The sequence below is a fragment of the Cyrtonyx montezumae genome, unplaced genomic scaffold (assembly GCF_038088225.1).
Source record: "Cyrtonyx montezumae isolate F1298 unplaced genomic scaffold, pur_monq_1.0 scaffold_10, whole genome shotgun sequence".
Taxonomy (NCBI): Eukaryota; Metazoa; Chordata; class Aves; order Galliformes; family Odontophoridae; genus Cyrtonyx; species Cyrtonyx montezumae.
In genome coordinates this window covers 16,286,014-16,358,102 of record NW_027071826.1, presented here as the reverse complement: position 1 = coordinate 16,358,102, position 72,089 = coordinate 16,286,014, and the positions used below count along the sequence as shown (strand labels likewise).

Below are 72,089 nucleotides of genomic sequence, written 5' to 3'. Positions count from 1 at the left end.
AACAAAATTGCAGTGCTTTTTAATTGCAAGGTCAGAAATGAAGTTCTGGGTGAAGAGAGAGGAGCATAAACTATGTAATTCCTTAAACTGATCTTCATGGTTTATAATGTAGATGCTGACATTGTCTTTCCAAAAATATGAAACCAAATGACTTCCTGAATACTTCAACTGGGAAGCTGCCCTTTATTTTAATCAAGCTTTTGATTAACTAGCAAACACGGTTGGTCTGTGGAGCTTCGTGCATTCTATTAATACTGTACTAGCAACTGCATATGAAATTTTAGATACCCATAAGGATTTAAATGGAACTGCATGTAGACAGCACTTTCTGAGACATCCCTGGTCTTATGTGTGCATGTTCCATTTTTCTTGCCTATCCCAAAAGAAAGCAGCAGTCTATGCAGTATAGCTAGGGCACAGAAAGGCTGGATATTTAAAACACTTTGCTGAAAGTTCACTTTCATTCAAGGGAAATACTTGCAATGCACTGCTGTTTTTAAAGTGAGAGCACAGCAGTTTGTGTAAACTGGCTATGCTGCATTTCCTTCTTGCAGATGGATTGCTGTCTTCAGACACTAATGTTCTTGCTGTCCTTGATCTGGCATGCAGAGGCAGCTTTTTTCCTGAAGTTCTTGAAACTTGGATGCATGAGCTTCAGTACAATTGTAGATTTGGCATACAAAAGGGTGGTGCTGTACTATCTAACATTTTTGTTACCTAATCCTAAAACTACCTTCTGTAGTAGAATGAAGAATTATTCCTGAAGCATTTCTCTCAGAATTTCATGAGAACACTCATGCCTTCACAGGATGCAAAATATAAACTATTCTCCTTCCTTTTAGATGAAAGATGCCCGGATTTTCAAGAAAAAGAAGAAAACTTACTATTAGAAGCTAGAAAAGATTATAATGAAAATACTTTTCTTCACTGTTAAGGAGGAGAGACACTCACACTAAGGATGTAAGTCTCAACCTAATAGAATGGAATAGGCTTTCCAAGTGATTAAGGAGAAAGAGTACCTCACAGATTCTGCTTCGTACAGCCTTCGTACTTTGGACATAAAACTACTAGAGAGCATCCAAGGGAGGGTTACAAAGATGTATGAGGAGGCTGAGGTGAGGCCTTCATGTGGCCTACAGCTCCTTATAGGACAGAGGGGCAGCGCTGATCTCAGCTCTCTGGAGACAGTGACAGTCCTGGAGGGAACAGCATGGAGCTGCATCAGGGGACAGTGAGGCTGGAGATGAAGGTTCTTCACTAAAACATTCAGGCACTGGAACAGGCTCCCCAGGGCAGTGGTTAAAGAGTCAAGACAGCTGGAGTTCGAGAAGCATTTGGACAATGCTCTCAGACACAGGGATTGAATTTTGAATAATTCTGTGGAATCAGGTGTTGAACTCAATGATATTTGTGGGTCCCTTCTAACTCTGGATATTCTGTGATTTTCAGAGGTAAAGGACTTCACGTGAATGCCCTCTTCTTACCGTGAAGGGAAGCAGTCATCAGTTTAACAGTATAAACAGTTCCAGTAACAGTGAGAACGTGCTTCCCCATGTGCCCTTTTCAAACTCAAGCACACTTTGAGCTATTTCTGTATAGGGAAGTACCGTTTCTATGAAATGAGAGTATGAGCCCCTCAACTGACAAACCATTGGGAAGTCTGCTTACCCAGTCACTCTCCTGAGATGTGTAAGATAACTACCCACAAGCAGAACGTCTGAACCTGGATCCAGAAGGAATCTTGTTATGCAACTAAATGAAAAATATAGGAAGTAAATGAAAAAGAAAGGAACAAAGCACAAACTTTTTAAAACAAATTTTAAAGAGAATCTGTTGCACCCTGATTTTTGAGAAGTTATCACTGTAGCCAGATCCTTATGATTAATATAAGCTATAACCTCAAGTCTGAAATGCAGCTAGAGTAACCCATAGCATTAATGGACATACACTGCCCCTCTGCTAGAGTGGATGAATCCCATTGTATTACCTCTTTGTAGCACTACAATTGAGCAGTTTATACTTGTAAGTCATCCCGAATACATTTGTGATTAAAGCTAATGAGAAAATACCAATCTACAAAGCATGGCTGGTACAATTTGTAGTAAACAGGGCCAAGGTTTATACAGTATACAAGAAGGAAAAGGTACTCAGAGCCTTTTTACTTCTGTTTTTAATAGTCAGCTCAATTACCCTCAGTCTACTCAGCCCCCTGAGATGGAAGACAGGGACGAGGTGCTGGTACGTGCCCACAGAAAGGCATAGAAGCTGGTGAAAGATCTGGAAATAAGTCTTATGAGAAATGGCTGAGGGAACTAGGATTGTTTCATCTGGAGAAGAGGATGCTCAGGGAAGACCTTATATCTCTCTGCAACTCCCTGTAAGGAAATTGTGGTAAGGTGGGCATCAGCCTCTTCTCCTAGGTAGCAAGGATAGGATGAGAGGTAGTAGCTTCAAGTTGCACCAGGGGAGGTTCAGGTTGGATGTCTGCAAACATTTCTTCTCAGAAAGAGTGGTAAGGCATTGGAACAAGCTATCCAAGGAAGTGGTGGAGTTACCATCCCTGGAGAAATGTGAGAAATGTGTAGATGTGACAGTGAGGGGCATGATTTTGTGGGCATGGTGGTGATGGGTTGATGACATGATGTTCTTATGTGTCCTTTCCAACCTTTACAGTTCTATGAAATATTCAACAACTGAGCTCAGTGCACAACATGAAATAAGACAGAAATCCCATGACAAATAAGTGATTACATAATCAAAATTGTCTCATAAAGCAGACATAAAAACAGTAAAGTTGTATAGACCTTAATCTTAATTCTGGCATTACCTTGTTTTGTGAGTGCCTGAATGCAAATTTAACAACAAACTAAAAAAAAAAAAAAAAGCCGCCACCAAGAGTAGCGCAGGGTTTGATATCTAAATTTAATCTAGCAGACTATTATACAGACTGTTGTGTCAGTGAGAAAGTCGTGGATTAATCAAGACTGGTGAGCTATTAGAGCATGTAGTAAGGAGTCAGAATTGAAACCCTGACTGACACAGATTTCTGTGTAACTTCAGATTGTTCATTTCCCACAGTACAAACTATGAGTAACACTATTTCCTAGCTATCTGTGACAAAGATTTCATTTTTACTTCTTGGCACGTGAGAGCTAGCAATGAAGTTCTTGTGTAGGGAAATGGCAAAGTCTCCCAAACATTAGCTTGCCCTTTCTTGTGGTATTGTTAAGTGTATACTGATGAGAGCAGGCTTCAGTACTGCTGAGAAACTGGGTGTACAAGAGGAATGAAACATCTGTCTCCTTGAACCATACATGCCTCCTGCTGGCTAAATGTAGACTCTCATTTCTCATTTGGTTGACAAACCAGATTCAGTTGAATAATATATTTATGTTGTTTTACTTGAAATAGAAAATAATAATTAAAAAATGAAAAGTGCTTTTTTCACTTTGTAAGACAAGATCTTTCATTAGAAGTAAGAAATTATTCCTCTACCTTGCAGGAAAAAGTTCGTTCTAAACAGAAAAGCGACATTTTTCTCTATGTTGAAAAAATATTTCATACAAATTGAGTTCTGTAAGCAGCTTTTTGCCTCTTTTATTTCATGAAGAAAAGAAAAATTCATTTTGGTTTGACCACCAAATGACTTCTTTCAGTTCAAAGGTAACCTCCAGAGGTCAAAGATCAATAAATCTGAGCTCTAGTTTTACCAAAAGCTAATCTCTTTTCCAGCCTGCTCTTAGCCAAGCAACTGAGGCTTTCCACAGTATTTTCCCAGCCTTTCACAATTTCATAACTAGTGCTTCATCTAAAGCAATATTTAACATGGTCCACCTTAATCTCATCTATTCCCATCACCCTTTCCTAAATAGCATGACAATTAAGAAACAAGTGTATCTTGTTATTTAGCAAAGTTTGGCTCTGTAAATTTATTCCTAGCAACTGTCAGGTTATAATGAAGTCATGGTTGGAATAGATATGAACTGGTAGGACTCAGAAACAAAGTGCATATGCATGGCCTCTAAAAGAAACAATGATATCAAAGAAGAAAACTTCTTAACACAGAAGAAACTCCAAGAATCCCTCCATTGCAGTGTTTCCTCATTTAATGATTAGCTTTGCCATGTTCTATCATTCACCTATTTCAGTGCCAATAAAATGTTCAAATCTCTGCCTAGCCCAAGGACACTGACATATCTGAGTTTACTACTTAAGAGACTGACATTTTAACAGATGTTTTCTGACCTTCTGCATTCTGGATACATATTGATTGTGACACAAGTTATTGGATAATGGATGTGAAATTCTCCAAAGAGCCTGAAGGTTCTCTCTACAAGCTATTCTATTTTCCAAAGCTTTCAGGGCTACCAAAGCTCCTTTTCTGTTTCCATAAGCACCTTCAGAGCTTCTACTTCTTAGTACAAACTGACCAGTAGAGTGCTGAGGTAACTAAGACATACCAGCACACATATCCTTCTTACCAAGAGACAGCTTTGCTCATTCAGTATGTCTTTAAATCTTCTTTCAGAGCCTTAAGGAAATCTCAACACACTTACTTTTCCATAACCAGGATGCTTGTTGGGAATTTACAATACACTTCCATAACAAGTAAACCCAGGTAGATCCATGCAGTGTTTGAGAGAGTCACTGCTTAAAAAACAAAGCTTCAGCAACACAAATACAATGGTCATCATCACATTTATAGAAAATACCTCAATTCTCTTGGCCTTAATAATCACCCTTCACACAAACACCAAAACCTTACCTCAGCCACTACTAAGGAACTGATGTTAAGTTTACTGCAGGTGGGCCCCTTGATTGGAGTGGTAAGGAGAAGCAGATGAGCAGGAATAGGAAACCGGTGACAAGAGAAATTGCCAAGTGAAGTCTGAACCTATTTTACTGTTGAAGTAAATTGGCTTGTTTGGGAATTGCCAAATAAGAGCTAATGAGGTCAGATTGCTTCATACACTACTTGCTGTTGGGAATGGCTTATTTATTAGTGCTTAGCCTGAGTAAACCTTTTATATCTCTCATTAAGGTGTGAAAGATAAAACCTTCTGTCTAAATGGGAATTTGTATTCATATGGCTAGAGAATAAAAGGTTTATTTTCCAGTTTCTTTTGGGACAAGTCTGGGCTTCAGGGAGTCCTTCCTTTTTGTCTTCAATTGAAAAATCCAGTTGTGTCCTTTCCCTTAAACAGCAGGACTGTGCTGCTTGGTGTACACCATTCTCAGCAGGGAGCTTTGCAGGACAGAACTGAGGGCAAAGGGTGACAATTGCAGCCAACAGGTTTTTTGTTGCTGCTGCTATTTATTTTTTCACCTGACAAGCTATGTTTCTATAATCAAAGTTAGATACATCAGAATGAGAAGTGGAAATAAGGTAATGGCTTCCCAGCACAGCACACATCTTCCTCAGGATGGGACTGCTCTAGGAGTAAGTCTAGGCCACAGAGCTGAGTGGGCTGGTGTCTTTAGGGCCCCTGCAGATGTAATATTAAACACTTCAGTGTAAATGTGACAGTACAACAAATGTGCATCTTTCTGTAGCTGCTACTCACTGTAAAGCTCAGTGTTACTCAGAGTGTTTATTTCACTTGTAAGAAAACACAGACTCATTCTTTGTGCTTAATCCCTCAGAATGTATGAATTGATACAAGAGATTAATAGCAGCTGGCTTTCTCCTTTCTGGATTAGCTCTGAAGTTTAACAAAAAAATAAATGCAGTGTGTATGCCTTTATTTTCATTGGTATCATCTGTAACAGCATGAAATGCCCAGAAGTCCCAATGTATTCATGGAGATAGTGGCTTAAGGAAAGGGATTTGGTCTGGCTGGTTATTTTGTTGTCTTTTCTTCTGGTTTTGGTTGAACATGAAAGTCAATGGACTGCATCAAGAGACACTCGGATTTCTGCTTTAAAGTCGGACTGCATTTGTCATTTTACACTTTTGTTGGTTTTTTTCAATGCTGACTCCTGTGATACCTTCAAGGGAGCATCATCAAGAAAAACACCAGCACCTTGTGCCAGAAGGAGAGAAAGGAACAACTTCAGAGACAGTCCTATGTGGGATACATCTCTGTGGAAATGATCTAAAACTGCTGGAAAGCATCTCGATGCCTGCCAGCCTGAGCAATGTGCTGTGCAATCTGTGTGGGATCCTGCTTTGCACACTCTTCAGTTTAGTATGTAAGTCCTAAATTAATAAATTCTTAATATAACTTTAATCTTTTTGCCACAAGGTAACAATTCATTATAAAAATAGCTGATGTCACGCAAAAGATGTCCCCACGTGTGTAGAGATACAGCTGGCACTTTGTGTCTCTTTTTTAAGACAGCAGCCCAACACTTTCTAAAATAGAGACCCAGAAAACACAACAATCTGGTCTGTCAGGCAAAGATAAAAGATAAAGGAGGTAAACACAAATGCAGAGATCAAGCAACAGTGTGGCTACCTGCAATTCTGTTTTCCAGTGTATTTCACAAAAGTCAGGATTAATTACAGCTCCTCTGCTTTTGCTGCATGATAGGAAAAAAGAGAAGGAGAAAAAAAAACAGCAACAGGAAAAGTTTTTTCATCATCCAGAAGGTCTTTGTTGCATTTTTTTTCAGTCTTTGTAAAACATTACATCATAGAATAAAGACAATAGCAGCAAAATTTATCAAGATGGTACAAGCACATTCTGCTTTGTACCCTGGTAATGACATTTATGAAATTGTCCCTTTTCTGAAAATGCCTTCCTAAAGCACCATAAAATCTTACAGAGACAAAAAAGTAGATAGAACATCATAGCAAGAACACTAACCAATTGCTTGTACTACAATTTGAAATTGATCAGGAAAAAAATAAATCAGCATCCCACCAAAATATGTCCCCAAATTTTAGGAAAGGCGTGGGTTCTTTTTCTTTTTTCTTTTTCTTTTTTTTCAAATGTAGGGCTGAAAATGACTAATCATGGTTTCTCAGACATGTCTACAAATCCAGATCAAATTCTATTAGAATGTAGTCTAAAACTACATTGGCCTGAACAAATTCAAATTTCTGCGAAGCAGTGATCCAGACACAAATCCTTCTTTTTTTGAATAATTGTTACTACTTGACTCCAGGACCTGGGAAACTGTTTAATGGTAGGAAGAGGCTGGTATGTTTGGTTTACATCTCATCTATGTTTGGTTTACATCTCTCACTGTTAAGATTTTCTTTTTAAGCATCCAGATCTCACCAGGGGAAAGAGTGTGTGGGTGGAATATGTTTGAGAGACTAAAATATTCTCTTACATGCTACGTATTTCTTGCCTGTAATTTGCTCTCAGGGAGTTTGGCCAAAAAAACAAATCCTACTTGCCTCAAAGGGGCACCTGGTAGAGAAATGTCTCTTTTCCCCAAAAGCAGCACTGCTATTTCCTAGTGGTGAGACTAGGTCTGAGATGTAATTGTATGCAGAAGTAAGGGAGCATAAAGAGACACATCTACCTGTATGAAATGGGAGACATCAGCACTAAATGTGTGTGCAAGATCAGATCACATGTGCCATGTGAAGGGCAGGCATGTGCACATGTTTGGATGGGGGCTTTTTTCAGTCAGTTCCTTAGTACTCACCAACATTGAGGACAGGACCTGCCTTAAGTCTGACCTCAACCCAGCGTGATCCAGCACCCACAGTACGTGCTGGCTTCAATCTCAGATTACCTTTTGCAAATACTTTCTCTTAGTGTTTGATTTCAGCAGCATGAGTCAACATGACCTAGCATCATTATATACTTCGGTTGATTCTGATCCAGATCAGCAATGTTATTAAAGAGACTAACTGCTACTAGTAGGAAAGGAGATGGAGACCTTGGGAGGAATTAGGCTACCTAAAGGAACTTCCAAATCCGCATTTTTGTGGTGATATATCTCAGGAAATTGTTTGCATACATTAACCTACAAGCCTCTATTTGAGTTCCACAGATTTGTGTTGATTTGCATTTGTGTATTCATCAATATTTTATTGCCTAGGGAAGCATCTCTGAAGCTGCGCTTATTTGTATTTAGTACTGATATAATGCCATCTCAGTAAGTTTGAATGGCACTTTAGAGTTAAAATAGCAGATCTTCTCACTAAAAAAGCTTAAAAATAATACACCAGATCTGCTTTACTTCACTGACTTTGATGGGAGCAGATTTTGGCCTTGGATCAGCAAAGTGTAGTTTAGAACATACAGACTTATAGAAAGGACTGAAGCACTTCCCAGTCACCCTTTTAAATGACATCTGTTTAGTAGAAGACTCCTTGTTCTAGTTTAGTATGCAGCATAAAATAAAGCTCAGTCTTTGCCTCTTATTTATTTTTACTGGATGATGGGAAAAGTGAGACTAGCAGACATCATGCTACCTGACAACACAAGTAAGCCCCTGAGAAACCAAAGCTGGCAAACAAACAAACAGCCCATGTACAGCATAAACACAAATTCTTCAGGAAAACAGAGGTTTGTTAAAGACAGGAATTTTAACATCCTATACTCACAGACATATTTTTGTTTATTGTGGATTGTGAAGAATTGTGCAGAAAGACTCTGGCATAGTCCATTATTGGCTTTGGACGAAGCAGACTTCTACTAAAAACATCATAAAACCAGACAGCAAAAGCTCAGATGGTTTATAATTTCACAGCAACAACCAAAATCAGATTTCATTAAAATAAATTGCTGCTTTTTAATTTACTATTATTTCTAATAACTTTTATTAGAAATAATGTTCCTTGTAAAAGGATGATGAAATCCACAGACTGCCACATGGATGAAGTTATAAACCTTTCCATAACTACTCATACAAAATCTGCATAAGTTCAGTGATGTTTAATGGTTCAAGAGGATCCCCAAAGGAGCATGCCAGAATTCTCTTACTCAAGATATAAGAGAATGGGATTGCAGAGCTGAAACCTGTAGGAAAACAGACAGGTGAGTCTTCCTCTGTGTGTGAGGGCTACAGATACAGAAAATCCATGTTTCCTTTGTTCTTTCAGGTCCCAGTTCCCACGTCAAGTCATGTTGTGCTCAGTGCAGGATCTGAGAGTTTAAGTCAATACATCGCCCTTTTGCTTCATTTTATTTTTAGGCTGCTGTGAAAGGTTGTAGTTAAGAGCAAAAAGATTTGGATATGGTTCAGATTCTTTTGCTAAACTTGCAATAATGGTAGAACAGCCTCACTAGAAATAATATTAAATGTTTTCTTCTAAGCATTTTTAAATGCCAAAGGATGAGAATTTTAACAACAGAAAACATTTGATGCTTGAAATGAAACTTTCTCCCAAGCTGCTATATACAATTAAAACCAAGGGATGGCCTTTGCAAGGGGAGATGCAGTTTAGGACATTAAAATATCATTTTCATTTTCAGAAATTTCTGTCTGCCCCCCTGTACAATACACTTTTTGTACTTCTAACATTGTTATGATAATGGATGTATACTGATATATCTAACAAGCAATCATATGGGAGAAAATATTTACTCCAACTGCAGGTGGGAACCTTTCTCAGCAAGTTTTACAGACACAGAAATAGGGATGTGAGTATTTTGCTTTCGTGTAAAAGGTCGTCCACTGCTCTGTTTCATATCTCACTAGGAGTTTATTTAGCATCACCTTTTGTCCCTGAAACAATCCTATCTCAAACTGGAAGTTGCTGGAGACACAGTCTGATAATATGTCAGCTGGAGACTCCTGCATATCATAACCAGGCAGAAACTCAAGTGAGCCACAAACACCATCAGCTAGAATCTGGACCGGACAGAAAAAGAACTCAGAAAATATAGAGATGAAAAATATGCACATCTGTCTCATCTGAGCAGTTACTTCTGAATTTGGACACTGAACACTACTTCCTCAGCCTCCTTGTCAATGCTGGTATGTTTTCCACGATTTGCCCACTAACTCCCTGCTCACACAAACAAGTCCTACCAGATGACAACTCTTGCAGTACTTGCAGAAATGCACTGGCTATGACTAAGCTTTATTTTTCACATAGAGGAAATGCGACTCATATATCCTTATATATCCTTACCTATCCTTAGCTGTTTGTGCATCTGTGCAGGACTTTTCCATTAAAGGAAAGCATTTCTTATGAGCATAGCTCAGTTGAGGAACACAGAAAACCGCATGCATGATGTTGTTTTAGGCATCTAATAGCCAAGGAGAATTGTTAGCACAATCTGCATGTACTGTAGGTTTTCTAGTTCAGATGAGTTGCTCTTTTGTGCCTGATCCTCCATACCAATGAAGAGCAGTACAGTGAAACCAGGCAAAACAGGACCTACAGGTAATGGTCAGTAGTTGGCTCAGTGTGATCCAGAAGCACACTCAGGTGGCCAAGAAAGCCAGTGGCATCCTGGCTCTTATCAGAAAAAGTGTTGCCAGCAGGAACAGTAAAGTGATGGTCTCCATGTACTTGGCACTGGTGAGGGTGCACCTCAAATTCTACTTTCAGCTTTGGTCCCCTCACTACAAGAAAGACATCGAGGCCCTGGAGTGTGTCTAAAGAAGGGCAAGGAAGTGGCGAGGGGTCTGGAGCATGAGTCTTATGAGTCCTGCCTCTAGCAAGGTGAAGCCAGAACACAGCTCTACACCCTGAGATTAATCAGTGACCTAAGCAGAATGCATTTTCTGTTGAATCTTATTAAGTTAAAGCAATTCCAAATGAACTGAAAATTTCCAAACATTGTTTTTTTAACCTTAATTTTCAGACAGATAATGGAATTACAAAGATGATATTTCAAGTGAAGTAAATCAGCAGACAGAACATAGAACGTCTTTCCTCCCCTGCACTTGTGATACTTGGCTCACTCCTGCAAATGATGCAGAGCCAATCATATACAAATATGCATACTCAGAATTTGCATTTACATTGCCATGCTTCTATTCACAGCCATGGCGAACATATGCAGGTGGCCAGTTGGTTTTTGAGGTGATTCATTAAGCACAGAATCCCAGGAACTACCACAGAAAATGGAGCATGCATTTTGTGTATTCAGATCTGGGCATGCAATTCCAAAAGTCTGTGTCTGTATGACCTGCCAGTGTCTGTAGGTGTGACTAATAATGCTTACTCTTATATACCCTTATACGTATAAGCCTACAGCTTGAATTGCAGGTTAGGACTTTGAGAAGGCTCAGGGGAAGCATTGCTGGTGGAGTCATGTATTTCTTTTTCAGCATGCAAAGTCTTCTGTCTGCAATGGCAAACACAGTAGCCCACAGGCTGAGACTACCAGAATGTAGTGGGTTGTTTTTTGGTAATTCCTATTAGTTATTTTGCAGCCTTTTCCATGAATATTTACTACGAAGTCTAGGGATATTTGTGTTTCTTATATATGTCCAGACACCGCAATTGATTTTTTTTAAATGCCCACAGTTTGGTTATATTTCACTTCTGTTTAGGAATGCAGAGTGCTCGTGTTTAGATTTATCGAGAAAAGAGATAGCAAATGTCAAACAAAAATAATACCTGAAAGGAAATAAAACAAGTAATTCAAAATGCTTGTTTAAAAAGTTACAAAATATGACAGCATTAATGGCACTTAAAGCTCTAAGCACTTAAAAGATTACCACCATATTTTACTCAACTTCTTCTCCTAAATTTCTATTTTTTTTCCTTTTTTTTTTTGAGATTATGCCTGCAGCTCATGTCTAAACTCAAACCCTGCAAAGGGGGCATGCAGCCCTGAGATTCTATGGTTGCCCTGGCCCACATTTGAATAATGTATACGCTTTTATGTCTATTTTTAAAAATTCAGATTCAGCTACAGAGAACAGCAGTGTGCCGACATGCAAAAGCTATAGCTTCCCTTCTGTCTTTGTAGTCTTACAGCAATAAAATTGTAAGCTTATTTCAGTGGTAGAAAGTGTGAAAGAGAAATTCCTATTTTAAAAAAGCAGATGGCCCACTGTTTTATACAGCTAGCCAAATATCGTTACATTAATATTTCTCTTCTTTTGAACAACATAGCTCTAGATGTTGCATTTTCTTCATATGCACCTTCTTGCTGTGAGTTTACATTGAATATTTCCTATAGGAGAGAAAGATTCATTTGTTTCTTTCCTTTTCTTTTTTCCTTTTTTTTTTGTTGTTTTTTTTTTATTATTTTTTTGTTTTCCATCACTGCATCACTGGTTAAGATAAATACCTACAGAGTTGTTTGGGTGTGGTTTTTTTTGTTTGTTTGTTTTTGTTTTTCCTTTTTTAATGAAAAAAGCAATCTGACCCTTAAATATGTCTGTGTTGATTTTTCAACCCAGCAACCAGCTGGTGGTTGCGTCCATTGACATTCTTTTGGAGTTTAGAAAGATAATGCATCTGGTTCAAAAATGGAAAAAAAAAATCTAGCTTGGATCACGTGCCAAAACGTAAACTAAGCCTTACTGAAAGTTTCCAGTTTGCTCCAGTCATTTCTCCTCTTTCTAATCACCAGGGAAAGGCTTAATGAATTCATACACCATTAGAAAGATATGCTCCTTTTCATCCCTCTCAAAGGCTCTTCTTACATAGCTACCCTTTATCTAATGTTATGCCATAGTCATAGCACTCTGGTGGCGTTGCCATTGTTCGGACTCTTCCATTGTGTCTTGCCCTGGTAATCTGATACAGGCTGAAATTTCCATGTGCGTAGCTTTCTGTTGCCATTCTTCAGTGCTGTGTTCCTGATTTGTTTTGGCAGAGCAAGCTTGAGTCTTTATGGCACAGTGAAATATTCTTCGATGCTATATAATTCAGACTGAATAAGGAGTCTGTATAAGGCACGTGTCTCAATATATATATGTATATAAAAACACTAACATTGTTAATTCAAGTCAAGCATATTTTACATTTAATTTCTGTCTTCAAGTAACGCTTTGTTTTCATGTTCCCTTTCTTTGGTTTCAGTGGGGATCACTCCATTCTCCAGGTCTGAGTGCTGCTGGATGCAATTGGTCAGCACTGTAGTGCTAGAAGAGTTCTCAGAATTACACATCTTCTCTGTCTCCTCTTCCTTTTTTTCTTCATCCAAGGAGTAGTTTCGGAAGGTCTCGTAAATTTTACGCACATCCTCAGGGATGGTCTTCTTGAGGTCTTTGTTTTTCCTTTTGGTCATCTTAGCGGATGATCCAAATTTGTTAATGATGTTGTCCTCAGATGCCCCTTGCCCATGCTTGTGGAGTTGATCAGACCCTTTAAGGCGTAGGTTGTTAGGCCTGTTGTTGATGCTTTCCTGAGATGAGGCCTTGAAGCGTCCTGTTTCCAAGGCAGTAAAGACTGAGCGCTTCTCTGGAGACAGCATGTCCAAGGAGTGAGCTCGTTGGTCCAGGCCCAGGCGTCGGCGCTCCATGCTCCGGATGGTGGCTGCCCTCTGGAGTTTGTCATGGATCTCCACACTGAGCCGCCGCCGTGTCTCCCTGAATTCAGCTGTCACGTTTGCTTTCCACTCAGCTGCATGGGCTTTTATTTCTCCAACCTTCACAACAAGAAAAGGAAAGAAAAAAAAGAAAACCACAAAAATGTAATGAAGTTACATTCACTTCTGTCGAACAGTAGCACAAACGCTTTTTTTCTTTTTGTGTCTGGCATATAATGAGACCTGTCTCAACTTCGAAGCATACATCTGGGCCCAATTTTCATCAGCACGGTGATTATACTCAGACAGGCTCTAAAGATACCAACCAGTGACTAGTAAATGGCATATGCATCATATCACTGGGCTGCCTGTTCCACATTTTGCCGTCCTACACACTTTATAGCTGTGTTACTTGGGGAGAGCTCTTCATGCAAATCTCTCCCTGGTTAAGAACAAAATTTCTGACTTATAATGTCAACAGTAGACGGTCAGGAGGAGACTGAATTATTCACATGTGGTTACACTAATATGCCTTAGAACATTACGGCACCCAGTATAGCAATACAGTAATGTGTTTTCCCATATTGCTCATGGCCCAGTCCCATTGAACACTCTGTTCAGTGCCACAGAGCAAATCATACTGGGAGAATCTATTGGATAACTTCAAACATTCCAAAAGCCTGCTGATACATACAGTCTAGGGTAATTTATATTGAATAAATCTAGCTGTCTCTAATGGAGGCGTACATTGTATTACTGTTCAAATACTACCACCCCTAAGCCATCAATAAGTATGCTGATTCACGATGAAGCTTTCAAAACACATCAGTGTTCTGTGTGGGAACCATCAGCATATCCTTAAATATCTCATTGCTCTGTTCTGTTTCACTGCTTTGCACCTGGGAGCACAATAATGACTAAGAATAAAGCACTGACATAGCTCCTGTATTAAACAAGTACTTTTTCTGTAAAGAGGGAAAAAAAAGATAAATGATCAAGAAATATCTTTTTTGACACAGGCCTTTTTTAAAGTTTAGCTGAAGAAGAACAATTTCAGGAGTACGATGTCTGCAGCTGCCAAGGTAAGGGATGCTGTGGTCTGAACTCAGTTTCTCCATTCAGTAGTCCACAGAATATTGTCTTTGGCTCCCCAAGCCAGATGAAATGGTCTCTACTTAGAACTGAATTACCTGTGGAAGCAGGTATCTCACATCCACCCTAAGAGCTTACACACTCATCTGTAGCTCTCTTACTGCTCTTCAGCCTGACAGCTGATGCTCTTTGTGAATCCTTTTTTATTCATGAGGATACAGAGTCTCAGGTGGCACAACTGCCTTCATAAATGATAAATAACACTACCTCTGCCAAATTTTGGTTATTCTTGCTCTTTGGCTAACTGTCAGGTTAGCTTTGCTATGAATACAGGAAGAGATTGCATTAAAAACTGAAATTATATTAACCCTCTGTCAAAAGGCTTCAACTTCGGAGGTACGATAATAATCTTCTACTCTTACTCTGAGCATTAGTGATATAGTCTTTGTATCATGGAGGACATGATCAGAGTGAAATTACCCATGTTTTCCCTGATGTTGAGTACTCAATGTCTTAATTTTTAATAATGCAGTACTCAGTAAGGAACCTATATCTAAACCTTTATTCAGAACCATATTTTCTGACATAGGGATGGGTGGGAAAAATAAGTATAGAGCCTGAATTAAATGCAAATTATTGTTTAATAATGAACAGAGACAACTAATGTCTTAAAAATCCGTGCACCTCTAATTTTAGGGAGAGAAATCCTGAAATTTTTAACACAGTTTTGTAACTAGCTTCAGAATGGTTTCTTTTTCTTCTAATAAATGTGGGTCTACTGGTGTGTTCTGTGTATTCAGTAATACTGATACTGGTTTGTTCAGTTGCTTTTTTCCACACTTCGTGAAGGAGATAAAGATCAGAGCTAATGGGACACAAAAGACAGTCAGTGGAGGCAATACTGAGCACTAGTCAAGCAGAGGAGCATCCTTTTTTAGACAACTAAGAGTCAGACAGATAGAGCTCTCTTATAAAACGGCAAAACAGTGAGATATTACTCATACCTCTTCTTTTGTCTTCTTCGACAGGACCCTTAACCAATCTCCAATCATACTCAAAACAGCAGCAAAATAGGCAAGGCCAACAAGGATCCAGAACCACACTAAAGGTTTATACCACTCCCGATAATGGATGTCAGCATTTCCTCCTGAAATAAACATAAACTTCTCTTTAGGAAACGTATGATGCCAAAATTGTCTGCAAAATGTCTGCAATTCTGAGAAATTCCTTAAAATATTTCTTGATTATTCCCAAATCCATAGTAGTTATAATAAAAGATGAGAGATCTGTCAGATGGAAGGAACAGTGTTTTTAATTTAAGACTAGGAAATTACACATTGTTCTACTGCTATGCGACCTGCCAAAGCACCTAGTAAACTTTTTTTCTTATAGTGCTGAGACAATTCAGAAGCCAGTCTGAAATTCTTGATTTGGTATTATACATGCAACAACACTAACACATTCTCAAGAAAAAAATTATCACAATTTGTCTTCCTTATTCTGTACTGCTTGAAGCCTGGTGGTTTGAAGACTTCACAGTTCAACTTTCTCAAATGGTATTTTCCAGATTCTTTGGTTTTAAATAAAGGATTCAGAGATCTCCATGTAGGAATCAGAAAAGTAACCTTCCCTACCAAATCAAGATATCTGACAGAAAGTCAATGCTGTATCAACTCTGATAATTAGGATACGCTGTCTGTTTGGATGTAAGTTATAGGGATGAATTCTCTGGCCAGCATCTCTAGAAATATGGATCAAATGAAGCAATAAATATCACAGAACAGTTTAGGATGGAAGGGACCTCTGGAGGTCATGTGGTCCAACCACACTCCTCAAGCCGTGTTGCCTAGAAGAGATTGTCTTGGTTAGAGGAGAGTCAGACACCAACTTTTGTCTCCTTATGACACTAAAAAGCTTTTAGGAATTTCCATCAGTAGAATACCCAGATGATACAGTTCAGTGTCTCCACCTGAGCATTTTGCAATCTGAAATGTTCTGTACGTATTTTAATTTTATCCAGACTGAGCATGAGTGTGTGTACAGCAGCTGAACATTCCCAAGGAAGCTGAGACATTTGAATATTGGCAGGGACCGAAATATTGTTTTTGATGTTGGTCTCTCCTCATACCCTTTATGAATCACTCTCTTTTTCTAGTCTTCGAGAGTGTAAAACAATGGTAGATGGGGGCTGCTGTTGCTATGGTACAATGAGGCTATTCTGATCACACACATCCCTGCAGAAGCTTGTTATGGAGCAGATTGTCTGGGTCTGTCTTTCAGAGCAATGAGCCAACTGAGAAAATATGAGACCACTTTTTTCAGCCTATCAAATATTTTGGTTTCTTTTTTATTTTTATTTTTTATTTTTTTTCCATGCATAATTGCATTTCCAACAGTATTTTTTTACATGCATAATTGCATTTCCAACAGTAGAACAAAAACTTTCCCAGTTTGGCAAGAACTGTGACACATTTTAGTGCAACAGATCAGTGTAGTTTCACTGATGCTGCTTTACCCAATATGATATATCATCTTCTCTTTGATGTTGAAGGGGTAGAGATCCAGAGAGATTAAAGCGACAGAAAATAAAATTAACAGAAAATCTCTCTCAAAACCAGCAATAGAACCCAGACTTCCTGGTGATCACCTGCCTTAAACTCTTATCATGAGATAATCTTTGAAGTTTTCTCATTCAGGGTTTTGATTTTTGAAGAATTCTGGTCATTAGTAGCCACTCAGCTGTGGATTATATTGTCTTGATTATGTCTGAAGTAGAGCAATTTAAACTTGATTTTTTTACAAATATATTATTCAAGAAAACAATAAAAAATGCCTAAGAAAAATATCGTTAATTATTTTTATTTCTCACTTTGAATCCACAAAGCCAGAATGCCAGTGAGCTTTCCTTCATACTAAAGTGGTTAAACTGGACTGAGTTTACACAATTACTTTTAAATCTGACTTCTCATGAAATGTTTTTTTCATATCTGGTGCTTTGTTCTGTGTCAGTTTTTCCTCAATAATTCATGTCTTCTGTACCACTGTGTCAGAAATAAAGGGGGGGTGAAAGTGTTATTTATAAAAAGTGTCTCTTTGCTGTTCAGTAAAGAAACCTTTATATATCCTTGCTTCTTCATTTTAAGTTTTTACTCATTTGTATTTCACTGATGGTTAGGAAATAATAAAATAGAATCATTACATGTCTGTGAATCTTAATGCCTATAATTTGTATCACTAATAATCCAATTATCACTAGTAATCCAATAATGGGGGAAGAAATCTCATTCATTTTAACCACCTTTCTCTTAGCAAAACAGTACAGCAAAATAAATTCTCTCATCTGTGTAACCAACAACCCTGACTGTCCTTGGTTATTGATGAGCATGGATATTTATAGTTCCAGATTGTACTGTATTCATCTGAGTGTATAACCTCCTATCACTGAGCTACATATGCTATTAGTCCTTCCTTGCTGTTACAGGGCACCTTCAATGTCAAAATTCCTGCCAAGGCTAGAGACCAAAATCCAGCTTCTGAAATGCTGCAGATCCTGCAAAAGAAGTTTTTAGCAGCACACTACTGTCAGACCAGGCTTTCCTCCAGCCCTATAGCTCAGCTCTGCTTTGTAAAGCTTTATCCATTCATCATTTTGGCTATTTGCTTCAGCAATCCGCTTCAGCTTGAGACCTAATGGACTAATACAAATCTTGAATTCAATAGTACAGTCATAAGTTCATAAGTTCATAAGTTCATAAGTTCATAAGGTTGGAAAGGACCTATAAGATCATCTAGTCCAACCATCCTCCTATCACTATCTCTACCCAACTACTAAATTAAGTCCTTTAGCACCTCATCTAAACGCTTCTTGAACAGCGCTAGGGATGGTGCCTCAACCACCTCCCTAGGCAGGCCATTCCAGTGCCTGACCACTCTTTCAGAAAAGAAATGCTTCCTCAGGTCTAATCTAAATCTTCCCCGGCGCAACTTGTGGCCATTCCCTCTCGTCCTGTCATTACTTATCAGGGAGAAGAGGCCTACCCCCTCCTCACCACAACCCCCCTTCAGGAAGTGGTAGAGTGCAATAAGGTCTCCTCTGAGCCTCCTCTTCTCCAGACTAAACAATCCCAGCTCCCTCAGCCGCTCCTCATAAGACTTGTGCTCCAGACCCCTCACCAGTTTTGTTGCCCTTCTCTGAACACGCTCCAGGGCCTCAATGTCCTTCTTGTAGTGAGGGGCCCAAAACTGAACACAGTACTCGAGGTGCGGCCGTACCAGAGCTGAGTACAGGGGGATGATCACCTCCCTGCTCCTGCTGGCTACACTATTTCTAATACAGGCCAGGATGCTGTTGGCCTTCTTAGCCACCTGGGCACACTGCCGGCTCATGTTGAGCCGAGCATCAACCAACACCCCCAGGTCCTTTTCCTCTCTACATTCTTCAAGCCATTCTGCCCCAAGCCTATAGCATTGCATGGGGTTATTGTGGCCAAAGTGCAGGACCCGGCACTTGGTCTTATTGAACCTCATCCCATTTTGCTCAGCCCAGCTGTTCAGCCTATCCAAATCCCTCTGAAGGGCCTCCCTACCCTCAGGCAGTTTGACACATCCTCCCAGCTTTGTGTCATCTGCAAACTTACTGAGGGTACACTCAATTCCCTCGTCTAGGTCATCAATAAAGATATTAAACAAGATGGGCCCCAAAACTGACCCTTGGGGGACACCACTCGTTACAGGACGCCAGCTGGACTTAACTCCATTAACCACTAAACTCCATTAACCACAGTCATTTGACTTGTGCATAATTCACTGCATGATAAGGGGCAATCAGGACTTCCCAGACTCCTGTTACCTACACTGCTGAAATCTTGCATTCTGCAGATGGCAAGGCAGCTGACTCTTAACTCAGTTTGGGGTCCTCCATGTTTTTGCACAGTAACCCCAACAGAAACACGTGGCTTCATTTCTCTGGATATAATAAATGGTAAAAAGCTTCCTCTCCATACCAGAAAATAAATTCTAAGAGCCATGGCCCTCATGCACAGAAACTAAGCTCAGTGCTGCTCACCTGCTACAAAGTCACCAAAACCAACTGTAGTCAGAGTGACAACCACAAAGTAGATGGACTCCAAAGCTGTCCATCCCTCGATGTGTTTGAAGATAACAGCAGGAATGGTCACAAAGACAATGCAGCCAGCCAGGATGAAGAGGATGGTAGAGATCACCCGGATCTTTGTTTGGCTCACTTGTTTTTTCTAGAGAATGGACAAAACAAAGGAAAAAAAAGTATGTTACTGGAAGTGTATAGTTTACTTTATGAATGGCAGACGGGTCGTGCTGATGTCATCTGCTATTTTGATTTCTGTTATTTGTGAGCTTATTAAGTAGAACACAATCCTTCCTCCCACTTAGTGAGAACTGTCCCTGGAGAATAGTGAACCTCGATGGTCTCACCACTGAAAAACGGTGATTTCCGTTTTCATAGACAGTCACTAAACTACGAGAAACACATCCTGAAAAACTAGTTCTGTATTTCAGAAAGGACCCATTACACTCCAGTTTGAGTTCAGTGTATAAAAGAAAGAATGCATTCACACCACCAAAGAAACCACCAAGTAAGTCCACACTGCCTCACCAGCCCTAAGCGCTCAACAAGGAATACTAAGAGTAAAATGAAAATAAACTTTTTTTTTCATCAAAGAAAAAGGAAAAAAATGACTTTATTTTCTAATAATCCATGTTTTGGGTTTTGCTATTTTATTTACAAATAAATCATGCAAAAGACTTTCCTTTGTTTCAGGATTTCCAGCTTGCATTCACAAATATGAAGGTACAATATAGCAATTTCTGGATTTCAGGACTTCCCAGTTAATTCCAAAAATGTAGGGCTTGTGCCAAATACAAAATAACTTGAGATAAAATTACCTATCTAAATCCATGCTGGAAATCTCTTTAACAAATGTTGCGCATGTTACTGGATGCTATAAGCCAAATACAAATACAAGGGCAACATTTTACACTCACTTCATTTAATATAAACTTGGATCTTCTTTTTGGTAATACTGATATAAGCCTGGATTAACACAACCAATTCTGACAGATTTATTCCAGATTTTCTGTGCCATACTTAAATGAATTCAGATTTTAATGAAGTTTCATGAGATGGCTGAAATTTGCTAAAAAACCTCATTGTGGATTAATTAAAGGGACAGTATCAATTATGTATCTATCCTGACAAAGGAATGTGTAGTTCAGTGTAAGCCATGCATTACCAATGACAGAAAAAAGAGTGGAAGAAATGATGTATAAATCCATAGCAGATATTCAGGACATCATGATTTCATGAGTTATGAATTAAGTCGGAGGTGTGGTTTTGTAGGCTTTTTTTTTTTTTTTTGCTGTTTTTCAGATATATATATTAAGTAAAAATGGTAACGTTGTTAATGAGAAAAGAACAGTTCAGCTGAGCATGGCCTAAATTGTATTAGGGATCTCCACAGAGATAGCACTCCTGCTTTTCCTTTTCAGGTAGATTAACCCAGTTACAAATTTTCTGACCTCATCAGTGACAACAAAAAGGCCAAAAAAAAAAAAAAGTTCTTATGTTCCTAAACTGAGACCACAGAGATAACAAAGTAATTCCAAAAGGAGTAGATATTTTTCCTAGTAGAAGGTATTAAACATGGGACCACAAGTTACTGCAGTCACTTTTCAGATTAGACAAAATGCTGAATATGTGGCAAATTACACTAGATTTCAAAGATGCCTGTTCCAAGACTCTGTAGTGTCACCTCTTATTTCATAGAAACTAGCCCAATATACAGTACTACTCAACTAAAAATATCACTGGAACATTTGCTGCCTTACAGTGAGCTCATATGGTACCTCTCTCTTCCAAAGATTTTCTTTTCTGAATTCCTGACAAATATCTCCAGGACTTCAGACAAGTTGTTTACCTCTTTGGCTAGATGAACAGTGCTGTATTTTTAGTGCTAGTGTACTATGCCTTCACAGAACACAGAGTCCTTGTCTCTACACCAGGCACTGCATTTTGGAGCACTGCTCTAAAGAAAAGATATTTTTTTAACATTTTTGTCCCTTTTGTCTACTCCTAACTTTATGCCCTCTCCCATGCTGCCAGATATTCTTGGAACAAATTCTCTCTTCCTGCACTCTAATTAAGTGGTTTGTCTTCTAAATCATTTCCTCCAGATCAAAATATTTCAACAAAAGGAAAGCAAGTCTTCGTATTCAAAGCTTAAAACAGAATATCACATGTAACAGTCCTATCTTCTGCCACAGAGGAAGGCCTATGTCCATAGCAAAAACATTTTTGGCAAGCTACTTCAGATGATGCCACTAGTCATAGGTTCACACTTAGAATGTTCACTCAGCTGTATTGGATGTAAGTGGCAATGTTTTGTTACCAGGGGTAAAGAGAGGCCAGGGCTGCTCCATGTAGGATGCACTGGATTCCAACTGGATCCAACTGTCCCACTGCAAACTAGGGCCAGGCCCAGCAGCCAAGAGATGGCACCTCTGGAAAATAAATAATTAAGAAAGGGTAGAAATGCCATAAAGGGACAGGAGGAGGGAAGAGAGGAGTGGATGAGGGAAGAAGGCTGGGAAGCAGGAAGTACTCCATCACAAAGCAGTTGCTTTTGTGGAGTGATTGCAGCCCATGGAAGATCTGCTCTGGGGCAGAGGAAGAGTGAAATGCAAAAAGCAGCGGAGATAAGCCACTGAGCATTGGCCCTACCCTCCTGCACTGCATGTTGACATGAAGTAGGGACTGTGTGTGATCTGTAATAATAACAAGGGTGGGGGAGATGCATCTGAAATGAAGTGAGTAGAAATGGAGTGAAGCTGAGCCTGGGGAAGAGGGATGAAAGGTGTTTCAAATGTTTGCCTTTCTGTGTTTCCACCAACTTAATAATGAAATATTTACACTAATTGTAAAAAATAAAATCTTAATTCCCCAAGTAAAGTATTTTTGCTTGCAACAATACATGGTAAGTGATTTTCCTGTGTTTATTTTAAGATACAAGTTTTGTCTCTCTTGTTTTCCTGTTTTCTTCTGCAGGAGGGAGTGAGCAAGCATCTGTGCTTGTGCATCCAGGGCAAACTCACCCCATCGATAAAGAGGGCAATGCTCTCTGAAAGCCTAGATGTAGAGATACAAAACAACATATCCAAAATATACATATGATATTTCAGACACTTACATGAGTTAAGAATGATGATTTGAGCCGTTCTACTAGGCAAGCTTCCTCCTCATCTAATGAGCTCTCTTGGCACCTCAGTGCTATTTCAATTCTTGTATTTTACACAGCATATTGCTATTGCATCAAAAGAAGATGCAAAATCTATCCTGTTTCTTAAGTGTAGACAGTACCATAGGAGAAATGGATATTAAAAGCTGTAAGCACTCACATTTGTTACTAAACTTGGTAGAGACAATCCTGAATACATACAGGACACAGGTCAGGATAAAAGATTTATTTTTTACATAGCTGTTTTTTTTTCCCATAAAACAGCACTTCTGCAGGGTGTTTGTCTAGACCCAGATGGAATATGCAGCAAGTTTTTCACAGGGTAGCAGCTTTCTCAAATGTTATTTTTATAAACTGCTAGGCATGGATCTTGCTGCAGTCATAATGTAAGTACTGATATTTTGTTATGAAAATACATAGACACTACTATGTAAATTTTCTAGGTTCAGTATCTCTTTTCTATCGTTTTTTCTCTCTCAAGAAAGCACAGCCAGGGCATTCTGCAGTGCATCAACTAATTTAATCAAGGTTCTCATTATGCTCCTGAAGAAACAAAAGTAGCAATAATAAGCCCAAACCTCTGTTCTGGCAGAGCTGCATACAGGCCCAGAAAGGAAAAAAAAAAAAGTGGAATCAGAGGCATCCATTCTAGACATTATAGCAGACAGAGGACAACAGAAGCTTATGAAACAGACTTAAAAAATTCAAAGAATGCATTCAAAGGCCAGATTTGGAATATGCTGCTTCTTTCTTCTTTCATTAAGCTCCCTTTTGAATTATAGCTACATTCTCAACTTCTGGAGAGCGCAGAATGAGTTAATAATGGATTTTCTGCATTGGTTCCGTTTCCCTGCAAGAATTCTAACTTTTTAACCTGGGTAACCCTGATTTTGATAAGTGCAGAGTCAGTGCTTTCCTCTTTTCCATCCACGCAATTCAGGGAGAAATTAAAATGCAGTTATGATAAAGCAAAGAAGTGCCACAATGCAGCAAGACTAAATTCATTAGCGTATAGTCAGAATCTAATTATGAAATGCACTAAGACAAACAGTTACTGTATCTAGATCAATTGGAGATCTAGTTATCTACAGCATGATATGGCTAGTTTCAAATACTTAGCAAGAAACAGAAATTTGAACTTGGTGTTAGAATTTTCTCCTCTTTGCAGGGTGAAAATATTTCATACTTCTTTTGTTAAGCTTTGATTTCTTTAAGCTGCTTAAGCTTTGATTTCTTGCTGTTTTGTTTTCTGCCCTTTGTACTACTGAGTATTCAGAATACTGTCACCATGTTACAACCTTCTCCCTACCTCTACCAACATTTTCCAGGAGCTGCCACTGCTGTGTGCTTACAGTTCACGTTCAAAGTTAAAAGAAAAACAGGAAGCACTGTTGAAAGAAAAGAGCTGGAATAGAGAGGTAGATGCATCAAATACTTTTCTCCATGACTGAAAACATTTCTTCTTGCCAGAATGACATGTATATGTGTATAACCTCTGGGAATATATGGGTATGTAAATTGCATTAGAGTGGTTATTATGAAAACTTGATAATCCTCAAAGATGGTGAAGACAGAATACACATAGCAATGTGTTTCATGGGAAAAATCTGCTTGAGTCTAAAGAGGTTTATTTCCAGTGTTCTCCACTGAAATTAAAAGTTACATGATGAATACTAATTTTAGTAGAAGGCTGGCATGTATAACCTTACCCTTCAGAATAGTGGTTCCTGACTATTTCAAACCAACCACTGGGTTGGACTGAATGATCTCTAGAGGTTCCTTCCAATCCCTACAATTCTGTGACTCTGTGATAAAGAAGGATCATTTATCTCCCTTCCTTATGAAGAAATTTGGAATTCAGGCTCTGTGAGGAAATGCATCTCCATGCCACTGCTTATTCTGAGATCAGCCTGCGTACTAACCTGGTTTCAAGCTAAAGGAGAGCTGGCAAGTACTGGGCTTTGATATCAAGAAATAAATTGTGGTAAACTTTTTTCAGCATAGAAAACAGAAAAGAAGCACCTAGAGAGAACAATAGTTGGCAAAAAGACAGTAATCATATTGATAATCATATGGATAATCTCTGATGAAAATAAATAATTTGCCTGAGTAGATAAAAATTCTTTGTGGAAGAAAGCTATTTTCTGAAAATGCACTTCATCGTTATTTATTGTCATTTATGTTCTTCTTTAAGGAAGAGAAATCATTCATATGTTTGGAAACCCGATGCTCAGACACTCAATTGCCAAATACTCTCTTACCTTGAAATAAATCAGTTTTCTGTCTATTAATCGCCTACTATACCTATCTTTGCTTTATTAATTTATTCTCTGTAAACATTCAGACTGGTTCTAAAATGAGAGGCACACTACAAAAAGCTAAAATAGAGTATGTTGGGTTTATACACCCAATAGCGGGAGTCTATTCACAACCAGAAAGTAAGGTAATGAAAATTCCTTCCCAAACGAAAAACGTAGTATTACAATCTACTGTAATACAGATGGATATTCAACAGCAGTAAATAAAAATTCTACATGTATCAAGGATTCTACATTTGTTTCTGTAGAAGATTCTGTTTGCAAGAGCTGTAAAATATTAGAGGCATTGCAGTTCAGCAACAAGAATATGACTCCAGTCAGACAAATTATTAAATGTTTGAAATTCTAATAAAGAAAAAAAAAATTTTTAAACAACAAACAACAAAGGCACATTAAAAAGGCCTCATGTACCTCATGTAGGGAGACAGTACAATATTTCTTCTGGAATTCCCTGTAGCTAATGCGCTATATCTCTAAGTTAGATTGCACTATGTTTAACACATAGAGAAATAAGCATTAAGGGAATACCAGCAATAATTACTTTGTGGGATGAACTTCAGTGCATATTAGGTTTCAGTTCTGGTGCACTGAGTTGAGCTGAGGTTCCAGATAACAAGGCACTCAAGATTTAACTAGTTATAAAGCCTCATTTTAGAACAGTCTATCCTCCATTTATATTATCATCTATTTAGTGAGATTCATTTGAGTCTAAAATTGTAACCATTATTATCTCTTCCTGATGTTGATTTATTCTCCCTGCTTTGAGCTGCTGCCTTCTCTTTCCAGCAGCCCCCAAAAGCTCTTTCAATTACCCCCAGGCTCAACACCTCCTGTGGCTCTGCTTAGAAGTAGATTCTCTTCAAGACTTTCATGATCCGTTCTTTGAAGTTCCCTCAGGCTGATGGTGTATTTCACTAAAGCTCTACAGGCCTAACAGACCAAAAGGTAGGCAGGTCTAAAAGGCCTTACAGAGATGTCAAGGTCTGTGCCTAACTTTTCAGAATAATATTAACCCTTAAATTGGAATCCAATTTGCATGTTTGTTGACTTGAAGAATTAAAGAAAGATCCGCTCCACAGGCAGCTCAAGTAAGCTTTAGAGACTCTGAACTGAAGTTTGGCAACAAAGTGCTTTGGGTAAAAACAAACCTCCAAAAGGTTTACTGCATTTGAGTTGTTTCCCCTGAAGCAGATAAGCTGTAAGCATTGCTAACTGAATTAAATACACAATTGGTAGAGATAAAATGCCAAAAACAGATATTCCAAGACTGGGATCCACAGATTCTGACATGAATTTTTTATTCCAAGCATACTGTCACAGCACTGTGTAGCAAATATATTTTCCTGTAGCTTAAATTCAGCAGAGGGGGAAAATGAATCAAAGAGTGACAACAATAGATTAAAGTTTGTACCACAAGGCAATGATTGAGCCTAAATAGAATTAATAGACAAATTTAGCTCTGGTGAAGAGTCAATGCATGTAATGAAGTCATAGCCTGCTCCATTGCTCATTTAGTTCATCCACAGGGTTATCATTTGGCTCTATCTTGTATTAAGCACTTTGGCATGAGGACTACTAAAGCAGGTGATGACCAAAAGTAAAAATAAAATTTCCTGCAACATTTCCATAACCGTAAAGTACTGAGTGGAAGTAGAAAAAATGTGACTTTCATATTACAGTAAAGTGCCCAGATGGCCCAAGGTCTAGGCTGCTTTACAACCAAGAAAAGCAGTTAGAAGAACAACTCTTTTTAGGAAGGGCACTGAAGAAGTCCAAGCAGAAAGGAGCCCAAAGAGAAATATTTTTGTCTTCTTTATGACAAATTAATGACAAACTAGAATTGAATGTACTCAAGGGTTTTCCAAACTAGAGCACTCATCTTGAAAGTGAAGCCCTGGATTTCAGAAGTGCTTGTGTATTTTAACTGAGACAGCTGTCAGACTATTTTAAAAAGCATTGAAACACACTTCTGCACTGTGTTCTATTGTTTTCTGCGCAGTGAAACTCATTATCAAGAGGAAGGACTGAGGGGTACATCTGCCTATTGTGGCTCACGATCAATTGCACTGTGGTAGAAGACAGACTGAATTTTCATAGGCTGAAAAAGTCATTGTGCTGAGGTCTTATTTCCCTGAAGAGACCACATCAGTCTTAAATTGTAACTGAAAAAAGATTCAGAAGAGTAACAAGTCAGCACTGAATGTATTTAAGAATAGTTATTTTGGGTCTAAATAAATTTTGATGAGGAAGATAAGCTGAAATAAATAGAAGCACAGCATTTGCCAAGTCTGGTACATCTTGCTCAGGATTCTATCTGTTTTAAATTGCTCTTCCATGCTGCTCTTTCTGCTATGCTCTTTGCATACAGCCTATGCAGACACTGCAAGTTCTGTATTCTTACAGTACCTACATTCCTTAGTCTCATTTCTGTCACCAGCTAATATACAAAAACATCTTCAGATCTGAAATAGAGGAACTGGAAATGAAGTATACAACTCACAGCTTCGTAAGGCACCACAGATGTATTGCTGCAAGGCAATAGTCTATGCCTAGGTTTTTATTATTCTTATGTTGTAAAGTCCAGTTTTAGATAAATAAGCTTCTTGTGAATTATGAAGGCTAACTCATTAACAGCAGATCTCTTTTGCTAGTATCTGACCATGCATACATCCATAAATTTAGTGATAACTGATAAATTTTGATCTGCCTCTAGGTTTTGGTTTAAATCACTCCTAAATTTCAGAATGTTCAGATTTAAAATGTACATTGAAGTGCTCACAAAGCTGAAATAAAGCATATATAAATATGTACATATATAAACCAATGATATGGTTGGACTAGATGGTTGGACTAGATGATCTTGTAGGTCCTTTCCAACCTTATGAACCTATGAACATGTTAATGTAGAAGTACTGCTTTCACATTGTTCGTGAAACTGCAACTCAGCCTGACTCTTTAGGAGTTACAGGCAATAGAATAGATAATGAGCTGAGGCTTTACATGCATTTGCTGTTGCTACTACTCTGAATTTGTAAATCAGTACTGTACTACAAATCTTTTTGTCTGTACAAGCTCTCACCAGACAGACTAATTTTTTTCCTGAGCAAGTTGTTCTGCTGCATCAGGAGCAAAGCAGTAGGAGCTTCAAAGAACCAAGTTCCCAAGTAATGAGAGAGGCATAGAATTGCAAAAATCAAATGAAAACAGTTTTAAGTCAGCATACTGTGTAATGTTTCTCTCCAAGGCTATATCACCTTTGGTCTTTCAGTAATAAGGCGATCTTGTGAATGGCAATAGAATTTGCATCATCTCTTCCTCAAAGTTATTCTGCAGCTAACTTCATGTCAGCTTCATTTAATTTCTGTCATTCTTAACCACTTCTTACAACTTCTCAGCCTCACTTCTCTTTTAATTTCTATTTGTCTTCTTTCCTCCATAACTTTCCATCTTACAACCAACCTGACATTTGCTATGATTGCATTTCCTCTGCCAATATATTTTCCTGTCCATTTAAAATAATGTTTATAAATCATTGTTTCTACACAATCTTAGTGCAGAAGTTTTGTTCCTGGCTGGCTTCTGTGGTATCAAAGTGGTAATAAGCTATAATAGAGTGTAATTAGATCTACTGTTTTTATTGCAACAATAAGAAATTATTATTAAATTATAAAAGCATAGGATTACTTTCTGGTGGCTGAATTTTTATATTCATCAGACATTTTACTTTGTGGAAATGACTCAGGAAACTGTTAGACTAAACTCTGAACACTGGAATTTCAGCTCATAAATCTTGAATCATCTTGGAATAATACTGTGTATATGCACCACTGGTTTGAATTTCATACCCTGTCCTGACAGTCCTGTCCAGAGGCAGAATACCAGCAGATGGCAGATTGATCATTGCTCTAGCTCATTCTTCTCTGAAAGCTCGAGTGTGATAAAAATAAAATAGAATTAAAATATTTAAAGCACAGATTTTTACCTTACAGCAAGTAACAATAAATAACTATAAAAACTACAACAAAAACTAAAATAGAATGTTTATAGCCTCAGAGGGGATTTAGCAGCTATTATAACACATTGATGTTGGCTAGTAAGGAAATGAAATAAAACTTAAAAGAGATTTTGTTGATTTCTGGTATAAGTTGATTAGTTGTGAGGAAGTAGAGATGAAACTTTTCCATCAGTTTGACATAATTTTATCTCCTCAGAAATGAAGGTGTCAGATTTTATTAATAAAGTCAGAGTGAAAGCTTTTCAACATCATATATTCAGCACTGTGTTTAAGCACTTGCTAGCTAATACGTCACTATGGTTACAATACATTTATCTATTAACTATGTGCCAAATTTTGAATACAGAGAAAACAATTGCAAACTCAGAATGATTTCCCTGTTTTGCCTAAGCAGTGATATAAATTTGAATTTCTGGCTTTCAGGACAATATCATCTAAAAGCTTAACGTATCTGCTTAAAAAAATAAGAACTAATGCTGATATGGGGCTGCAAGAGACAGTGGTGGATGCCTTAGAGGAAGTAGATGGGGGTTCTGAGTTACAGCATTAACTCAGTGGAGAAGATGTAAAGGAAACCTCTTACAGCTTACCAGCAACTGGACCGGTTACTCTCCTCTACAAAGTTTATTTCCTTTGAGCTGTTGTACTCATTTTTAGATAAGGAATTCATAAAGACAAATCCTGTCACTGGTACAATAACAAAAGAAATCAGAGCAGCCAAAAATCTCTGAAAACATTTTGATTCTCTAAGAGAAGGAATAGCAAGGATAGATCTAATCTATCAAGAAAGGCAAACAACAATGTTTAGGAAAGGTAGAGCTTTAGAAGTTGCTTAAAGAAGGCTTCCCAATGGCACAGTGGGAATTCTACTCCTGCCCCACTCCCAGTCCAAACTACCAAACAACAACTGTTTTTTCCTATCTTTGTCAAGGTTCAGATAAAGCCAATTGCAGGGTGTTTTTTGGGGTGTTTTATGTTTGGGTTTTTGGTTTTTTTTTGGAGGGGGGTGGAGGGGAGATGGTGGGAGGAGTGCATATAATTTCCGTAACACTTACAGTTCTTTTAAATCTAGAGCACATCATTTCTCAAGAGGTCAACAGGCAAACAAGTTCTTTAAGCTTAACACTGGAAAGACAGGCAACTGTACCTGTTCTGACAATTTTCATTCAGTGAAGTGTGGTTTGTTTACAGAGACACTGTATTTCTTCATGAAGTACTGTACTTTCTTGATGCACAAGCTTCAGTGAAGAAGTCTTGCCACCAATCATGTTTCTGACTGCTTGTTCACATCCCTGCATGGCGATCGATGCTCTATCTGCTCTATTGCGTGGCTTGTCCTCAGCACCACTGCAGTTAGCTAGTGAACGGAGACATCAAGGCTATGACATGCTCCCAGCAGTTTCACCTCACATTCCAGAATATCCTGAAGTGCTCTCGAAAGCATGCTGTGCCCACACTCAATGTCTGCATCTGTACCAAACTGCAAACTGAGTGAAGATCTGTCTGGTTATGGTCATTTGATCTACTTCCAGCTAGAATCTAAATACCTGTTACAAAGTTTGAATAAAGACTATCTGAATGTATCCTATATTTAACTCATGATAATGACAGTGCTGCATTCTGTAGCTGTGTACTCTGGAGTGCTATCCTTTCTATCTTTAGATGCTTGCATCCTCTGTGTGTACAGAACAATCTAAAAGAATAGAGTTTGTTCTACTGTTTATTATTAGAAACAGCCTCAGGTCATTCATAAGATCCCTCACATGTTCAAGGTAACTGTACAGTTTTAATGGTTTTATGCCACTTTTGAATGTATATTTAATTTCTGTAATGTCAGTGCTAGCTGAAAGTGATACCAAAACTTATAAATTTTTCAATTAAATTTTGAGTATTTACTTGATTTTCTCAGATGAGCTTGGAACATAACTCATTACTGAACCCAGATCTTGAATGATTCTTTAATATGTATTGCATCTAGTGATCCTGGACATACATTTCTTGGACTGTCACATTTGTATCTATGTGAGAATAGATTAGTAGTTAGTTTCTGCCCAGGTTATTGAAGATGGGCTGTAGAATTTTAGAATCAGAATACCCCAAGTTGGAAGGGACCTACAAGACTCATCGTATCCAACTTGTACGTAGAAGTAATCAGAAGCTGAAGAGGGAGAGACTGTGAGGGGGATACTTTGGTTTATGTCTGTGACCTGGTTGATGCTTATTTATTTTATGAAGCGGTATTAGTACAATAGGAGAGGCAGAATAAATTAGCCAATGCTCAGTGTTTGGGGTTCCTCCTTGTAGTCCAGTCCAGCACATCCCTTTCCTAAAAAAGTATGTGAAAGTTACTGTTTTTACAAAGCACTGTTTTGCAGTGAATTACTTCCAACCTCGTTTAATCACAAAGAGTTAAGTAGTGATTTTTCTGGTTATCTACACGTTGAAGTAGTGGCAACATTGCTTTAATCATCTAAACGAGCAATGGCATGTATCCAGCTCCTGTGCTGAAATATTCTGTCAACACTGTGGGGGTAGTGTCTGTTTGATAAGAACAGATCTCTTCCAACATTTATAAAGTTCCTTCCTCAAATTTACAAGCTGGACTGTCCCAAATTGCCCATGATCTAGTAGGGAGGCAAGAACCTACTAGAAGGCAAATAATATAGGTAGGTAGTGAATGCAGTCCCAGCTACAAGGCTAGCAGGTACAAATCCTACTACTGTTTTTTATTTCCCTTAATTGTTTTTAGAAACTGGATTATTAGAACTGAATGTGGTGTGAGCATGCCATGGATTTGTGCAGTGACAGACGGGTCTTTTTCATTTGGTTCTTAGCCCCTTTGCTGACACTCTTACACTTTTTAACCACTGCTGGGCTTTGTGGAGTTATCTTCAAAGAACCATCCATAGTAATCCTAAGTCCCTCTTGGAGTAGTGAAATACAGTTGTCATCTCTGACTAAATATATTAGAATTTCTTTCCTCAAACTAAAGAAATCAGCATTAATTTGTATTGCTAACACTAGATTTCATTTATCATCTTATCATCATTTTGCACCTTTCATTTTAGCTATTCTGAAATATCTAGAGATGCAATTTGCAGCCTCTGTCATCCTCAGGCTCTGTCATCTGCATATTCTTCTTATTGTCTGAGTCACTCCAGACCACTCCTGTCAAAACAGTAGGATTCCAAGAGGACTCCAACTGATTCACACCAATAATCTACTCCTAATCTCCATTTCTCTGTTAGACAATTACTGATGTGTGAGATCTCTTTTTCCTCATCAGAACTTGATTTTCTTATAGCCTTTGATGAGAAAACTTCTCAAAAGCTTTCAGAAATGCAGTACATAATATCAATAGATACTTACTGATACACACTCAGTGAGCCTCAGCTAACTCCAAAAGATTTGTGAGGGACACCACTCAACATTCCCTTAGTTCCTCTAGTGTCTTCCTAGCCTACATGTGTACCTCAGTCTCATTCTAAATATTCTGCTAATTTTTATGTACCCTCTAACAGTTGTAGAAAGTTGCTTTACAACCACAAATACGTTGAATTTGAATTCCTCATGGAGACACAGTAAGAAACAAGAGTTACACACTGAACTCCTGAGAAACAAAAACTACATTCAGCTAAGTTTTGTTCACTGCTAAGAATTAAATCAAGAGCTATTGCTACACTTCTGGATTCTCTGATTAGTTTCAAACATATATGGTATCCAATGATATAATAACAATTCATATAAATACTAATATTATAATGATTATCATAATTTACAGTAGCTAATATTAAGTATATATTATGTATAATATATAAAGGATAATACATGATATCATGTGTTCTGCAAGTTATCATATAAAAAGGAAACTGGTATTAACACTACTTACTAAGACGCATGTAAACTACTTTGAGAATATTTCAAATAGCTGAACCTCATTACAAGGAATATTGAAAGATGTGATGTATAACACCATCGAACAAATCACTGAAGAACTGATATGATGGATTTATAAGAAACAAAGTAAAAGGAGTAAATATATCTTGATGATACGTTAATTGCTTTGGAAGCTGACAAAATACCAAGGAGGAAAAGGAATAGTTTGGATGATTATAAAAACAAGCAACTGCATTAACTCAGGGAAAAAAAAAGGAATATTTTGAATAGCAAAAGAGATCCCATTATGTGCTGAAGAGCTATATTCTGTGTTAAACATTAGTATCAGCATTCAAATATGAATCTTAAAATACTTCAGATAGTATATGTATTACTTTTATCTGTAAACTATCATGCTGACAGTTCAATGGTCTTGTCCAAGTTACCTCAAAAGCCAATAGTGCAGTTGTGAATTATTCAAAGATTTTCTGACTCTCCATTCATGTTATAACTACTGTATTTTGGGGAGAGCAGAAACAGTCTGGAAGGTTCCAAGATTCCTTTCAGGTGAAGTAGGTACAGTTATGAGAAGCCAGCCTAAAAAGAAATTAGTGATCTTGGCTACTTTTGTTTTTGCAGAACTAGCCTGAGTCACCTTTCAATAACCTTACTTTCAGCTCATAAAAATGTAGGCCATTTTCAATTGTTCAGTCAAACGTGTAAATGCTTACTCACCCGTAATCACCAGTCACCTTTTTCCACATTTAGTCTGAGAGACACTTCTTATAGCTAGTCTGGGACACTTCACAGTAACTTAATTAAAAGGGAAATTGCTCATACTCCAGTTTAATAATCTATTATTTCCTTTAAAAAACAGTTACAAGTAATTTGCTCTCATCTGTGGGGATGCTTTAGAAATAGATGCCTATTAAGCTAACCAGTTTGGACAGCTTTTCTTCTCCATCCCTGGAAAGACTTACCTCCAGTTATGCTGCCTCCAAAGGAACCATCATACAGGTCACTTCTAGAAGTTCTGCTTCAAAGAGAGAATCCCTGAAGTGAACCATCGGCAAATTAGCAAATTATCATTTGCCAGGTCTGCAGCAGTGCTTGCAAAAGAATTGTTCCTGGTGATATAGACCCAAAAAATAGATGGCACCAGCTAGAAGAAGGGAAATTATACCAGCTACTCAAATCTTGAAAATCCACACAGAAGTGTATGTACACATGGTACATAGAGTGGGTAAACATCATGAGGACAATTCTACATACTGGTATTTTGCCAATTCTTATACCTGCAGATCTACATCAATGCATCTGCCTCTTGCAGTGAAAGTATGTCAATCAGGTATCTCTCTTTCCAAGTTTGTATTTACTCCAGTAACCCTGCTTTCCAAGTCCTTTAAGCTTTAGTAGTAATAAAGTCAGGACCTACTCAGCATCCCTCTTCCTTCAGATGTTATGCTAACTTCTCTTTATATTCAGTGATCAGCTATATATGTCTAAAACAATCTATGGTGTTCGGAAGGTTGTTTTAAACCAGTCCTTGTAAATAAGCTAGTTTAGTAGATACTTTCTCCAGAGATAGGCTACATTCATTGAAAAAATGATAGATACTTGGAAAGGAAATACAGAGCCTACTACTCCATCACCATCTAGTCTACAACTGAAGTTCAACTGTCTACAAAGGTTTTTAAGGTGATTAAGCATTATCTCAACTTGGAATGTAAATCCTTTATGGTGCCTAACATGTAGAAAGGGCTGCAGATAACAGCAACAGAATTAAAAGCAAGTCATACAATGAAAGCAAAAAACTGACAGAGCTTACTCTGAAAACTTTTTCCACCCTTGCGATACTCTTCCCGAAGATTGTTCCAAGCTGGTCTCCAATTCCAGCCAGCAAGAAGCCAAACAGAGGAATGCCAAAGATGGCATACAAGATGCAGAAAATCTTGCCTCCAACAGTGCTTGGGGCAATGTTTCCATACCCTGTAAAGAAAAATGGTTATTAGAAACTTCAAACTTATACGGGGCTTTTTCAAAAAACTAACGGGCTATTACTGAAGAGATGCCTTTGTTCCACATGTGATTTCTATTTTCAGATTTTCCATGGCACAGTGTCATTTCCCAGGCAAGCTACCCACAGAGATTTAGTTCTTCATTTGTATACTCAGTTACCCATATCTTCTATAAATTCAAGTCCTATCTAAAATTGTTTTGTGATTAACTAATCTAGTTTGACTTATCGTGGCACAAAGATCATGAAGTGCTGGCGTGGTGCCTGCATACTGCTGCTCCTCTTGGGCTCTGAAAGTTATTTCCTGACAAGAGTGTGATTTACCTGACAAGACTCATTTTCAGTGGTTAGCTCATAATTTCCTCTCCCCTTACCACCCTGACAAGTGCAAAGAAAACATGTTTGTACTGCCCCTTAAAGCCTCAGAAAAACATCTTTCAGATTTTACAACACATAGAAAGAGAGGAGAATGTATTTAGGAAGAGGAATATGAGGAATATATACTACAGTCCTGTTTAAGTGTACACAGATGGTTTGATCTGAAGGTATTTGGAGACAACATGACTGTAATACAGTATTCTGTAACACTAGCACTGGGTAAATCTATCTGTCATGAAATGGAGAAAGGGCTATGCTGACTCACAACACTACCTACCCTCCAAACCACAGTCTTTTTCATAACTGCATCCATTATCTCAGATTTCTCCTAAAAGTCCAAGAAAATTCAGGCTCCACTAGCCAGTGGACTGAGAATGACCAAGTATTCAGCCGAGGGTCTGCATAACAGGGATACTAACAGGGCTCTGGTGGATAAAATGAAACCATTTTAATTCCCAGACACAATATGTGGACTTTATGCAGACTATAAAAATCTCATTCATGGAGAACTTAAAGCAGATATGGGCAAACATCCAAGTTCTCTTCAATAAGTTATTTAAATAGCAGATGCCAAAGAATACGCTTACATAAACTATGCCTATAAAGTGGCATTTATTTCAATGAGTAATTTATAAGCTTGTCACTTGGGTCTATGGCGTAAACAAATATTTAGGGAGAGTTTTCTAAACATTTAATTCAGAAATGTTTTCTTTATCTCCACCCCTGGTTTTACACTGCCATTAAAAATACATGGCAATGTAGGTTAGCATATAGAGGACTATACAAGCGAGTATGCTTTGTGTGATCAACCTTTCATCTTCATTCTGACAACAAAGTAAAGGTAAAAGAGTCCACTGATCTAAAGGTACAGGACTCTACTGTTTGGGCAACACAGCAAGTCTTGCAAATGCACCAGGATATGTTTGTTGTATTAGCCATGTAAAGAACTCGCAGAAATCAGACTCTCATGATTCAATTCAGAAGAATACTTAAAAGCAGTGCAAATAAAAACAAAAAAAAAATAATTGCCAATGGTTTCTAAACTCTTGACTCCTAACCAAGATAGCAGTAAAATCAAGCTTAAACTTATAAAACCAGCGTATAATTATCAGGAGATTAACTTTGCTTTGTTGGTCTTTATTTTCCTGCAGACAAAATTCATGAAACTCTAGCTGCTTCATCTTTGAGTAACTCCTCAGAAGACAAGACAGAAATCCTAGTACACCTAAAGTGAGCATTCAGAAATGAAGAAGCAAAATACAGTGGACACAATATACAAGGGACACAAATGACAAGGGCCTGGATAACAAATTTACTAAAATCAGTGGTTCAAGAAAAGTAAATGGAGCTTGTCAGAACACTCATCACGTAACAGGGAAAAAGAGTGAAAATATTGCGAGAACACAAATTCTAGAATGGCAATGTGCATATTTATTTGGTTGCTTGGTTGGTTTTTGCATAATCTATAATTTGTGGCATTCCTTTCAGTAAGATATTGCCAGCTTGAAAAGTAGGAAGGGTTTTAAAATATAGTATGTTAATTATGTGGATACATTTCCAGTTACAAGTAGTAGCATAAAAAAATAAAATTTTGTATCAAATTTAAGAGCATAAACCAAAATTGATGGAAGAGAATTACTCTTATAAGTAAATTAGCTTGTAATATTAAAATCCAAATTTCCAACATAAAACAGTTACTTCATCTGGTACTGATTCTTAATTTTTCAAGTGATAATTAAGATCACCTGCCCTAACATTAAGAGCACAGTAAACCCTTATCTACATCAGTACTACTTCTTTTCAGTTTGGCATTCCTTTTCTACCCTAATTGAGGAAACAGCTTCTGATAACTTACCCAGAGTCCCAGTGCCCTTGTGGCACAACAGAGACACACCTTCTGAGAACTGAAATACAGATTGGCACTTTGTGATCTACTTTCCACAAATTTATTTGTAAACCAATCCTCAACTTGACTATGTATTTTGGAAGATAAACATAAACATACCTATTGTTGTGATGACTGTTCCAGCAAAGAAAAAGGCACTTCCGAGGTCCCAATGACTGCTGTTGTTAGAGGAATTTCCTATGGGACTGACTCCTGCATTATCTGCATCAATAGCATGCTACAAAGAAGAAGACAACAAATCAGCCTTGTGTGTGCCTTACTGTATTCTATGCAAATCAGTATAGGCTCCAAAAAATAATTTATAGGACCATGAGAACAGAGTAGATTTACTTTTTAATACCTGCTCCAAGCCTGCTCCAAGTATATTAGTACTCTCTGTACACAAGATCTGAATATATGGTGATCTCTAGACGATCTCTAGAGGTCCCTTCCAACCCCTACAATTCTGTGATATGAGTGAACCAGATATTAAAGTGGAATAAAGACACAATGCATAGACACAGAAGATACAAAGCATTTGAAAAGTGGAGGTCCTACACCAAAAGAAATCCATAAATATTGTTCTTGCAGCAGTAACTGCCAGAGGAAGCAATTCTGGAGTAGGAACAGCTGATGTTGGAAAAAACAAGAAGAGTGGTAAATACAAATAATGTTCATGAAGTCAACTGAAGCTAGTCAGCCAAGGATTTTATTTCCCAAGCAATTAATAACTGATGAAGTGATTTATATTTTATGCTAACTAAAGAAAAATCATATATAAATATGCCATTTAAAATGAACAAATAACTACAGAAACTTCATGAAACAACTTTGCAATCAGGGATTAGGGGATGGAGAAAGGGATGGAGGGAATGGAAAATGCCTGCAAGCATCCTGTGGTTGATAAAAAGTGGTCAGAGAGGCTACTTCTGGCAGCAAGGTGATGTGAACAGTGAAGCTTCAAAGTAAGCTTAAGCCAACACGAACTCAGAGCTGTACCTGCTGAAATGTACATGTTTTTCCTTGGCTATCAGCTAATCTGCTCCCCAGCTACAAGTTCAAAAACACTTGCCAAAAACACTAGTGACAACATAAGGAAAGGAGCTGGAGGAGAAGAGGCATACAGACAAAAACAGAGGTGAGGTGTATCTGAGGAGATCAGTACATGACAGCTCTTTTCAGTAGAGTTTCTGCATGTTAGGCAAAGTTGACCATAAAATTACAGCACAAGCTAACTCCAGACTGGACTGGATCAGTTACATGAAGGAAGGGCTCCTTAGCAGCTGTCTGTACATCAGGAAATAAGGACATAGGGAAAGAAAATGTTTAGAACCAAATCCTTTGAACAGGCTTCTGTGCCGGTTGTTGACATACTGCAGGTGCTGCGAAAGCAGAGATCGTTTGTTTGTTTACCCAGAAGAGCATAAATCAGCGTAACAGACAGGTTGCCTTCTTAAATAGGCCATGACACGCTGTCAGCTACCCTGGCACCTTACTTCTGCCAAGGAATTCTGGTTGCCTTCTCCATGAGTGTGTGAATGTCATCGAGCTAATTGCAACACTTAAAGCACACTTGAATTTACACAGTTTAGCAAGTCTGTTAGGGACAAGTACTGACTACTAAAGTGAAGGAGCATCCCATTGCCTTAGGTAGCTTAGAGCATCTCAGGCTCCTTTCACATCCACAACAAATCATTTTTTACTTTAAAGCTTGTCTGACATCATTCATTTATAAATATCCATCTACTTCAATGCATCTGATAAATACATGGCACTTTGTACGCAATGATGGATATACTAGGAGGACAGGAAGTAGGCAGGAAGAACAGAGAAGCCTTGAAGCTCCCAGCCATTAATATGCAATTTGAGGATATAATGATTAAAGGATCCCTTTACCACCACCATCACCAGGACTTCTCCTAAGCAAGTGAATCCTTCTAGACTCACACAAAACTCAAACAAGGACAGTCTCGATGGCAAGACTCTCTCACTTCACACAGATGATGAAATTTTACACATTCCCATCTGTAAATATTCAGATAGGCTTTGCAGCGTGACCTGAAGAGCCACATCCTCAGGTTGTCCTGGAGCAGAGGAAGAACTAATCAGAGAGCTCTGCAGGCAAGAGCCTCACATTCAAGATGCACTTCAAACGACTAGTTTCTGGTATTTTATTTATTTTGAAATATCATCAAGAGTAACAGACTACCAAAATACCCACAGCTCTTTCACAATTACTCCTTTTCTGAACCCTTCTTCTCCAGCAGAGTTATTTATACAGTGAGCAACTTTTAAAATAGTTTTTATGAATTCTTATTAATGAGCAATTACTAGTCAGTCGTAATTTTTTTTTTTAATGCCCCTTGTTCAGGGAAAGCAGTCACCTGGGGCTGAATTCAGCCCTGCCAAAGGGCTGACTTTTTTTGCTGTTTGAGTAATGGATGTGTTCTAAAATCAACGCACAAATAGATGTGAGGGGAACGACAGAATTACCAAATAAAACACAGGTATTTAATTAAAATAAAACAAACAAAAAAGCCCACACCAAAACAGAGAATAGTTCCACATATTTCTAATAAAAATTAAAATAAAATACACTTTAGTTCCCTATCATTGCAAAGATGCGTATTTTACTCTTGGTTCCTTTGGTATGAGCACACTGCAGTCCCTCAGTGACCAAAAAGACCTGACCTGCTCAATCTGCATTGGACTGAAGACAAAACTCGCATCAAAGGCCAAGCATACATGTTGACACTGGAATAACTGAGTCCAGTGTTGCTATAAGAAACTTCAGTGTATACTCCATCTCCATGTGGAAAACATCATCAGTTCCACCTGTCAGTATTCAGGCAGCAATATTTAAATGATATGAGGCATAGGCTCATAGACACTGGGCCGCCTAGTTCTTATTGTACAGGGCTCTGAGTACAAATAAATGCATGGAGAATACTGACTTGGCTCATCAGTTGACAAGTGTTCCTTCCAGAACACAAGATTAAATCAGTACCTCTTGTCTATGGATAAAATCAAGAATATTCTCTTTGTATCAATCAAGAGCTACTGGGGTTTTATGGTGTCAGAACCTGCTTTAGCAATGCTGTACATGCTTCAGCTCCCAGTGGCTCCACTGAGCCAGGGCCTGATCCAGAGCTGGTGTCCAGGCCTGGCCTCAATTCATCTCAGTCTCTGAGGCAGCACCTGACAGCATGAACTGGCTGGTGCCTCTGGCTGCCCTCAGCCCACCAGGGCCCTGGCTGTCAGCTGTAAAGTCCCAACTTACAGTCTCCCTGTTCCTAGAGTGCAGGTGGCTCTCACTGTACAATGATACACACATATCTGAGACTCCTTAGTGCACGAGTAAGTAAGTACATGTCAGTCTCAGGAGCCTTGGTCACTAATTAAGACAGTAGGCTCAAAAAAAAGTCTGGAGTCATGCCACAGGCAACAAGAGAGCAGGGAGGTAGTACAGCTGTTGAAGAGACAGGGATTGGGCAGACTGTTTCATGCTTTTATCTGGGAAGAAATGCTTTTATCTGTTTCACTGGCTCATGTTTCTTTAATTTCTGAAGTGGATACCAACCATGAAGAAGACAAATCTTTTCCAAGGTATTTTCTTGACTGCTGAGCTACTCAAAAGATGTACCCATGTGTATCCAAGGATGAGAATTTGATAAGAATGAAAAAGAAAATTCTTGTCATCTTTTTTGCTTCTCGATACACTAATTCCTCTCCACAGAACATGCTAATCCAATAACTATTATATCCCTCACTTTTTGTTTTTCCTTGCAGATTCCTATTAATATTAATTTTGTCCCAATTGCATTTCATGGTCAGATGTTCCTCTATTATCTAAGATGCTTCCCATTAGTAAGCAGCTTTTAAAGACTAGTTCCTTAACTTTTCTTTCTGCTCCCTACCTCTATCATTCTCATTCCATCTCAAAGAGTGATAAACGATACTCATTATAAACTCCCACACTTTTCCACAATAGCATTGTCCAAGAACTAAGGCCATCCTTATTTCTTTTTTTTTTTAAGGTATAATCAAAAGTAAAAAGATTTGAGTGCCCATCCCTTAAATATCTCTGCCTATCTTATAAAGATCTTTAGATAACAATCAGGCAGATAGTATTTACAGATCAGGTAGGTAATATCTTGCACACACTGCTACAAAACAGTGTGATGGATCATCTGAGGGCAAACGTACAGTATCCAAAAATGGGCAAGCAGAAAAATCTAAGTCCATGTGAGTCCCTACTCCCTGTAAATGTCTCAGCTGAGTTGTGGAAGCAACATGTCTAAAGAACAGCTGCAGAATTCTGCACTATCCTGAGCTCAGTCAGCCTCCTATACAACCACTGCAGTATCCCTGGACTGAAGGTACGAGCTTGTCAGCACCAAATTAGACATGATCCAAGAGATCTGAATTCTTTTTGTTATATCCTTTAGGGGGGAATGAGATAAAACAAAAATCAAGGGCAGAGGGAAGTTGAGACATGGTGAAGACAACCTCCAGAGGTAGAATGTTCAATAATGAGATATTTATCATTATTTTTCTTTGCAACACTTCTCCTGCCTTAAGCAACAGGAAAATCTGACCCACAGTTAATTCAAAACACTTTTCTGCTCCATCTAGCGTTTTCTTCTAGCACATGAAAGTCATCCAAATTCTCTTCATTTTACAGAGCAACACCCTGAGAAGAAAGCAGGCTTATAACTGTCGAGCAGCTGAAAACTGAAATATCTTCACAGGATGTTCCCTCTGTCATTTATCTGGGGAAAAGTAGTTCAGAACTCTCATCAAAAGTGTCTATCCGAAACATGAACTCTTACTAGCATAATTAGCCAATAATGTCTGACTCATGTATTTCAAACTCCACTTCCTTTTCAGCTTACAGACTAACTCATTAGAGTTGCTGTAGTCATTAGTGGACATGGATAATATGATTAATTTCCCAAGTAGGTGATTTTTTATTTCATTTTACTATAATCACTCCCACTCCTAAATGAAACCCTGAAGGAAAAGGGGGAAGAGAACAGTTCACCAATAATCTATGTAGATAACTTCTTACAGCAGCAAGCCATTTCTTTATGTCACGTTGCAGGTCTTATTACAAAAGTGGGGCTCATTACAGAAGCTTTTGCACATATATGAAGTACAGGCTACACAGAAAGAATATCAATACCTTTGTCAGATCCACAGGAATTACTATGCCAGAATACATTGATGGTCTTCTTGCTTGTCTCTTCTGATTGTAAATAATATAACCTCCTCATAAAACCTCCAGGTATGTATTATTAAAAAGGCAAAGATTTTTTTTTTTTTATGCCAGCTACAATTAAGCTTATGCCGTGCCATGAAAACAAAAACTTTTCATAGAATCATGTAAGCATATATAATTATTAATGTTGGGATTTTTTTTTCCAACTTTATGTCCTATCACTTCAGTCCAGATGTCCTCTGTTATATTTTCAAATGGGTACAATACAGCTTAATTCAGTTGAAATAACTGAAGTTTAATTCTCTTTTAGCATGTTCTACATTTCCCTTCTCTCACACTCTGAAAATTCATCTTCAGCAGTGCTGGAATAAAGCATCTGATTTTGCATTATCTCCCTCTGCTATTCAGAACTGATCCAAGTAGTAGACCACATAAGGCAGTAACTGATGAATTTGTTTCACCGTAACAAAAGTCTTTGGAAGCCAAAATGAGGTTTTAAAATGTACAGTGTAAGAACGTCAGGTGGAACAAGATAGTCTGCACTGCAAAACACTTTGTCTTCAAAAAATAAACACCTCTCTGCCATTGTGTTAGTATTAGCCAGATCAGGACTAAACACAAGAGATAAATACAAATTTTAAATAACTTTAATCTAGATTTGCATCTTAGTAGACATTTGCACCGCTTTCATCACTTTATTTTTTCTGAAGTCTCTAAGTAAACTTCACTGTCTGAGCTTAGCAAATCAGTTGGGCAATTCACATTTGCAAAACCAATGCCAGTATTTGCAATGGGCTATTGGAAATAAATTTGTAAATCACACCTCATTCACACTGAATTTTTCACATCTTCCCTGTACAGTATCATACATATTCTTTAGAGATTTTCCAAGGGAGAATACTTTTTATTTTTTTCCATCATTAGCTTTACAAAGACACTTTTCTTTAAAAGAGTCTTCTATAGCCACACCCATAACAAAAGGAAACAAGCCAGTTCTAAGGCCTCCCTTCTTTCATATTCTACAAAGTAGAGAACTGAATTACTACAGTCATTCTGGAAAGTGTGATCTGCGGTCATCTAAAAACTGTTAGGTAATCAGATGACAATAAAACATAGTTCCCTAAGCCAGATGATAACTGCACACAGCACAGCAGACAGGACCCATGGAGGCTGCCACATCAGTCCAAAATCAGAGCTGTAAGGGCAGATGCCACATTTGGTGCAATGCAGTCATCCATTCTGCCAGCGAGTGAGATGCCACTTTTGAGATCATTGACATGAAGGCATGAAAGTACGTTAACCCTCAGACATTATCTTTGTACAGTAGTTCATTGTTCTTCTGTGCAAGTCAGTTATGAACAGTTTTCTGTACCAGCACACCCAACTACAACCCTAGTTCACCCCCAGACTTCCAGAAAAATCCAAAGGAAGAAGTTCCTTATTGACAAATCTGTATCAGTATTTCACATTACTTAGCCTTAAGAAATTCATATGCTAAGCTGCTAGACCCATTTAATTTACCTTTGCAAAATGTTTTCCAGTTACCCAATATAATGCCTGAGGATATACTGAAATCTCAAAAGATGATAAGAATTGTTCAAAGTATTTGCCTTCTAAACAAATAGCGTGCCTGCTTGTTATTTCAATACCACCACTCTGAGGTGAAAGAACAGAGATTGTGTGAAATAAAGAATTAAAATTGGTACATAGTTTAGGCTAGAGAAGGGGAACTATTTAGAAATCTTTGTATTGCCATCTGTTTTCAGGAGTCTACTCTTTTGTTGGGATGGTTATCTTGTCATATATATTGTGCACTCTACATTCTGCAATATGCAAAACATATTGCACATCTTTAAACAGTGATATTTCCCACCCCTCCCACTTCAGAAAAAAAAAAAGGCAGAAAAGAAGCGACTTTAATCCTTGAATCATTACATCATACTGAGGAGATGAGGGAAATGCTAATCTCTGCAAATCTGCCATGAAAAATGCATATGAGCCAATATCTTTGACCAGAAGAATTCACACTGCAAACTAAGCAAATTCACCCGTCTTTTGCAGACAGATGAAGGGTGTGATCCAAGCCAGCCCTGATCCAAAAGCTGTATAGTCACATCAGCACTATGCTGCTTCCTTAGCTAAAGTACCAGGGTGCACAAACAGGTACACAGCTTCTGACTCAGAACTGACCTGTCTTCTGTGAACATACAGTACAAGCAGGGAGAGCCCACATCTATCTGCAAAGAAACAGAAAAATGTTGTTTGGCTTAGGAGAAGCAGAAGAGCATTGCTGTCTGCACACATGGGCAAGGGAGAGGAATCAGTTATGCAGTGGGGAGGGGAAGGGAGGGAGGAGGGTTGGCTACAAAAGACCAACTACACAATTAGTTTAGGCTGAAAACCAGCACAACATTTTTGCTGTCATGGAAATGAGATACTGGAACAGTTTTCTAATAGAAATACTATGTCTGTAATAGCTTGTAAAATGAAGTTTGATTCACTTCTAGGAATGTAGCACAATTGGGTGAACAGACACAATAGTTCAGGGGACAATTGTGAGTTCTTCAAAACTGAGGCTGAAGTGACAATGGGTATGACACCCCACACCTAAATATATTGTGCTCTTAAAGAGCTCAGGCAAATTCGGGTCTGAAATATGAAGTTGAAGTTCATCTTCAGTGTTGGACACTGTTGGAATACACTCTTTCAGTATCTCACATCTCTTGTCTAATATCCATTTTCTTCAGGTTCTCTGATAGGTATCTACATGGAATCCTAAAAGATATTGTGCTGAAGTGTGATAAGTGAGATCCACATTTTTCTAGTCTAGAATTTTAATCAATGAAAAGTAACTGTACCTTTGATAGAGCTGTATTGCATGCTATTTCATCCTTCATTTCTATCTAGATATTTAGTACTTATTTCCTTCAAAATTTATTCTAAATCTTTTCATATTAAACTGAACTAAAAAATCTTTAGTTTTCAAATGCAGATTATTTTTTATTTATTAATGTATACTTTAACGATCATTCCTTTACCTAACATTCTCAATAGCAAACCCTTAAGTTACTGTGCCTGTCACTCCAAAATTCCCATCTACCATATTCTATTGCTTCTTTTTGTTGCAATGCTTAATCTTGGAGAAAAAAATTGAACTTCATATCATTTAAAAACTTAAAAGATGTTTTGAAAATGTCATCTATCACAAAAAATGTGTACCATACAATAAGCTCTGATTTTCTTTGCATACATTTCTCATTGCTCTAGTGAAAGCAGTCAATTTCTATTTACATCACCAATACAGCTGATCAGAACTGCCATGTTATTCACACTGATGTGCAAGAAATACTGTTATCTTCATATGCTCTACCTGAATCAGTGTCTCCAGCTCTAGCTGGGTTACACAAACATGTTCCCGAAGAAAGTCTGCCTTCTCCAGTGCGATGGTATTCTTCTGCCTGCTCTCAAAGGGCTGCTCCAGGGCACGGAAGACGAGTCCTCCAGCCACCAGGTAAACCACAACCACAACGAAGATGGCCACCACAGTTTTCCATTTCATGACTGTCTGCAGGCCCTGAGAAGGTGCTTCCATGGTAGCGACAACCATTGCTCGGGAGGAAACAGAGAGCCGTGGAGATGCGTAATGCCCGTTTGTTTTAGGCTCAGGTTCACAAGCTGGCACTGGTGAGGGAACAGCCACTGAAACACAAAGTAAAAGCCCTTACTCAAAATCATGTCCTTCAGTATATAAGCCTGATCTTCATACACAGTTTTCCTAAATAACATTTTCAAGTTTCATCAGACACATTATTCACATAGGTATAACATCTGGAAGGGTCCATATGTCTTTTGTACATTCATACCTAGGTAACTGCAAAGGTTTTTTTGCCCATTACCTCCAGGACAGGATGAACCAGCTGTATAAGCAAAAACTTCAGAGAGATTCAGAAAATCATTTATCCAGTAAGAACATGAATATTTTTACTAGCTAGGATATTCATTACTCAAGGTGATGTTTGTTGAGGGACCTTTGAAAGTATTTATATCCTTAAATCATTATAAAAATAGTACTGATGGTGCTAGAAAACAGAACTGTTAATAATCAGTGATCACTACTTGCCCAGTATTGAGAGAAACAGGCAATGTTTTGCAAATCAAAACGCTGTTGGCTACACCAGCAAAGGCATACTTGTATTATTTACAAGTATCCACAAAAACATCACTTCTAAAAATTTTCTCGAAGCCTGGCAGCTTCATAAGTTTTAGAATAAATCATTCTTAAGCCAAAGCATAGTTCAGCTACCTCAATGTCAAAGTCACTCACATATGCCAAGCATGAGCAGGACCTTCAATTAATAAGATTTATTTCAAATTTAAGAACATAACCAGATATGCCCAAACCAACATGGACTCAGTGCAAAACAGAACACGGTGTAGAGTGAAACAAGCACAGCAAGATGGATGGCAGACCTACCAGCTTGGGACTGAGATTGCATAGCTGCATGGCTAGCACCACATCACAGCTAATGAGGCCTGATTTCAGCTAGACTTATTAGCCTTATCACTATGCCAAGCTACCAAGGCATCCAAATCAAAGCTGGCTTGCCACCAACTAGTTCAGGGGTCTCAGCACCACACTTCCCCACCTTCTGCTGTTAGTTGTACCAATGGCAGAACAAGGCCAGGCTCCTCAGCGTCTACTGGTGTAATGGTAGCACATGAATTATTTAAATCTGCTGGGTTCATTTTAAACATCCTTGCTGTAATCTTACCACAGTGCTTCTGTCACTGACCTATAATTTATTTGACACTGTTTATTTGGTTTACTTCATTTTAGACTTAAATCAGATTACCATTAAAATACAGTCACCTCAGCTGTAAAGCAGAAGAATTTGCAGCATCGTAGCAGAGTGGCCATGTATGCAAATTCTATAGTATTTAAACTTACAGTAAGATTACACCTTGAGTTGGAGGTGGCCTACAGTTCCTTCCCAGCAGAAAACATTTTATGGTACTTAATGATTTAAAAAACTGAGCTGTTTATTACAATCACATTTTCCTAGAACTGATATATCTCTTTAGCATCACACCGATCAAGCTGAGTTGATAACCAATAAACTTCATAAACCTATAGTTTGCTTTACACTTACAATTAATATTTCTCTTCATATGTATCTTCAGATTTATGCTTAGAAAGGATTCAGGATCCTCTGAGATGGATTCCCCTTCTGTTATCTCATTTTTGCAATACCTGTTGCACAATTGCTTAGTTTGACCATTAGAAGATCAGTAATGGTTCCCAACATGCACCAGATAGGATGGAATGACATGAAACTTAAAAGGACACTTTCTCTTATATCCACAAATATTTCACATAAATTCTGTAAACTCAAAGTGAATATAGGAAGAACAGTAGTATTAGAAAGATCCTTTTGTTTATTTATTTATTTGTTTGTTTATTTCTGTAAAGATTGATTATTTCATTTTTGATAAATTATTCATTTTCATAAAGGAAATAATTGTTTCAATCCCCGCAGTGAGTTGCAGCAGGAAATATCAGAAAAGAATTCAGAAGAAACGTAAAATTGAGAGGTTATGTGAACAAATTTGAGTGGGAAAACTTCCTTCCTCTATAGGCAAACTTCTTTTGTCTGAATCACAACATCTCCTTACTGAACTAAGGCAAATTTGAGTATTCCCAGAAATAACTTAGCTAATGTACAACTATGCAGCATAAATTCTGTGAGTTCCATGGTTCATGTGGTAAGAAGAGGAGAGAATTCACACAGCTATCCAATCACCTGGACTGGCACAGTCTGGTTTGGGCTGAGAGATATTTCAGTGTAGGCAGAATCCTGATTTTGATATCCCACAAATAATTTACCTTTACTCATCTGAACAAGAGGTCAAGAGAGGGCAGAATTATAGCTGCTTTTGTGAGTTTTCTTTTCCTCTCTGCTAGTATACATGTTGTTTCTTATTAATAATTCTGGCAAAATATGAGTAACAGTTTTGCAGTAACTTCATGGCTTGTTTGATTCTCTCTTTAAGGAAAATGTGTTGTACTCATTTAAGAACAAGATGGGAAGTTCAGAGCAGGGAATAAAAAATGTTCTTTTGAATGTTATTTCACTTAAACAACTCAAAGGAATAGTTTGCTTTGCTTGCTTATCTCTAAAATAAAAGTTAACTCTTCTAATACTAACTGTGTTAAAGGCTTTCATTTTCTGCTGTTAGTAACAGTTACCCTGAATGTATGTAAAAATGTCGATCCTGAAGTATTTTCTCATATGTAAATGAATACACAGGAAGACTCTACTAAAGCAGCTAGTTAAGCAACTGATGGGGAACAGAGATGGTTTGCTCACAATGTTGACACAGAACGCTCAACTGCAGTTAGCATCCCTCAGATGCTTCAGGATAGATATAAAGCAGCAGTTAAACACTTTATCCAAAAAACAGCATAGATATTCCTTCCAGCAGTTATCTCTATGAGAAAACTTCTGATCAAGGAAAATGAGAAGTCCAGAGCATCCTAAAAAGCTATAGACAAGAAAACAACACTCAGAAGTTTAGACTGAAAGAATCATAAAATCATGTACTGCTAGAAATAAAGCATCACAATGAACAGGTCAGAAATGCTTGACAGAACTCCCCTATTAGCTGTCTGTAATTGGCTTGATTCACTGCTTAGAAATAAAGGAATTCATTTTCTACATTTTGCAAGTTTCTCTAATATTCTGTGATTTGATTATTGTACAAACCAAAAGTACAAGAGAAGAGGATTCATTTGAAATAAATGCAGAACAATGCCTGTTTTATTAATCCGTGTTTTTTAAAAACAAGCAGTTGTTCAGACTCGCTTTTCTTAGAACAGTCTTTTCCATGTATGTTTGTTAAATCTTATCAAAGGAGACATAGTCTGCCTCATTAGAAACAATGACAAACCTCCATTCATGTGCATGCACTAAGATGATAGACAAGTATGCTGAAAGGATACCTGTCCTTTTTCTAAGGGAAAAAAACAGTGTTTTGACACTGGTCTTAACTAATGAGAGAAAGCCTTGAATAAATTTCAAAATAAAACGAGAGAAGACCCTGGCATTACGGATCAAATTAAGAGTTAGCATCTGTCAAGTTGTTCACCTCTAAGTACACCACACTGCCTGCACTTGATATATGTTCTTAACAGCGCAGCCAGGTTCTCCATTGGCAAAGTGAGCCACTGAAATACCTAAGATTTCTGCTAATACCAATGATAGTAAAGAAATCAAAGTTCTTGCTCGTTGACAATTGGGGAGTGCAGCAAAGCAAAACCCCATTACATAAGAACATTGTTTTTACCGAAATAGTGCAACATAAGACATTGCTTTGAGTTAAAAATTGTCCTTCATTATTGCATATACACTTTGGTTTAATCATTTGTGGCTGCAAATTCAACCTGCAAGAATTTGGTCACCCAAATTAGACGATTTTCTTCTCATTGCAGAAAAAGAAACATGCCACCACCAGGATACGTTATGTTTAGAAAATACTCAGCTGTCAGAAATCTCGTATTTCCCCAGAGGCATTGGCATTGTCGAGATATTAAACTATAAAAAAAATATATTATTCCCAAAGGCATATTCTTCAGAAGTAAAATCCTTTTCTGGCCCATTAGAAGATGACTCAGTGATCAAGAAAGGTTTTTCTATTTCCTGTCAATTCTCAAAATTTATCAGGGGACAGTGCTAATCTGCTGTTGTCTTTAAACCACAGCATTGGCAAGCAAATGCCATGCAAACCTCAACATAGCTGAGAAGGATTTGCAAGCAACAATCAGAAGCTGAATGGAAGGAAAAAACTCAAGTTGTACTTCTTTATACCTACCATAAGAATTTTCAGGACTTCCATCACAGTTTCTGAATGCCTGAATTTGGTAATACTACATTCATGAATCACTATTTCCAGCGTAACCAACGTTCAGACATTGTTCACACTGCAGCAAGATAGGTTGAGACTAGACACTGTGATGGAGGGCTCTAACAGTTTTATAGGCCTGGAATATGTTGCATAGAGAGACTGATATTTCTAAGGACGAGTTAGACAAGCAACTGTCAGAAATAGCTAGGTGTAGCTGGCCTTGCTTTGCAGCAGCATGGTGAGCCAGATAACCTGCTACAAGTCTGTGAAAATGTTTCTAATTTAGTGGGAACTTCTCAAGGCAAGAGAGGTTTGAATTACAGCAGCCTCAGATGGGCAGCTTCAAATAAGTTCTAAACTGCTGAGAGGAGGTCCAGATGGCTTTTAAGTATGAAAGTGGCTTTGATATACTGACCCACATATAAATAACTACCCTATCCAATATACTAAGAACATATTAGATACTGAAGAAACACAGTTTTAGAGGAGTTTCTCAACAGTTTTTTTTTTTCTTTTTTAAACATTATTTTTTTAAATGAACAGACCCTTTTCTGTGATGTTCCTGTTTCAACATCTGTGAAAAAAAATGTAGGTCAATTTAGTTGAATATCTTATATAGTGCTTTTATTTTCTTCCATGATCTAATGTTGCATGAACACACAGGAATGTGTGTTTACTTTTACGATAGTATAATAGAGTGTTTTTTACACATCTGATGCTAACATTGACTTCATAGGATTCAGCACAGACACAGATGGAGAATGTATAGACTTAGGCATTCATAAAGTCTGTAGCTGGCTTTGACTTTAATACATGAATCAACCCAAAATGAAAGAGATTTGAGGTATACTCAAATCAGACCAGGAAGTGTACTCAGTGAACTAAAACCAGGCTTGCTATACTTCTCTGCAGGCAGCAGAGATGTACTACTGGACATTTCATCTCTCATTTTAGTGAATCCAGACAAGGAAGACAATAAAGTACTTTAAGTTCAAGTAAGAAATAGTCTTTGATGTGCATCTCAAGGTTAGTATCTGTGTGTTTCCCAAAATCCACATAGGATGGGAATTTTTAGTAGAAAAGAAATGGCTTTCCTCAAACATTTACATAGTCACGCAGTCAAAATTTCCCATGGAGTCTTCCTTATCTTTGTCTTAAAACTGGAAGTTGAATTTGAATTATAAAAGGATGTGATCATGCAGCTCTGTTTCAGAGAAAATTCATGAGCAAATCATCCTGACAACAGCTTTCACAAGATCCTATGCTGGTTTATCAGCAGTTGTACATTCTTTAGCACTGCTGAAGGAGATAGCATTATCTCCATTTAGAATATGCCAAGTGTGAGAACTTCCAGCCGAGACCTGGAGTGCCGTGGCTTAGAAAAGTCTGTGACACGCTAGCCAAGTCCACTTCACCTTCTCTGAACTAGTCTCTAGAAATAGGAGAATTTACCTTTTCTAAAAGGCAGGTTCATAAGGAAATGGGTTATGAAGGGACTCTGCAGGATGGATTTTTGCAGTGTTCTTTCAGAAGCATTATTTATTTCATTTCACTGCCCATGATAATTGCTTGCCCCTCCCCTACCACCATCTTCTGAAATGGCCACAAACTGCAGTTAGCATCAGAAGCTTCCTGATGATCCACCATGGAAAGGCAAGAAGCAACATAGCTCACCAGTGGACGACGTATAATCTTGAGCTCTAAGGCTGTGGCTCATCTCCAAATAGAAGCTTCTGAGGGAGAGGGGTGCCTGTTTCCTTCAAATCTCATAACCTCCTCCACCTCCCCCAAGTGATTTCAGCTGCTGGCTGCTAGGGTTAAGATCACAGGGCTGTGCCTGGAAGCCAGAGCAAGGCTAAGGGGTATGCCAGAGGAAGAGAAGAGGCTTTCAATGTATTAAGCTATCATCCATATGCACTTCTCATGAATATGCCAGAAGCAGAAAACACGTGAGGTTTTATGGATAGTGGGAGTTTATGTGTCAGAAAGGAAGCAGGGGGACTGCTATATGCATGAGGAAAGCAATGAAAAATAGAAATTTCTGGACATGTGTAACAAAAAAAAATCATTAAGCCATTAAATTTTTGCATTACAAGGACATGGATAATCATTTCCAGGCCACCTGCTTTGCTTGCTATTTCAGCTGCCTCCTTTCCTTCTTCATCTCTGCTGTGTGTGTTTTTCTTTAAACAGGTTTTGTAATTTAGAGAGCATCCATTCAACCAACACAATAAATGCACAGATTTTTATACACTGGACAATAGAAAATCTGTCTCTAGTTTAGAAAATCTGGCTTTTAGAGCAAAAATCCCAGTAGACCATGATTGTGTCTGCTTTTGTGTCTGTGCAGCATCTTTGCATGATGTGGGCTAATTGACAGGTGACATTCCATCTGTGATCAAGGAATGGGAGACAAAATCCTGCCTGCAGGCTACGATTACACATGGGGAAGAACATGAGTATCCCTGTGGCTGTTGTTATGGTCTGGGGCATAATAACATGTGCTGCTGTCTGGTGGCTGCTGCATCCATACAGTCACAAGAAAACTGCTCTCAGTGTCAGTGTGTTTGAAGTTGTTTTGGCTCTGGTCCCTTTGCACAACTCCAGGGGGTTCAACCATAAGACTTGAGCAGTGAGAGCCATGTCTAGCTTGCTACACAAGGGGGATTTCACCCTCCTGTTTGTACAGCACTTTGCTGGAAACTGCTGTTAAAGTGAGAAGCGTTACTATTACATTTCACTCCTCATGAAAGCAAAGCTTGGCATATTGTGTGCTTGGAAAATGCAGAGTGCCTCCGAGCATACAGCTTTTCACTGCAGCAGTACTCCACCAGTTAAATCTAACAATGTTTTCCCTGAAGTGGGTTCTCTAATGCAGTATTAGTGCTGCTGACTTCAGCAGCATCTCAGCAGCCTGCTGCATACGCAGTCATCAGTAGCAAGGCACTCAGCTAAGAATGGAAAGAGAAACAGGTAAAGTCAGAAAGGGCAACTAACATTAAAACAAAAAGACTGAATGTAGACTGAAAGTACCGATGTTCATTCCCAATTGCTCTTGTCCCACAGTGGTGCAGGGAGAAGACAGGAGTATGATAGGTTGTAAAACTGCATAAGGCATGCAGTCAGCATTTCATCCTGTTACATTATAACAGTACTGAAATACAGGAAAAGTTCATACACTGAGTTCTCTCTGTTGGTAGGGAGAGAAATGTCAGTAATGCCTACCAGAGGGAATCACGTCTAACCAGTGCCTCACCATCTCTGGGAGCAGCAATAGGGAAAATGTCATATAAATGGGCTTCTGCAATTTTTGAATCATTTATCATAAATTTTCAGCCAGTGCTTGGAATTATGATTCTTGGTAAGTTTCCAAAGAAATCTACATAAATACACTTTATTTGTTATAACTGATGTGGACAAATGAATAGCTCTTGGAATATCCCAGCTGCTTAATTGACTCAGAATGCAATTTTTATGAGAAAACATGAAGGCACCATTGATTTATAATATGGCTTATATTCCTTTTCATTAGAAAACTATAGTTCATACAAATATATATATATACCTTAAACAGCTAAAACTGTTGAGTGAAGACCTCTTCCTTTGTAGCTATAGCTTCCCAACTATTCAAAGACTCTTCAAAGAGCAGTGATGCTGGTACACTGAAGATCAGAAGGATTAAAGGAATTTAAGTGTCTATGCCATTCCCAGGGAATTTCTTTAGCAGCAGACGTGAAACTTCTCTATGTAGCAACTCATCAGAATGAATTTTGCCTCCCATTGAAAGATGCTGTCACACCTATTTGAGAGCAGGTTTTTCCAAGGAATAAATTCTGTGGGTGTCTTTTCCTGTTTCTCTTGTCCATACTACTAGGGTATTGCTGCTTCCATATAGCCCAACTAAAACCAAGTACTGGGCTATCTGATCACCATGGTAGTGCACTGGGTTTATGTAGCAAGGTGTTAGCAGCAGGGAGCCTACAGGCCTGCCCTATGCTAGACACAGCTGGTTCCCCACCCAGGTCCACAAGAGATCCAGTGCAGGACACAACAAAATGGCAAAGAAGTGAGTAAAAAGCATGTGAGGAACTATCCTGCAGACACCAAGGTCAGAGAAGAAGAAGAGGAAGGTGATCACCACGTGCTGGAGGAGACCCTCCTCTGCAATTCACAGAAGTTTTGAATGCATCCGTGCCTTTCCATGCAGCTCATGGAGATGACTACGCTGGAGCAGAGAAACATATGGCATTTTGTGGAGGACTCCAATAAAAAGCAGGTGGGTATTTCTTGAAGAACTGCAGGCCTTGGAGAGCCCACTCTGGAGCAGATTTATCTAAAGGACTGCACCCACAGCAAAGGCCCATTTGGAGCAAGGGAAAAGTGTGTGGGGAAAGCAGATGCACAGAGTACAGTTGTGATCTCACCACAGCCCCGCTCTCCATTTACTTGCAATACTCAGGATAAGGAGAAGAAAGAGAAATTGGAAAAGAATGAGGAAAACTGAACATAGCAGAAAGAAAAAAGGAGAAAGAAAACAAAGGAGGGGATGGGAAGGCATTATAAATTTTGCCATTGTTTCTCATTATTTTATCAATTTTAATCAGCAACAAACTGAATTAATTTTCCACAAGTTGATCTGCTTTGTTTGTGTCAGCAGCAAGTAAGCAATCTCCCTGTCTTTATTGTGGCCCACAAGATTTTCGATCTTGTTTTCTCCCCATGTCCTTTTGAGGAGGGGAGTGAAGGAACAACTGGGTGGGCATCTGGCAGCCAGCCCAGGTCAACCCACCAAAGCTGCCTTGGAAAAGGGTAACAGAGCTGAGGACACAAGATGGTGTGTATCATTCAGCACTCTTTTTTTCTCTAAGCCCCATCAATCATGGTATGCATATGGATTTTGCAAAAAAAAAAGTCATGAGTCCATTACCCTCACACTCTAAGAATGTCAATGTATAGATCAAGACTTGAACTACTGTGATGAGTATGAGAAAGAAAGAGCAAGAGCAAGCAGCCTCCCTACAGCAATGCCTTTTTGTCATTAGCTACAGGAGCTGAGTCAATATGGAACAAAAACATTCATTTGTCCTATTGAGTGGATTTGATTTTTTTTCGCTTTTTATCACCTTTCATTCTCATTTTTCTTCTCACACATAACCATTTTATTTTACTCATTTTCTATACATATTTGAGAAAATAGATGTTAGCAGCACACATTTTTACATAAAGCTAAATATCAAATTCATTAAACATTTCATGCTGGCAGGAGTTGTGTACACCCTTAACTAATCGTGGAAAAACAGCAATCCAATGTGATTTCTTTGGCAATTTTAAAAAAGAAAAGAAAATTACCATTTGTTTGCAGATGTTAAATAATTAGAAATTTAGTGCTGAGTAAACTTGACCAACTGTATTATTTATTAATCTAGTTGTGATTAGTTTAACAATGTGTGAAAGATTAAAGAGTCTATGCAATTACTATTCCCTTGAGCTATGCTATGCCTCTTTTCATTGATTTCAACAGATTTTGTGAGGGTGTTGAAAGACTTTTTTATATTCCATCATTTCATTTCAGCAATTCTGAACCTAGCCTCCCTAAAGTGATACAAAGGAAGAACGTACAAGCTGAATTATAGTCAGGAAATGTGAAAAAGAGAGGAGGGTCTGAATACCATTTTTATACGTATTGTATTTCTGAAAGGTGCTGCCATTTATACGTGTAAATTCTTTAAAGCACAGAAGAATAGTAGTTCAAGCACCCAACTCAAAAAGTTCTTCAAAGCAAGGAGAGGAAAACTTCACAGAGGTTGCTTAGGAAAAAAAAAACAGTCTGCAGAACGAATGAAAATCTCAGTGCTCTTAACCACTGCCACCACCAAATAAAATAAAATAAAATAAGATAAAATAAAATAAAATAAAATAAAATAAAATAAGATAAAATAAAATAAAATAAAATAAAATAAAATAAAATAAAATAAAATAAAATAAAATAAAATAAAATAAAATAAAATAAAATAAAATAAAATAAAATAAAATAAAAATCACCTTACTAAGATAACCAATCTAATCTTAAATTGTATTTGAATAGGTTCTGATTAATAACTGCATATTATAATTCATAAATTCTTCAAAATAAGGGCTCAGGCATCAGCAGCATTTAGAACAGGAGTGTCACTATCCTGAATACATTCCAAATAGCAATGTATCACTGTGTATCACTTTCATTCAGATCGTTATGTAAAAATCCAATGATAGATGTCAGTAATTTTCGTTGATCCTAAATTTGAGGAGTTCAGAAGTACTTCTAGGCTCCTTCTTGCAGAGTGATCCAGTTTTTATTAAGATTTGCACCAAAAAAACAGGTGTAAGCCACAAAAAGCCATATAGATTTCTTAGCTTGGTGATGTGTTTCTCAAAAAAATGCTTATGAACTATCATAAAAGGGGGGGCGGTGTTGGGGGATGCAGCCATACTTTAGTTTTTCAGCTTTGTGTTCTCTTTTTGTCTACAACACAAACTTTCATCATACATATTGTTAGCAAAGGTCATGAAGTTTAATTATTCTTTCTTCAGAAAAGGAAAGCAAACTTCCAATGGCAGAGAAAAGGCTTCTGTATTCAGCATGTTTCTCTGTCCCACTTATCACCAAAATATTGAATGGTAACTAAACACCAACATGACTCATTGTAACCTAGTGTTAAGTATACAGGACAAAAACAGGAGAAAATGAGTTAGCAAACTACAGAAGGCAAATGCCTCTTCATGTTTAAACAATGCAGGAAATACGTGTGTATTCAAATATCATTTTACCATGCCAAAATTATAATCAGCCATTTTTTCAACATCCCACTTAGATTTTCATTGCAATGTTCTCAAGTATCATCTTAATGTCAATGAAAATGCCATTTAGACCAAGTATGAAAATGCAAAGTATAGCTCACAAACAAAAATAAGCACTGACCAATAAAAACAGTGAAGAATTCTTCCCTAGATCCTTTACGAGTAATAACTGTTTCATCTGTTTCAAGGAATCATTGGATTGTGCATTAGGAGACAGCCCATCTGCAAGGATAGCTGAGCATGGGAACATCTGTTGAGTGAAATCTCCTTCACTGGACATTTCTAATTGGACATACAATCATCTGCCAAAAACCATTTAGGCCTATATCTTCAGTCTGTAACCTGCATTTCAATGTGGACCCAAGAAAAAAAGCTACTCTTGAAGGATAAATAAGGAGAACAGCATAATGATGTAGACTGTATTCATCATCCAGGACACGTAAAGAAACAGGTATAATGTTAAGAGTATAAGGACTTCCAAAAAATTAATCTGTGTTCTAGTCCTGACTCACAAATGGAAAATGCTGTTGAAATTCTTTCCCTTCCCCTCTCTGAAAAATAGTCAAAAGCATTTCAGCATTCCTTGTAGCACCAGTCATGCCAAAAGTCTAATAATCTTTCATGATTATCTAAATATCTTGAAGTATTTTACTAATAATAGGTAAATCCCTGTGACACTCAGAATAACTGATTCTGCATGTATTCACTGTTTGTCTCCTGTAAACACTGCCACAAAGATTTTAGTAAATGATTTCAAGAATAATTTAAGGAGGTGATTAAAACATGGTCTTTGTCATAGGTGCATCAAGCAGGTATGACAATTACTTGTCATCAGAGTATGAGCAAATCTTCAAGTTCTTTTAGGGGACAAGCTCTTTTCCACTATACATAGAACAAATATACTGGTTTGTCTGTTACAAGATTAATAGATAACCACAAATTATATTTGTGCTGTTAGTCATAAAAGAAAAATATGATACTCCTTTGTAAGTTGCCCTTGCTGACTATTTACAAGAACATCCAGGTGGATTCTGACCTTGACTCTCTGCTGTCAGAACTGCAGTCAGAGCCTGCCCACAAAAACCTAAAATGGACTGTCCAAGTCTTACTCTTACTCTGTTGCAAACACAGCCCTAGCACTCCTGCATACTGAGGCAATGCAAATTGCAAGAAAATAAGAGGACACTTGAGACTGGTTCGTGCAGGTATCAGCCAGAACTTTTGCACTGACATTAAAAAAAAACAAAACTCTGCCGAAGTCACAATCATGGTACTCTGGGATACTTTCCCCCCTCTCCCACTGCTCCCAGGCACTGCAAATTTCTAAGGCATTGGTGATAACTCACTGGTGAAGAGAATGGGGTACAGGTCAGGGTGTGAACTCCAGTAACAGCTGAAAGCATCTTTGTTTTTTTCCGTCTAGCTTGACTTCAGGACAGCAATCCTCAGGGGGTTCCTAGCTAAAATTTATTGGCATTAACATGAAGATGCGTTGCTATTGACACCATCAGTAGCACTACTTACGGAGCTGCCAAGTCCTGATGAGCACTTGAGAGAGATTTGCCTTGTGCTGGAGTGAGACTGCACACTGCTGGAGGGCTGTTCGAATTTTGTTTCCCCTGCTTTGCTTTCTCTTTCCTGACCTTTCTTCCACACCGCCCTCCTCCAAATCCACACATCTGCTCTTGTCTCTCAGTTCTCTGCAGTCCTGCTGGCAGCATGAGAGGCAGCATACCTGGGTCTTGCTGCGTAGTTCCTCTTCCCTGAGCTCTGTTCTCAGCTCTCCTCTCCGTTGCCTCTGACGCCCGAGCCAGACCAAGGGGCCAAGCCACATGTGATGAGATGCATCAATGAACTCCCTGGCAAGGCACTTCACGTATTGGGAAATGGAAAACGGAGCAGAAGAGCATTGCGTTGAGGAGTACAAAGAGTTGAGGGGAGGTTAGAAATGATTGGCAGGGGCAAGTCCCAAATAGGGAATCCCTCTGCTTCAAGACTGGTGACTACGTTTGTTCCAGCACACACTGGCAGCAGTGCTACTATCATCAGGTTTATGAGGCTATTTATAGTGGAACTGAATACAGAGAAACTCAACAAAAATTTTTACCTTTTCCTTTTTGAAATAAAGCTAAAACCGATACATCATTGCTAAAACCTCTTTCCCTTGCATTAGATAGGTATTTCTTGCTCTTGGTAAAACTGGGAGTGCCAGTCCATGCAGATCTGCTCTGTCAAATCTGAAGCAAGTGCTTTTGGATCAAGATCTTTGGGCATAGTGATGACTTTGTGAAAAAGAGTTCCTGTCAGGAGGGACGAGTATACCATCATTTTGCCTTATTAGGAAACATTTCAAAAATCTGTTTTCTTGTCAGTATGTCACAAGCCTCAAGTACAAGCATCAAGGAATAAGCACCTGCTTGCTGGTACTTTGCAGAATTCATCCTGCAGGAACAACAAACTGATGGAAGCAGTGATTTCTGCTGCTTACCCACAATCTTCCTTTTAAATACTAATAAAAAAATTGTCCTTGCATCAGGCCATTCCATTGAGTAAAATGAATCAATTACATTTCTTTCTCCAGGAAGTGTTTCAGAATTCCAGGAACATTTAGGAACAGTCAGGACCTCCCACAACAAGATTTCAAGGTTTTCTGTTTCCAAGTACTCATACAGGGATGTAGGTTCAGGGTTTCTCAGCTGGTGTCCATCTGCTGGAGAAGCTGGACTGAAATCTTCCAAATGTCCTGTCTCAATAATTCACACAAGAAATTCAGCTAATGGTCTCATGGCTAGACCAACCAGTGAAGCAAACCTTTACCTTGTAATAGTTTAGCTTAAGATCTGTGTATAAAGGGAAGAACATTCTTACCTATAGAAACCTGATGGGAAGAGAATCAAGTAGTGGAGACAAACAACAAACTAAAGCTCCATTGCTCCATTCTGTCCTGTGTAAGAAGCTACCTAATCTATATTTGAAATGTGATTGATGGTGGCTGTCTGCCAGGGGTATGGCATAGCAGCGGGGTGAAGGAATCTCTTTGTCACCTCACAGTCATGCAAAGAGGAACTGTAGTGGCAACATATATATTATAAGCGGGAAATGTAAGATATTAATACATCACTTAGCCAGGGCAGTATATCTGCTGCGGGACTCTCTGATGTTAACAGAAAAGGAACAGACCTTTCACGTAAGAATAAGATCAGAAAAACACATGCACAGTGAAAATAGTGTGAGCACCGTGAGAGATTTCTTAACATAGATATATCAGCACATTACAGACCATACCTAAAGAGCTCACACTGATGCACAACTGTAAAAACAAGAACTCCTGCATCAGTCTACTGGTGGTTTCTCCAGTGTGGCTAATGATTTGAATTTATAGAAGAATACTGTGAATTCGAAGAAAACTGAGTAGTGATTCACTACTTCAATTAAATCTTGATATATCAATTTTTCTAGGTAATAGCAATATAAGTGGATTATTCATCATGTGGTAACAGTCAGAAATCTTGTAAAGAGGCACATTGGTTGGGCTATTTTTTAGTATACTGGAAATGCACTATCTGTATACACTGAGTATCTGTAGTACTTAGTGCTGAGTTCCTGTACACAGTAACTGAGTCTTGAAATGAATGAAGGATTTACCATGATTTGAAAACCTGAAACAGGACGAAGAATACACATAAACTATATATTTCAGAGTGACTTTGAGCAGGAGACATTTCACAAGTGAGAGGAAGTTGCTGTTTAATGCATTTAATCCAGAAATGCATTTATTCTAGATTTATTACAGTGTACACATTTTTCATTTCCACTTCTGGTGTGTTAAGTTGCACTGGTGAAGATGCTACAGTCAGAATGATTTACATGTCCTGTCTGCACACAAGACAATTATTGGAAAGTAACTGAGTCAGAGTTCAGGTAAGCAAGAGAAAGTAGGTTGCAGCAACTCCAGATTCATTATCTTGCACCTAGCAGCAAATCACAAGCAGAACAGATGAACAGTGCCACCAGTCGGGCACACAGAGCTCCAGGTCAATGCCAGGCTGATCCCGGCTGCACAAAGCTGGCTTCAGAGCTCTTATACATTATGTAATTTAGGATATCTCAGATAAGGAGATTGGTGCAACAAACAAATTATGTGAGACTTTTCTTGTCTCACACTCAACTTCTATTCTAATAAGAGTGTAGAAACACAGTTGCCATTTGAACTATGATAAAATTTCATAGCCACATAAGGATGGTATCCGTTGATATGGTATGGCTTCTGGAATCTAACAGGGCTTTGCAGTGTTGTCAGTTCAGTGTTACAGAAAGAGACAGAGTCCCCTTAGATGAAACTGAATTTGGGGCAAAGCTGACTAAGAAAAGTATGCCTGTACAGTGTAACAGTAGGTGAATATGACCTCATTCTGCACTCAGAGCTGGCGGTAACAAATGAAATCATCACTAATAATGCCAAGCTCAGAATAGTAATTTACAGCTTCTGGCAGAAATGGACTAGGGATGACTGTATAACCCCTCCTAACCCCAAAGCCCAGGCAAATTGAGAATGAATCTACCAGGAAAGAATGGTGTCCTCTAAATCCTCCTAGTGAGGAGGTACCCAAAATCATTTGGGCTAAAGTTCAAAATACAAATACTAACAACTCGTAAACTCTTTCATTTGTTCTATCTTGGAATATAACTCATTAGAGTCAATACAGATTCTTGGTGAGTGCATCCCAGGGAGTTATTCTGCTCACCCTAAACCAGACACCTCCAGACTCCACTGACCATATGTGACTGTATTTCCTGACTATAGCAGGTCCTTTCACTGTCATGTTTCTGCGTTTCCTTTGAATTCCTACCTATATTTAGATGTTTTATGTTCAAACCAAGCCACACCCAAATGGCATAACTCAGTCGCTCACTCATATTATCTGGTACCTACTGAGGGGTCCTAGGACATTCTATACTTCACCTTAAGCTGTTGTTTCAGAAAGACAGAGGTGTCCCTTTGGTCCATTAGTATACAAACCTCTATCCTGTGTAAATATCTAAGTTGCCTTACTGTTCATTAATGGCAGCAGAAATTTAGAAGAAGGAATTAACTTATTTTTAGAAAAAGGAATCAACAAATAACGTCTGTTGGCAATGAGAAATCCAAGTTACATGTCAGTATATTATTGTAACCAAGTAATGAACTCTGCTTCTTGGAGAATATAAATTATTACGGTGGCTCTGGCATCACAAAGAGGTGGCTCTGGTGTTGCTTCTTTGCCTGTCACAAACATTTCTGCTCACAGCCCATCTCTTCATGACCCTTTCTAGAACTGCAACCCAAATTTAGCAATCTTAACATTTAAGAAATCAGTGATATATTTGAGTTAACCTAGAGGAGTGTCTCCAAAATGTGTGAACCATTTACTTTATATCACTTGTGAGTTTCTGCAGTACCATTTCTTTTGTCATTCTTTCTTCGTTGATCTTTTTTCACCTTTGTAACTAGATGCTTCTTTCTTTTTTCTTTAAAATGAAGTACTAAATGTGAAAGTATTAAAGACATGGACAATCAGTCATCATGTATTTGCTATTTTCAAATCATGCAAGTACTATTACATGACAGCACTGAGTAACAGAGGGATAATGTAAGTACCCTTTAACAATATATCACCGAATCTTAGGAATCTTAGTGGTGCAAGTTTGGAGTACTAAAATCCAGATTCTCACCCAGTAAAGTCACCAATGTTGTTTCTTTCTCCTCAGAAAGAAAACATGAGTCAGTTCTGCTGAGATATGAACATATGGCTGTAACAAATCTCAAATATATTCAAAGCCTGATGCTTGAAACACTATGATGATTCTGTAGAATAGTGACGCCAAAATAACCTTCATTGCTTAATAAGAAGATGAGTTTTAGGATGTTAACTTTTGTTACCCCTTAGGAGTTAAACTGTTATTGTCTATGCTAATTTTGTTAACAGATGCTATCCCAATAATTTTACTTTTATTATTATTTTACTTTTAATTCATGGGGACAATGAAGTTCTGACACTTTAAAGTGAAGAGCCTCATGTTACTTGCAGTGGAGTGGTAAAAATCCTATCTCTGCTTTAAATCATGAGAGTAAGACTTATATTGTATCAAAATATATATGCACTCCTCTGTCTGAGGTTGATACAGTTGACACACTAGCTGGATAAATATATATACATGCCAAAAGCTAAACCAAAAGCTACCCAATTACAACAGATATCATATATCTTTCTCCCAAAAGCAAACTCCATCATTTCAGGTAGCATCAATTTTCAAGATCTGCCCAAGGGACTTTTCAGACCAAAAGCCTATTAATGGATTACTCTTGTACAATGCTACAAAAATAACATTGGTACTCTTCACTGAAATCATGACAATTCTACTGCTCTCCTTGTCCTAGACTTATAGCATCATAGTGCCTTTGGTTCTGTTAATTTCCTTTTCCTCACAATATAGATGTCATCATAATAGTACTTCACCTTCAGTCTTTCGTACCTTGACTAATGCAGAAAGAGAAAAGACTAATGTCTTTTCTGTAACTACTATAAGAAAGATATTGCTCAATTTTTTAATCTCCTTTTATTACTAAGTTGACCCTTCTGAATCCTTATCCATTTCCAAGATAACTCAAAAACAAAATGATTTTGTGATGCAAGCAGCACATGTTCAGTATCCTGCCTTCATCTGTTGGGAACAGTTCCATTTTTATACACCACAGCTTTCCATAGCAAGGTCTTCTTACACTGAGCTACTAAGAAATGACTTATCAGCATAAGTATAAGGATATTAAGTTGTTTAACCCACAGCTGCACTTCATGATATTATACATATCTTTTCATATATACTCTTGAAAATAGAGAAAAGAAATAAGAATCCTCATTCTACTCATCTATGTATTTATAATAAAGTTTGCTTTCTGCTTAGGTCTCTGATATAAAATGGCAGAAAAAGCAGAAACTAGAGCAGTGTGTAACATTACACAGCCAGTTTAATTTTATACTGATTAGTCAACACTGAAGAATTCTTCCAACAATCATTAAGAGATGATCCAATCCTGCTATCTGCACAGACTCAGCTCCAAATGCAAGCGTCCAGTACCTCTTGAGGTTCTCAGGTAAAGTGGGAAATCCCACAGAAGGACCCATGGAAGACTTCTGCCCATCTGGAGAGGCAGCTGGGGACTATCAAATGGCTCTATATGTCTCTAATGGGAAACTCAATTGAGTCTTCAGTGTCTGCAGAGATGTGGAAGTAATGCTAGTTTCCTCTAGCTGTAAAGTGCAGAGATAACCTTATTTCTTAAGTGATGTGATGTGCGTATAAAGACAGGCTGTTTTGCTCCCTCCTAATTGTTTTAGCACTGATTGCAATACATATGCTCTGCTTTCAATAGCAAATCTTGGATTGCTCTAAACAAGTTAATTATATTTCACAACACCCTTGTGCAGTAGACAAGAATTAATATTTCCATTCTGCAGTCAGAAAAGAAGGGAGGAAAAGAAAGGGTAAGTGATTTACTGAAAGTTAAACAGTAAACCATAAAAACTCTTGACTCACAACCACAGCTTGAATTTCCCACAGACCCATAACACAAAATGTAAGGATGACAGAAGTATAATTTTAGGGTTTCAAACAGAGCTACCTTACACAAATGATGTGTTTGCAAAAGTACAGAGGAGCTCGTACCAAAACTTCAAACTTCAGAGTTCCAAAAGGTCAGTGTTGAGATAGACATTCAAATGGCTTTTATAATCCATATCACCGCAATCATGGTCCAAAAAAAAAAAAAAAAAAAAAAAGGAACTCCGTTTTCTGCCTACTAACACCATCACCTTGGAAAGGACATCACTCTGCAAGACATTCTTGCTAAGAGAATTTCTGAGCATATTGGAAAGGGTCTCATCTATCCTCTTCTAGAAAGAAGCAGCAATTTTAAGCTGATAATTAGAAGAAAGTAGATACTGCTGTGATATCCAGATGTTTCAGTCAGGATGAGGGATGTGCTTTGTATTAGATACCACTTAATATATATATATGGGATGACTTTATAAGACAACTTAATTATGGACAATGGAAGAGTGTAGCAAAAAGCAAGAGGGTGGGAGATAAAAGAACAATTACAAGAGTTAGAGTCTCTGTATACTGCTCTGAAGTCTTTGTATGCTGCTCAAAACACAATCTTACATACAAAAATGATGAGGATTTGTGTGACATATGAACCTAAAAATCTGATCCACTAATTACTGTGAGGATTGCATTGCCTAAACTGCACCAAATAGGAGAAGCAAAAATCAATGACAGGCAGATCAAATATCCTTTGATAGTATAAATTCAAAGTGATTCTACCAGTAAGACAAATGGCAGGCTTTACCCTCCCTCCCCCCCCCCGTGAAATTTGAGGAAATAGTGTGAGATAGTATTGAGACCCCATATCCCTAGTGAGTGTCCAGCTCTCTGAAAAAAATGCATTTGTTTTTCAGATGCCTGTTTGGGGTTACACTCTTCTGTTAACCAACTCACTCAGTGTATAAACATCATGTACATTCTGCTGTGAGATTCTAGGACAATTTTCACACTGGAATGTTAGTGACAAGTCCTAGTGACATTTAATAATGAGTTATATGAGTTATGAGTTATAAAGTTATATAGTGCCTAGGATAGGAGGGGACTTCCCTAAGGGAACCTGAACTTTATGTACACCCATATTTATAAAACATATCTAAAAAAACCACATTCATCAATTAAAGGGACTGCAGAAATAATTTCCATAGCCAAGACAAGTGAAGATGCTACACAGAAGGATAAAAGTGTATAGTTCAGTTACCACCATGGCTTATTCATTCCAGTCTAATAGTCAAGAAATCAATCACCAATTAGTTGTATTACATACATGAGCTCTTATGTTAAGACCACTCCTTTGAACTTGTTCCACCCACAAGGTCTTTCTATGGTATAGATGTGAATTGAGAATATAAAGTTTATGTGAGATGAAATTCTATTTATCTATCTAAATATGTGTAGTACATTCACCATTACAGAGTTTAGTGTTAATTCCTGTCAAGGACTATCATCCTGACCTGGAATCAAAAACCAGAAATATCATCAGTCTAAAGACAATCATATCAATCAGAACAAATCAGAACAGAAAGACAATCATCAGACAATCAGAACAAGAGCAGTGGGCTTTAGGAATATGTCTAGAATAGGTAGGTAGGTAGATAGATAACCCAGGAAATTTTGCCTAGACTAAACAGATCTAAACAATCTCTGAGATGCCATATCTCTCACTTACATCCTCAGAATGTTAGTTTGCTTGCCAGAAACATCAGTTGAAGTACTTCAAGTAGTGTTAGCACAAGTCAGTGCAATTCATGCTAGACAGAAATGTGGAAACTGTATGTTCTCTGTCTGACCAGTACAGAGCACTGTCACGGAGAACACACTGCAGTGAGCCTGATACTAGAGCGTGAATATTCACAGGACGTAAGTTCTGCTTTTAATACTGAGGACTCTTTGTATCCTTTCACTGATAGATTTGTAAATGTTGATCTTTGTATCTAAGAAAATAGTATGCAAAATGTATCATCCTTCTACACCTGTAACCTGGAGAGAAGAGAAGACACATAACATCAAACCATTCTTGTATTGATTGAACCCTGGACAGTTTTGCCTTATCAGTTTGCCTTTTTCCATTCCATTGATTTTTATCTATTTCCTGAGTCCCACAGAGAATTAGAAATTAGCATTTCTTGCTTCCTTCCTGTCTATGCATTAGTGTCTTTGCTGCTTGGCTAATTAAGTCTTTACACTGAGGAAATAACAGGTAGAATTCTGCAGTCATTACCAAGGAATCAGCCTGACAGAGGGGGAACCTGCTGGGTTTGAGGTCCTTAACCTGTTAGAATACCCTATGGTTCTGGGTACATTAGTAAATTGTGACCAGCCACCTGTTGGATCCATATGCTGTAAAGCTGCTTGCCAAGCAGGGGGACTGCACTCAGAATACCAGCAGTACAGCTCCTTGCGTGCATTGTCAGGGGAGAGGAGGGAAGGGCTTTTTCCAGTAAAAGGTGTTTTGCAATGCATAAAATGGAGTAAAATGAAGCTACAGAAAACACATTCAAAAAAAGGCACCCAGGAAGAACAAATTTTCACCACACCTGGCCACAGGATAGGGAATGTGCTCCTACCGAAATAACTAAATGTGTTAGTGCTACTGCCCATGTGTTCACTGTGAAGCCGATGGTGGAGGAGGCTGATGTGTTGACTTCAGCTTTCACCTAATTAAAGATGTAGTAAGGCTTAAACTAAAGCCTAATTGCATATACTATGCAAACTGTACACCAGATCTGCTCAGTAGAAAGATGTCTACTCTGCTGTATTTTTTCTACAGTAAGAGAAGATGCCTATAATGGTTCTTCTTTAGACATTAGGGACAGAGAATGACAGAAAAATCAACCACTAAATCCAGACCTGCAGAATAGAGATGAACACTTAAAACCTATGCCATCACTTCATGCTTCCTGCAAACGCTGCTGTACAACTAGCTGCCAGCAGCTCTACTGCGAGCCTCAGCATTTGGCTCCAAGTTGCTCTGCTCTGCTTATGTATCAATGCACAGAAATATGACACACCAGTATATACACTGACAGTATGATATTTTCAGTTATTTCTTCTATAGGATGCATATGAACTTCCTCCCATGCCCAGAAGAAAAAGAAAAAAGAAGAGAGAAAAAAGAAAGAGCATTTCATTGTGGTTCATTTCAAAACACAACTTAGATGATATTTTTTGAAAACCACTGCACTGGCGTAAATCTCCTGCCACCATCACACAAACACTCCCCAAGACGGACCCCAAGCCTAACTACAGAGTTAATCAAACTATCCACATGGGTGAGCAATTGTTTATAGGACAGTGTAGAAAGTCAGAAGGTCCCTCTGGGCTCCATTATTTAATGTGTGCTTTTATACTGTACACATTATGGCTTATACTGCAGCAGCATTTTGCTCCCGTTTCTTGCCAGCATTTACCATCGAGGAGCCCTTAGCATGCTGTCACATCTGTGTCCACTCCTGTACCACCCATTTAGCAGAGACAATGATGACCAGAAACAACAAAGGAGCAACAGAGAAAACAAACAATGCTCTGAGCCAGAGATCACATTCATCCCAAGCAAGTTTGCCATGGAAATACTCAAGAAAAAAGGAGGGAAGGGAAGGGAGACATCAAACGCAGAACTGTAAAACTTAGACCTAGATGAGGTTTTACCCACGTACCCACACAACCCCACATCTTTGGAACAATTTCTAATGCCTTGGGAGGACTGAGCAAGAAAGGCTGAACAGAGCACATGGGAGGCAGATAAGCATTCAGCATCTCCTCCCATTTGGAGTCAAATAGTCTCCTACGAGTCAAGAGACAGAAAGAATAATACTAATAATTGTTATTATTGTAATAATGATAGTAACAGAGATTCACCAACCTTGAGGATCCCAGTTCACCTGTTTTCTTGGAGTCTCGATTGGAAATTTCATCGCTTCCTTTTTGCACGGGGAGGAAAAAGAATTAAATAAATTTCCCAACCTTCCTGTCTCAATGCTGCAGTCAAACAAATTAATTTCAAATTATAGGGAGCCTGCGCTGTTTGACTGAGGGGAACTGGTGGTTGCCAAGGCAAGCGATACACAAATAAATCAAAGAAAGTGGGGAGGGGCGGGGAGAGGAGGGGACGGTGGGGTTGCAGAGAGAGGAGAGGAGGGGTGCGAGCACCCCAGCAGAGAGGGGGAGTGGAGATAAGGTAAGGGCCGGAGGGGTCGGGGCTGCGCAGCGCGCGCTGCTGGCTCTCGAGCTCGCCCGATCCCCTGCAGATGTTGGGGCGGCGCGGTCCCCGCTGCAGCCCACCTGAGGGGCTCGGGGCTGGGCAGCCTTCGGGGAGCGAGCAAAGCCCACCCCCAGAGACACCTCCCACACGTACACACCCCAAAACTGTGCCCACGTCAGCTCGGCCGCAGCACTAGGAGAGTAACAGGTCAGCCACCGGGGGAGAGCCGCAGCGGCATGGCCGGAAAAAGGCTGGGCACCCCCGGCTGGATATAGCAGCAGCCTGGCTCGCAGAGGAGAGCAGGAGCGGGAAGGATGGGAGGGGAAGAAGGAGGAGGGAACCACCCTATAGCTTTGAAGGGAATTCACCGAGCCCCTTCTCGCACTGCCTTAAAAAGGGAGTGGGAAGAGGCTGTAAATCCCTTTGTGAGGCGGCGGTGGTGGCGGCGGGTGCCCCGGGAGGGGAGGGAAAGCGAGTTTCCCGCCGATACTTACTGGGTCCCCGGCCCTGCAGGAGGATGCAGGTTGCTTTGGAGGAGTTGGCAGCAGCGGCCACGCTCGGCTAGCTACTAGCAGCAGCACATGGCAGGAGCGCGGCGGCAGCCAGAGGCTCCGCAGCACCGGGGGAGGGGAAGGGCATGGATGCTCAAAGCCGGCAGCCCAGCCTAAAGCGAGCACCCCGCAAAGCAGGGTCTCCGATCTCTGTGCCCTGCCTGCCCCGCCCAGGGGACACGGATAGACACGTGGCGTCCAGGCAAGGCTCAAAGATGTGGTCAGGTTGAGGGGATGGGGTAGGAGGGCTGGGAGGAGGCTTCGGGGTATCGGTGCCCTCCCAAGCCCCCAGGCGCTTTGGAAAAAAATGGAGGACGCTAGGGTCTCCCTTGTGTCTTTACCAGACACACACTACTTGCCTAATCTGCAGTTTTCTTCCTCTCCCTCCTGCTTTCCTCAAATACAAAGGAGGCTGCTAACAGTTTACAACAGAAGAGTTTTCAGTTCCAGTTACAATGTATGCCTCATCTTCCCCCCTTTAGCCAGAAAAACAAAACCCCAGCCCATCTGCAGAGCTGAAGTAAGAGTGTGAAATATTAACCCTGTCCTGCCTATTCTTTTTCAATCTCTGTGAGAAGCAGATAATTCACTGGGAATGGTTTGTGGGAGATACACGCATATTTACATGTGTCAGGGACCCATATTGGAATCAGTCCTGAGGTCAATAGCCAGAACCTCCTGAATTTCCAGGAATTAAGTTTAGATTATAAACTCTGTGCTTAAGACAAATTTTCCTCTGCTTCTTGCCCTATGCTTCTTTTTACCCAATTGCCCTTTCTGTCTTGTTTTGCTATCTGTTGCTCATATGTTAGTTAACCTTGCAAGAAGGGAGAAATCTTACACAAGTGAAAAATTAGGCAGCATGAAGTGTGTGGCTCTCCTTGGGAAACTCTTATTGTGAAGACTAGCACGCTCTTTACAGTCCCACATTCAGTAAGTAAATAACATGCAGTCCTGTGTTCCCACTCTTTGTTCATCCTTACCCAAGAAGAGAAAATCAGCATTTGTGGATCCACCACCTTTGTTTGGCATGGAGGTCCTTTAAAACCGTATGCAGTTTGGAGGAACTATATGGAGTAGTAGTGCAAGTTTTCCTGGGGGGAGGTGCTGGGTGTCTGTTCTTCCCCTAATCCAAGCACCCCTGTGGCTCTTGTTTTGTTCTGTGCAGGAGGAGGCGGGAGAGGCTGCTCTAAGGGAGAACATGGTAAGAATTATAATGAGCCTGTTCAGTCAGACTTGAATTTGAGATGATTGCAATGATGACACCAGAACAGGGTATTTCCTTTGCCAGTACTCTACAACGCATTCTGAAGAGGCTTTGGGATTCCTGTTGATGTTACTTCTGCAAACTGAGTGGAAAAGATTGAGAGTAGGCTTTGCAAATTGCACAGGGTGATTGCTTGAGTCACAACTGGAAAACTTTTTGCTATTAACCTAGAAAGACTTCTGAGACTCCTTAACCCTTCATTCTAAAGGACTATTAATTATATATATATATATATATACACACGTGCATACATAAAATATACACATGAATACGACATTTCTTCAGTATTCCAGTTTCCAGTTTATTTGTATCATCCTTTTATATTAATGGTAAAAACTTACATATAGACAAATATTACTTAATTGTGATTAGGAGCTCAGTCACTCTAACCCAAGCAGTACTTTGTCTTTTCTTGCCATAGCTACTAACAGTTTACTGATGAGTTGGTTATTATGCTGCAATAATCTGTCCACTGAGAAATTACCCAAAATCAACAAACTCAAACAGGCTCCTGAAAGGCCAACAGCGTTTAGTACTTAATAATGTAAGCATGAAATGAAACTACAATCTAGAGGCGAACTCTTCAGGCAGTTTCATTATCAAGCATTTGCAAAAAGAAAAACAAACAAACAAAAAACAAAACAAAAACAACAACAAAAAAACCCAAATCCTGATTGCTGCTGTCTAAAGAAGAGTGATTTTCATGTGGCCTTAAGAACCTTATATTATTAAACTGACCCTAGAGAAACATCATATTTGCTTTATTTATAGTATCTTTAAAACACTAAATTCATACTAATGAGATAACAACATATTCCTGTCTTTTGTATCCTCTTAATATTCCCATATTCCTCAAAGGTATGTGTAAGCTTTACAGTAAGTTTTGCCTTGGCTCCAGCTACACAGTCTAAAAAAACTGGTAAATCGATTGTGATCTGTCAGGTACAGAAACATATGATATCATATAATTGTTTTGCAATTTTTTACCATGTTATGACCATGGAAATCTTGCTCGATTATTTCAATACCTCAGACCTGTAGTTTTATCTAGTCGGCCAATTTATTCCCAAAGTAACTCATTTAAAATCAATGGGGTTACTCCAGAGATGGATTTGGCGCAATGAGCGCATCTTTCACTGACAGCACAGCTGTTGCATAGAAACGTAAGTATTATCTTATGCAAATAAAAGGCCTTTCACCCCTCAGTGATGTCAAATTCTCATGATAGGCAGAACTGGTGCCTTGAAGCTATAGTGTTTCAAGCTGTTACTC

At 38.6% G+C, this 72,089-nt stretch overlaps 1 protein-coding gene across 1 annotated transcript; it reads right to left on the bottom strand.

Annotated features, from left to right (window-relative positions):
• Positions 1-12,240: 12,240 nt before the first annotated feature.
• KCNK10 (potassium two pore domain channel subfamily K member 10) lies at positions 12,241-68,712 on the bottom strand. Its single transcript, XM_065751610.1, has 7 exons — positions 68,661-68,712; positions 45,789-46,117; positions 37,318-37,435; positions 34,746-34,906; positions 19,504-19,690; positions 15,443-15,585; positions 12,241-13,466 (listed from the first exon to the last, which is right to left on the bottom strand). Exons 1-7 carry the CDS (start codon positions 68,710-68,712, stop codon positions 12,843-12,845), a joined length of 1,614 nt encoding a protein of 537 aa, XP_065607682.1. The 3' UTR covers positions 12,241-12,842.
• Positions 68,713-72,089: the final 3,377 nt, after the last annotated feature.

Coding starts and splice junctions, on each gene's coding strand:
- KCNK10 (XM_065751610.1), bottom strand. CDS start 68,712: ATGAAATTTCCAATCGAGACTCCAAGAAAACAGGTGAACTGGGATCCT. Junction 37,436..45,788: donor AGCTGGAGACACTGATTCAG/GTAGAGCATATG, acceptor TCTTCTTTGTAG/CATGCTATTGATGCAGATAA. Junction 19,691..34,745: donor GGGTGGAAAAAGTTTTCAGA/GTAAGCTCTGTC, acceptor TCCATTCTCTAG/AAAAAACAAGTGAGCCAAAC.